This window comes from Panthera tigris, chromosome A2 (assembly GCF_018350195.1).
Source record: "Panthera tigris isolate Pti1 chromosome A2, P.tigris_Pti1_mat1.1, whole genome shotgun sequence".
NCBI lineage: Eukaryota > Metazoa > Chordata > Mammalia > Carnivora > Felidae > Panthera > Panthera tigris.
In genome coordinates this window covers 67,866,544-67,938,632 of record NC_056661.1, presented here as the reverse complement: position 1 = coordinate 67,938,632, position 72,089 = coordinate 67,866,544, and positions in this window count along the sequence as shown.

Sequence of the window (72,089 nt, the reverse complement as noted above, 5' to 3'; positions counted from 1 at the left end):
TAAAAAAAAAAAAAGAAATTTGAAGGTACCAAGACTGACACTCCCATAGCGCCATGGGCATCTCCATGGATGCATTCATTTGGAAATAAACTTAGCATCTTTTAAGGTAGGAGCCATACACTTCACATGATGATTTTTATTTTCTTTGGCTTACGTTCAACAGAAATATATACATGTGTGCATCAAAATACTTCGATAACCATGTTATAGTAGCATTATTTTTGTAATGCAAAACCAGGAAATGACCAAAATATCCACCAACATACAATGTTTAAAAAACTATAGTATATTTGCAGCGCCTGGGTGGCTCAGGTCATGATCTCATGGTTCGTGGGTTCAAGCCCCGCGTCGGCCTCTGGGCTGACAGCTCGGAGCCTGGAGCCTGGAACCTGATTCTGATTCTGTGTCTCCCTCTCTCTCTGCTCCTCCCCTGCTCGTGTTCTGTCTCTCTATCAAAAATACATAAACATTAAAAAAAAACTTAAAAAAAACCTATAGTATATTTATACAGCAAAACACGATAGAACAATGGAAACAGATATTACTGTCTGCAATGACATGGAAACTTCAGAGTGTCCCAAATATTCTTAGTGCTATCATTTAAAAAGAAAACTGTAAAACAATGTGTAGGTGTGAACACAAAAGTGATTAAGTTTTAAAGAAATAAATAGCTTCTATAACAATAAAAATAATAGTTGACTTATTAGAACGAGAAGGTTAAGATTACCAAATATATACATTGTGGTCTTGTGATATGCTGGTAAATTCTATTTCTTGACCCAAAGATTGGTTATATGGTCACTTAAAGTAATTCTTTAAGGTAAGTATTTTGATTTATGTCCTTTTCCTTATAAAGGACATATTTAAAATGCACAACGTTAAAAGGAATTGGTAAATAAAATTTGTAGTAATCCATGCAATCTAATCAATGAAACCAATGTTGTTTCTAAATCAAAAAACTATGGAGAATCCAGTAGCAATGCCTTTTGCAATTATTTAAAAGAGAGTCTTAAAATTAAAAAAGGGAAATATTAAAAAAATTAAATTCTGGAGTCATATGATACATTTCCACCTGTCATAATAAATCATAATGTAATCGTAAAACATAAACAGTTTTTAAAGCTTATACAAAAAGATTACTCCATTTTTCTTCCAAATAGCTGTATAATATTCCACTGTGTGCATGTATGTGTGTGAGTGTGTAAGTGTGTATGTAATTATTTATTAGGTTATTGGAGGTTATTGTAGTGTAGTTATTAGGTTATTGGAGGTTATTTTGGTGTTCTCTTATAGTCCATAGTATGTCACTAAAATAAATCTCTCTCTTTCTCTAATACGGCTCTTCACATTTGTCAGGGTCACCTTTCTAAGTCACAGTAGAAAGGAATGTTGCTTTGTAAGATTACAGAATAAATTGTGAGTCTTTACATTTTTGAATCAAATACCGAGTCTGAAGTGAGGAAAAGAGAATGATATTGTAGAAGAAAAAAAAAAAGATATCACAAAATGATTTACACATTACCAATAAACAAAATATATAAAGTATTAAGGTGCCTGGGTGGTTCAGTTGGTTAAATGTCTGACTTTTGGTTTTGGCTCAGGTCATGGTCTCACAGTTCGTGAGTTCAAACCTCACATCAGCCTCCACGCTGACAGCATGCTTGGGATTTTCTGTCTCCCTTTCTATCTACCCCTCCTTTTCCCTCCCCCCTTTCTCTTTCTTTCAAAAATAAATAAATAAACATTTAAAAAATATAACAACTATCATTACTTCCTATGTAATCATGATTTATGACTTTGTGAAATTATTTAAAACATACCTTGTAAATCTAAGATTTACACCTAATGTCAAAAGAATGTCTTTCTGGAGAAGTGTTTTAACAGCAAATATATCGCTTTGTATTTATTGTTATGAAAGAAAAATGTGAGACGTAATGATGCAATAAATTCAAAGTGTGGTCCAAACTTTACTTCTGCAATTTTGCTTGCGCTTTTTAATTTGGTAAATTTTGGAATCATTTTGGAGATTTTGAAATTTATATTGAGATTTTGATTGGAACTTCCCTTCATCAAGCATTATCTGTTGGTACATCACTAATATCTCTTTACTGTTACTCATAGCTGGAGCCATTCTGCGTCCAGTGTTTCCCTTCCATTTGTCAAAGTTAAAGTTGAAGTCTGTTGGAAACCTTTTTTAGTTTCTTCATTTGCCTTTTACTCCATCCTAGTTCTCATCCCCAAGGTTTATGCTTTCCTGCCCCTTCTTCTCTGAGTGTAGCCAGGCTGGATAAGCTCCTTTGGATGCCTTTTACATTCTCTTTTTCAATAAATCTTAGGTTGGTCAACACTGTTGACCTTTATCCCAACTGCATCCTGGCATCCAAACACTCCTCAAATAATCTGACTTCTTTAGGGTGCTAGTTCCTTTTCTTCCAGCAATATTGATAATATCTGCTGTATGATTTTGTGTTTGTTTACTAATTCAGGTTTATTTTGTGGTTTTGGGTATTTACCCTTAGCACCTTCATAGGAGTATGCATATAGAGGGGAAGGAAACCCAGCTTTGGTGTTAAAAGTGTTTATTCCTTTAATATAAAGGATGTAAGGGTAGGAAAGATTGTAAGCACTTGGATCAATGTCAAGTGACTGACACCTATTCTAAACCTTTAGCTGCCTACAGCCATTCCCAGAAAGCTAACAGAACACCCAAAATCCCTTTCCCCTGGTTTCCCCTTACTAAGTATTAGAAACCAATTTTTCATGCCTATTATTTTGGGAGGATTTTTTATTTTTTATTTATTTTTTTTAAGTTTATTTATTTTTGACAGAGACAGAGTGCAAGCATGAGCTGGGGAGGGGCAGAGAGAGAGAGAGAGAGAGAGACAGAATCGGAAGCAGGCTCCAGGCTCTGGACTGTCAGCACAGAGCTGACTCGGGGCTCGAACCCACCAACTGGAGATCATGACCTGGGCCGAAGTCGGAAGCTTAACCGACTGAGCCACGCAGGCGCCCCAGGAGTATTTTTATTTTTGCATGTGAAAGAAGGAGTAAAGTATTTTAAAAATGAATGGATATTCGCCTAACAGAGTGTCCCAGTTCAATTTTTTTTTTTTTTTTTTTTTTTTTTTTTTTTTTTTGCAGGGGGAGTTCTGATTGAAACACACCCTGGTTTCCGAATATACAGGTAAGAAACACTAGGGAATGGAAACGAAGTAAAAAAACAAAAACAAAAACAAAAACAAACAACAAAACCCCCCAAAGCAACAACAACAACACAAACACAAAAACACGTTTGTCATGTTCACTTCTAAGTGATGAAGATATGTCACCATCAACTGTTGCCTGAGATTTTATTTTTGGTTAAATTTGCCATGCATTTATGAGAAATTTGCTCAGAGTTTATCAATTGGCTGTTATTTTGTTTTGTTGTTATAATTTTTTTATACCTCCCTCCCCCTGGATTGGGAAAAGATAAGCCAAAGACTTAGGTACCATCTTTCTAAAAAACTGTTTATTTATTTATTTTTAGAGAGAGAGAGAGAGAGAGAGAATGGGGAAGAGGCAGAGAGAGAGAGGGAGGGAGACAGAATCCCAAGCAGGCTCTGAAATGTCAGCACAGAGCCCAACACGGGGCTCAAGATCACAAAGAGTGAGATCATGACCTGAGCCCAAGTCAAGAGTCGGATGTTCAACCAACTAAGCCACCCAGGCACTCCTTCATACAATCTTAACGGGTAGTTTGTACTGATAGTTTAGTGCAAAACAAACAAATAACAACATACAGAAGAAAAATCTAGATCATTGTTAATGCTTAGTTTTAATATGATAGAAACTTGAAAATATTTTATACATTACTATTAATTTGAAAAGACACTATAGGCATTTATAAAACCTATAAAATAATTAACAGTCAGCCATTATTTTTACGTCCCTAATGATTATCACATCTTTATTTCTCTTTTGTGCAAACAATTCAAAGTTAATTACATGGTTGTCCATCCTTAAATGCTATCATTATTATTATCTTTTTATTAATGTATGGCAAACTACTCAGCTTAGCTTGTAATTAGGAGGTGAATTATTATTGGAGCCATAGAGAATTGAACGGGTAGCAGTCATAAGCTAAATGACTATGAAGAAAAACAATATCATGTTGCTTAAGTAGCTCGTGTCATACAATAGTTTATTTAGCTCCACTCTATACAGAGATAAGTATCACACAGATTTGTTTAATTTTCTACAAGTCAGATTTCTAAATAGAAATGTTTGAAAATTCCTTACCTGTGGCATAGCTGATGAGGCACAAAATGGATTCCAGAAAATGAACATATCGCATTAACTGGGAAATTTACCCATAGATAAGTGCTAGCAAATGACCATAAGCCATTCATAGGGTTCCAAAAGAAGTATATGGTAGTGTTAGAAAATAAAGTGCATGGAAGGTTATAATGACATTTAATTAAAACGTAATTCATAACAATAAGTATTTGGTTAAATACATAAATTTTTTCCAAGACTTTTACTTTGAGAACATTTTAAATTTGCAGGCAGGTTTAAAAAACAATAATGCTTACCCAGTTTCCTTCAAAGTTAACAATTTGCACAACTAAACTACAATATTATAATGAGGGTATTGAATTGATCCAGAACATTCCCATCACTGCAAGGATCCCTCATTCCCTCATGTTTCCCATTTAGTCATACCCACCTCACTTTCTCCATCCCATCTTTTACTCTTGGAAACCATTATTATTTTCTACGGTTTTGACATTTCAAGAATGTTATATAAATAGAATCATTCAGTATGTGCCATTTTATGATTGCTTTCTTTCACTTAGTCTAATTCTGTAGGGATTCGTTGTGGTTCTTGTACATGTCGGTAACCTATTACTTTTTGTTACATTTCATTACATTGTATGGAAATTCCACTATCTATTTAGCCATCCACCAACTGATGGACATTTGAATTGCTTCTACATTTTCACTATTAGGAAACATAACTGTTGTGTATATCTATGTACAAGTTTTTGTGGGAAGGGAAGTTTCTGTTTCTCTGGGATAATTACCCAAGAGTGCAATTGCTGGGACATTCAGTGGTTGTATGTTTAGTTTTATGAGAAAATACCAAAAGGTTTTCCAGAGTTTCTGTGCCATTTTAAATTACCACCAGTAATATGTGAGCGATCTAATTTTTCTGCATCACCATCAACATGTGACAGTACTACATTTTTAAAAAAAATTTTAGGCACCCTAATAAGTTTATAGTAGTATCTCTCTATGATTTTAACCTGTAGTCCCTTAATGGTGAATTGTGTTGAGCATCTTTTCATGTGTTTGTTGTCTGTATATCTTCTTCAGTGAAATGTCTGATATGCCTTTTGCCCTTTTGGTAATTTTATTTTATTATTATGATTTTTCATCCTGGAATTTTGAGAGTTCTTCAAAATTGCTGGTTCTAGGTACCAGCAACTTCTCAAATAGGTGATTTTTAAAATGTTTACTCCCAGTCTACAGTTTGCCTTTTTAATCTTCTCAAAAATATATAGGTAGAACAAAAGTTTAATTTTTTTTTAATTTTAATGTTTTGTTTATTTTTGAGAAGAGAGGGACAGAGCGTGAGCGGGGGAGGAGAGAGAAAGAGGGAGACACAGAATCTGAAACAGGCTCCAGGCTCTGAGCTGTCAGCACAGAGCCTGACGTGGGGCTCGAACTCATGGAGTGCAAGATCATGACCTGAGCTGAAGTCTGATGCTTGACCAACTGAGCCACCCAGACACCCCACAAAAGTTTTAAATTTTAAGGAAGTCCAATTTATCATCTTTTCTTTTTTAGCTTATGCTTTTGATGCCCAGTTTATGAACACTGTGCCTAGCTCTAGATCACCAAAGATTTTTGTTTCAAATGTTTTAGGAACTAATTTTTTTCATTTAAATGCATAGTACATTTTGAGTTACTTTTTATATAAGGTTTGTAAAGTTTAGTGGAAAGTTTGTTTTGTTTGTTTTGTTTTTGCCTATGGATGTCTAATTGCCCTAGCACCATTGTTGAAAGGCTATCCTTCCTCCATTGAATTTATTTTGCATCTTTTTGTTTGTTTGTTTGTTTTATTTGAGAGAAAGAATGAGAGAGTGAGCAGGGGAGAAGCAGGGAGGGAGAGAGAGAGAATGCCAAGCAAGTTCTGCACTGCCAGCGCAGAGCCCTATGTGGGGTTCGATTCCCGGAGCCATGAGATTATGACCTGAGCCAAAGTAAAGAGTTAGATGCTTAAATGACTGAGCCACCCCGGCACCTTCATCAAGGTGCATCTTGCATCTTCATCAAGGATAGATTAGCATATCTGCATGTGTCAATGTATGAGTTCTGTAGTTTCTTCCACCATTTTAATGCCCACCTCTTTATGAATACCACAGATTTTTGGCTGTGTAGTTACGCACTCAGTCTCCACATGTATTAGGTTAATTCTTCCCAATTTATTCCTCTTTTTCAAAAATTGTTTTAGCTAATGTTCTGTTGTCTTTTTATACAAGTTTTAGAAAAATATTGTCTACATGTGCAAACCCTCTTTCTGACATTTTAATAGGCATTTCTTTGAATCTATATATCAGTTTAGGAGAATTGACACCTTCGGTTGCATTCCAATGCATGAAATGGTACATCGTTCAATTTTTTTAGGTTATCTTTGATGTATTTCATCATTTACTATAGCTTTCACTGTATAACATATGTACCTTTTTTTTAGATGTACATCAATATATTCTATTTTTTGAGTGCTTTTAAATTGTATCACATTTTTTTTTATTTATTTATTTATTTATTTATTTATTTATTTATTTATTTATTTATTTTGTCAATGTGCTCATTGGTACTGTGTCAAATAGTGGTGAACTTCTGCAACCTGTGAAATTTGGAGGCTACTTATGAGTTTTAGAAGTTGTGTTTTTTGTTCGTTGGTTTGTTTTATAACTTCCTTAGGTCTTCTATGTAGACAAACACGCCATCTGAATATATGGACAGTTTTATGTATTCCTATTTAAACAGTGCGATTTTTCCTTCCTTCTCTTTCTCTATTGCACCTGGCTAGGATGTTTCCACTACATTGAACATGAATCACACAGCAGGTATCCCTGCTTCCTTCCCACTCTTAAGGAAAATGCATTCAATTTTTCACAGTTAAATATAAAGTTTGCTGTGGGCTTTAAACATAAAGTTCTAGAAGTTTTCTTTTGTCCATATTTTTTCATGGGATTTTGTTTTTGCATTTTTGTTGTGATTATTTGATAATTGGATATTGAATTTTCTAAAATGTACTTAAAAAATGTTTATTTATTTATGAGAGAGACACACAGAGCATGAGGAGGGAAGGGACAGAGAGAGGGAAACACAGAATGTGAAGCAGGCTCCAGGCTCTGAGCTGTCAGCACAGAGCCCGATGAGAGACTCGAACTTGTGAGCCATGAGATCATGGCCCGAGCCGAAGTCAGATGCTTAACCACCTGAGCCACCCAGGCGCTCCACGTAAAATGTACTTTGTTTCACTCAATATGACCTTTTGATTTTTCTCCCTTAGCTTATTGGCATAGTACATTGCTTTAATTAATTTTCAAACGTGAACCAGTTTATTCCAAAATAAACCCGTTTGTCATTTTTTTTTCAATTTTTTTTTTAACGTTTATTTATTTTTGAGACAGAGAGAGACAGAGCATGAACAGGGGAGGAGCAGAGAGAGAGGGAGACTCAGACTCGGAAGCAGGCTCCAGGCTCTGAGCTTTCAGCACAGAGCCCGACGCGGGGCTCGAACTCACGGACCGTGAGATCTGTGACCTGAGCCGAAGTCGGCCACTTAACTGACTGAGCCACCCAGGCGCCCCATCCATTTGTTATTTTGAATGTAGAAAATTTTTTGTATGTTGCTAAAATCTGTTCACTGATATTTTGCTAATTATTTTCATATATGTTTATGAGTGATGTTGGTTTATACCATTTATTGATTGATTGATTGAAGAACTGCCTTTATCATATTTTGATACCCAGCTAATACTAGCTTTGTAAAATTAATCTGCATCTGTTCTATTTTCTAGAAGACATTGTATAGAATTGGTGTTCATCTTTTCAGTGTTTAGGAAAATGCTCCAATTATTAATAACTAATCTTAGAGATTTTTGTTGTTTTCATTATAAATTCAAATTCCTTAATATTTATAAGTTATTCTTCTTCATACTGACTTAGTTGTGGTAGTTTGTACTTTTTGAAGAATTAATCAAAGTAGTACATTATGTCCACAAAGCTTTTTACAGTATTCCCTCATTATTATTATAATTTTAAGGCTAGTATTTATAGCTTCTCTTTTATTGAAGATTTTGTAATTGTGTTATTTTGTCTTTTTTTTTCTTTGTCAGTCTGTCTAAAAATGTGTCAAGTTTACTCGTCTTTTCAAAGAATTAGCTCTTTGTTTCACGGAATTTTCTCTATTGTTTTTCTATAGTTGGATTTATTGACTCTTACTGTCATCTTTATTGTTTTCATCCCTCTCCTTGCTTTGAGTTTATTTTGTATCTCTTTTTTCTAGGATTTTTAGGCAAGACCTTAAATTACTGATTACATACTTTACGTCTGATATAACACATGCATTTAGTGCTAGAAAATGTCCTCTCAAACTGCCTTAGTTGTGCCCGACAAATTTATATACGCTATGTTTTTACTTTCATTCAGTACAATGAATATTTTCATATCCCCTGAGACTTTCTCTGTGACTATGGAATATTTGGAAGTTTGTTATTTAGTTTCTACGTGTTTGGAAGTTTTCCTTTAATTTTTCTGTTACCAGTTTCTAAACTGAATTTATTGGGATTGGTGAAAACGCTCTCCATTATTTCAATTCTTTTAAACTTGTGAATGTTTGTTTTATGATCCAGGATATGGTATCTTTGTAAAGGTTCTAAGAGTCCAATGACATAAATGATAGTTATTTTTGTTGTTCTTTTTTTTTTTTTGGAGAGAGAGAGAGAATGCACGCCCCTCCCAACACACACACATGTGTTCACTCTAGCAGGGGAGGGGTAGAGGGAGAGGGGGAGAGAGAATCTCAAGCAGGCTCCATGCCCAACACCGATCCAGAGGATGGACTTGATGTCATGATTGTGCGATCGTGACCTGAGTGGAAATCTAAGGTCAGGCTTAACTAACTGAGCCATCTAGGCACCCGTTTTTTTTTTTTGTTTGTTTGTTTGTTTGGTTGGTTGGTTGGTTGGTTTCTTTAATAGTCCCACAGATCTATTTCTTCTCTGATTTTTCAAATTGGTTAATTTAAATTGATGTGTCACTGATTCCACTGAAGTTTAATTGCAAGAATTGTCTCTTCACTAACCTTTCTCTTTCGGTCTTTATATATTGTATTTCTTTGCCGAGACTTTTTACGTATTTGATGAGACTTTCTATTTTGTCATTTGTTTGAAGTGTGTTCATCATTCTCATTGCAGATTTTATCATAGTCGCTTTAAACACTTTGAGATAATTCTAATCTTTCTGCCATTTTGGTATTGGTGTCTATTAACTGTCATTTTATTTCACTTCATTTAAGGTCATCCTGGTCTTGTTCTAATGAATAATTTTCTGTTGAGAGCCACACATTTTAGCATTAGGTTATGACACTGTAGATGTTATTTAGTTTTTTGTTTTCGCTGGATTTCCTTGACCTCACTCTAGCAGGAGATGGGAAGGTGGAGATATAGCAGCACCTAGATACCAAAAGATAGAGGCAGAAATCTGGGTTTCCCAGTTGGTCTCCTTTGACGTTTAATGACAAGAGGCTTACCAGTTACCTTGTAAGGGGGTGGGCATGCTTTCTTCCTGCTTCCTACATGTCTTTTCTGGTACCACTGGGGAATGAGGTAGCCTCTTTGCTGTCAAACAGTGGTGAAAGTCCTGATTGTCCACATAACCTCCTCTGACAATACCCTGGCAGGAAAGGGCTGGAGGCATCATCACTGCACGGTGGAGACAAAGCGTCAGCTAGTTGGTTTCTTCTTACAGCCTAATGAGTGTAGAATCCCAAGTTCTCAACCTGGCTTTGTTGACATGGGAGGAGTTGAGATCCCAGCTTTTCTGTGGTGTCTGGTAGAATGATTATTTTTTTTTAAATTTTCTGTCTTGCTTTGATGTCCCTTCCCTGATCCTTTGGACAGAGAAAGCAGATTTTTTTTTTTTTTTTTGCCTGTTCCACTCCACTTGCCTCTTTTAGGTTGCTGACTTCTTTCCTTCCAAGTCTGGGAATATGAGGCAAAACACATGCGAACCAAAAACCTAGGTGCCCACCACCACATTGTTCCTTGCGTTTTGAGGTCCTGAGCCAATCTCTTCTACTCATCACTTTTCAGAGTCATCTTATGTTCATTGAATATGCAATATTGTAGTTAGCAGGGGGACTAGAAAAAGTATGTTGGCTTCATCTTGCCTTAAGACTACATCTCCAGTAGGCAGTGCTTTTCATGTCAATGGTTTAAAAATTTAATTTGAATGTTCTTATCGTGGTCACATGGACATAGCACACAGTTTACCATTTTTTGCCATTCTAAGTGTATAATTCATTGGCAAGAAGTACACTGACACTATTTAAAAGTATCATCATTATCTATTTCTAGAGCATTTTGTCATTCCAAATATAAACTCCATACTCTTTGAACAATAACCTCCAATTCTTGGCAACCTCTATTACAATTTCCCTCTAGTTCTTGGCACCCTTTATTACAATTTCTGTCTCTACGAATTTGACTGTTCTCATTACCTCACAAAAATGGCATCTTACAATATTTGTATTTTTGTATCTCACTTATCTAACTTAGCGTAGTGTTTTTAAAGTTTAACCATGTTGTGGCATATGTCAGCACTTCATTTGTTTATATGACTTAAGAGCACTCCAAGTCTGTATTTGTAACTTTTTTTTTTTTTTTTTTTTTTATCCATTCATCCATTGATGGACCCTTGGGTTGTTTCCACCTTTTGAGTATGGTAATGATTCTATGCACATTAATGTGAAAGTAGCTGTCTGGTCTCTATTTCTAATTCTTTTGGGTGAGTGAGTAAGATTGCTGGATCATATGATAATTTTATATTTAAGTTTATGAGAAACAGCCAAAGCGTTTGCCACAGTAGCTGTGCCATTTTATATTCCCACAGAAGTGCACAAGGGTGTCATTTTCTCCACATCTTTGCTGGTACTTATTTGTGTGTTTTTCATTTTTTTTTTTTTGTATAATAATCATTTTAATTGATGTGAAAGGTATCTTACTGTTCTTTTGTTTGGCGTTTCTTTAATGATTAGTAATGTTGAGCATCTTTTCACATACTTATTGGTCAATTGTATATCTTCTTTGCAGAAAATTTGTTATGGGTTGAATTGTAACCTCCAAAACAAGATATGTTGATGTCCTTACACCCAATATACTAGAATGTGATCTTATTTGGAAATAAGGCCTTTATAAAAGTAGTCAAATTAAAATGAGTTCATTAAGATAGACCCTAATCCAATATGACTTACATCTTCATCAGAGAGGGAATTTAAATACAGAGACAGACATACGCAGAGGGAAGATTATATGAAGATACAGAAGGAGAAGACAGCCATGGGAGTGGAATAATGTACATACAAGCCAAGGAATGCTGAAGGTTTCCAGCAAAAAGCAGAAGCCAGGAATAACAAGGAAAGATTTTCTCCTAGAACCATCAGGGAGAACATGGACCTGCTGACATGTTGATTTGGACTTCGAATGTCTAGAACTACTAATACATTTCTGTTGTTTTAAGCCACCTAATTATTCTGGCATGTTGCTGTAGCAGCCTTATGAAACTAATACGGATTTTGGTACAAAGTGGGATTCTAGAAGAATACGATCCTGAAGATGAGTTTTCTAAACTGATTCAGGGGTTTCTGGAGTTGATTCTCTAACTTGGTTGGCTATCAAGGCAGTGATAACTCTATTTCCAATAGTAAAGAAAACATGATGGCGTGGCAATAGAGGTGTGAGAATTGTCACCATTAAATACTCCTAATTACATAATGGACAACGTTCTGAATTGACCATGTGTTTGACACTTTAACCCGTTTCTGTTAAACTCATGAGGATAATGGAACAAAAGAGAGAGAGAGAGAGAGAGAATCTCCAGGACACAAATTCCTATCTCAAATGCTGCATAAATACCCGAAAGTTTCCATGTTTTCCCTGAAAGGAACCGTATCTCCTGTAGCTATAGAGCTGAGATTTTTTTTTAAACTCTCCAGCGTCTCATCCTGGGAGTGGCAGAATTAAAACAGAAACAGAATTGCCAAATTCTTAGGCTGTCCACTGTTGAAATGATGGCCTTGGCTGGGGAGGAATAGGATCCTCAATATTAGAATGGGCACACATAGGCAGTTCCTTTTGTAGCTGGGGACATTGATCGTTTAAATTCTGTTGTTTTCTTGTCAGCAGAAGCAACCATTCTATCCCTAAGGAGGTTAACCCTTCTTTGCCTGCAGAGATTGTAATGTCCCCCCTCCACCCCTCCCTGAGGTAGTTGCTTTGCAAGAAGCTGATGATTATTCTCTGGGTACACCCCCCACCAGCCTTCTTTGCTCCTACAGCTGTAATTAGACTCAGATCCCAGCAAGCTCTGAAAGATGAATTATATAGTATGACCCATGAAGAGTACACTGCACTCTAAAAGGCCTGGATTTTTTTTTTAATCAATTCATACAAACAGAAATCTAGGGAATAGGTGTGGGAGTGAATATTATGAGTGTGGGAAAATAGTAGAAAGAATATAAAATTGGATCAGGCCAATTTGTTTTTATACACCCATGAGTCAGAGATTCTGAGTTTCATGTTATAGCTTGAAGGGTTAAGAAAAGCTCTCTATCATTCTTCTGGGTTTATATCATGTATCAAATATATTCAAATATAATAAAAATATAATCAATTGGAGGCTAACATGAAAATGACATTGAAACGGTAGGACTATTTTGGTATACTGTGGAGGAAGAGATACAAAGACTCAGGGAGATTGTAATGTTAAAAAAAATTATATGAGACCCAGTCATCCCCTTAGGAGGGTCCAGACTCTGGACCATGACTGGTCCAGACCATTTTCACTTGAGGTCTTTACTTGAAGCCAAGTGACCAATGGGATTTTAGTTCAAGTTTATCTCACAGCAGACCCAGTGGGTCCCCAAAGCGATCCCATGATTGTTTCCTCAGTTGTACATTAGGAGTACAATAGGAGTAAACATACAAGCAACTGGCAAAATCTTCATATCAGTTCATTGACCTGTGGACCTTGGGGTTCTTATGATAAGAAAGAGCAAGGGGAAGCCATTAAAAAACAACCTCTACTAAGGAAAATGGTAAACCAAAGGCAATACTGCATTCCTTGAGTACCAGTATTTGGGTGTTACAACTCAGAAATCATTGCAAAATCCAATGCAGGAAGTTTCTCTCCCAGGTTTTCATCTATGAATTTTACATTGTTAGTGATTAAGTTTAGGTCTTTGATACATTTTGAGTAAGTACTATCTTTGATTTCAATAGTTTGCAAAATTAATTTGAAAATTCTGAATAAAAGAAGCCTGTCAATTTTTCTTGCATTGACTTTTTAAAATTTTGCTAAACAGAGGATTACAGTTCACATCGAATATTTCGAGAAACATTAATAGTTTTAATTCTAAAATAAGACAAACTAGTTGAAAAAAAAAGAAAAGTTAATTCACAAGGAGATAATATACATGTCCCACAAACTCCTGGGCTAATTGAATTAAATTGATAGCATTTTAAATTTGCTCATTGTTTAGGGAATAAATTTTGTCTTGTTCTTCCCCTGAGATAGATCTGAGTTTTTGCATAAAGCTGAGTTAGCCATCTGGGTGCATGAGTGCATTTATGTATGCATCAACTACCACTGCTTAAAAAGTATAAGCAAAGTAAACTCCAGAGTCTCCATACATAAAGTCTTGGTTGCAGCATGAACCTTTCGCTTGGAATCCCAGAGAAGGAGGTTAGACACAGAATAAGTATTTAGTATTTGCTTCATGAATGACAAAGCATTTTTTAAGAGGAAATTCTGATTTAAATGTGTCCAGTGTCTAAGCTGGGCAAGTCAGCAAAACAGATGAAAAGGGTTTGTTTTTGTTTCCTTTACAGAAAAATGTGGCAGCCTCACTTGGTACATCCCAGCAAAAAGCTGGATTCCTCTTCTAATACCCTGTGTCCCACAACGACAGTATCAGGGAGACAGTTAAAGGGAAAAAAATGGGGAAAAAGTTTTACCAATTTAGAAAACACTGAGTGCCAAACCTGGGCAATATCAGCCCGATTGATTGATGGTGGGAATGAAACAGAGAGGGGCACCTGACCCAGGTAGTGCTGCTAAGAAAGCCTAAGGAGGCTGGGTGTGTGCACTTATGGAGTCTAAATATAACTCTTCCTCCCACTGCACAGCAAGAGCAGGAGTCATGGGCAGCTCCTTGTACCTGGTGAGCACTTTCATTAGACAAAGGAATCAAACTGAAAGGCTGTGCCAGATCTTCTCTGTTTAATGTTGAGTTACCAGTGGTGAGAAGTTTGCAGGAGATACGAAGGAAATTAAAGATTCCTTCAAGTGTAATTGATTAATTCTTTTTTTAATGTTTATTTTTGAGAGAGAAATTGACAGAGCATGAGCGGCGAAGGGGCAGAGAGAGAGGGAGACACAGAATCTGAAACAGCCTCCAGGCTCTGAGCTGTCAGCACACAGCCTGATGCGGGCCTTGGACCCATGGACTGCGAGATCATGACCTGAGCCAAACTTGGACGCTTAACCAACTGAGCTACCCAGGTGCCCCAGACAAATTTTTAATATATAGATTGAAGTGTGACTAAGTACATCAGTGGAGTTTCAGAACAGGGGTCAGATATACCGTGATATTGTCCCAGCTTAGAATGGTGTAAGGGAAGAATAGCATATGGTGCAGAATAGTGCCAGCTAATCATTGACATCTTGCAAATAACCAAGCCAAAGATTTTTTAATCATTAAGTATTAGGTATGAACGTCAGCCGTACTATATATGTATTTTTAACTTTATTTATTTTGACAGAGAATGTGAACAGCTGAGGGGCAGAAGGAGAGGGAGGGAGAAAGAATTCCAAACAGGCCCTGTGCTGTCAGCATGGAACCCAATGTGGGTCTCGATCTCATGACTGCGAAATGAAGTCAAGAGTTGGGCGCCACTGACTGAGCCACCCAGGAGCTTTTGGATATAATTCTCATATTAAGTGCATGTTTAGCCCTTCAAATAACCCTTTTTGATGACTTTATAATAACCAGCACGGAGCTGTGCAAATACCTTAGGTAATTCCAGAAATAACTTCATTCACTACACTTCTCATCCTAATCCTGTCTCTCCATCCCTTCTTTCCCTATTTTCCTCACCTAGGATTCCCTGGATTACCCCATTTCATACAAGAAAAATCCATCTTATGTTTCAGAACAAAATGTCTCACGGTGGGGGAGTTCTTCAACATCTTTGAGAAAGCGCTTCTAGCATTCTAACCTCTGATGTCTTAGAACTGTCTGATTCAAATGACCAAAATATTCCATCTGCTTTACCACTACCCTTTGTGACCACAGCTTCGACCTTTTCCTCACGAGGGATTGCCTCGACCCTGAAAACTAACTCTGGAATATCCAGCTCTTAGAGGATCCTCACTCTCCTGGTCTGCAATCTTACTCCTAAACTTTCCATTTTGTAAACGCACGTTTTACGTTTGTTCACCAAGTACAATATCCCAATTGTGACTTTATTTTCACTCCTATGAAGCTTTGAGCCAATGGCCTGATGATCCAGCTGCTTTCTTGCTAATATTCAAAATGTTCACAACCCCGAGTGGGATACATGTGGCCATCTACCCTTTGCATTTATACACCTGGGATTTTGAGGGCTGAGAGAGAATATCACAGGACTTTAGAGGCTTTTGAAGTCAGATTTGTGGCATTTGGTCTTTCCTGGGGTCTTCACCTTGACCAGGAAGCCCGTCATATAAGCTTATCTAGAAACTCCCTTCATACCTTGCACAAGCTGTTCTGTGTCCGCCCCTTCCAAACCCATTCCCACACCTTTCCAGTCAGCAAATCATTGAAAACAGAAAACGGTAAAGAAAGCTCACACTACCTTCTAATACATAGTATGTAGTAGAGATTGAGTTTAAAACAAAGCCCAAGGTACAGAATCAAACGCATACAGACTAAAGTACATAATAGAGCTGACATTTCAAAGCAGGGGGGAGGTAGATGCTGGGAGAACAACTGACCAGCTGTTTCTATGTCTCACTCAGATCTACAGCCGTGCAAACTCCCTTTGAATTTACATCATTGGTAATACTAAACTACACATGGTTCTCAGAAAATTACCGTGCATGCCACATCTCCAGGCCGCTGAATATTACAATTCCTCTGCCTCAGACACTCACCTATGATAAAGTCTTAGTCTTCCCCTTTAAATTTGCTTCCAACTCCCCCAGATCTAATTGTTGGCCCTCCTGGAGCTCTTTAACATCTAACTGCCCATTGTTCTCTTCTTTCATTGTTTATAAGCATGATCTGTCCATATCTGAAATTCCCTCAGTCACAAGGAAAGCATTCAGTCCTGTCTGTCTCCGATACCTGCCCCAGTGCATGATGGGGTCTAAGCCATGTACTAATTTTGAATTGGAGATCTTTCAATCTACAAACATTTATTAAGAGTCTATTATTAATAAATAGAGGATGCTGTGAGTTATGAGAGACAGAGTGAAGATATAAATAAGATCAAGGACCTGTCCTGGAGTGGCTCCATCGCCCCATGGTTGAGGCAATTTGGCCTGTAGGAAAAAAAATTTATTATAAAAGAAAAAAAGAAAAAAAAAGATCTGGATGCACTTAGCCTGAAAAACAGCACCATTAGGGATGATTTAATAACAGAGTGTGATCATATTAAGGTTAGAAAAGGAGATGCATTAAACAGCTCTCTATCTTTCTGAAGACCCGAAAAGACTATTAAGCACCATATGAAGAATGTGTTTCTATAAATGTTTCTCATAAAAAAAATAGGTTAACTCAGGGTTCACAATGATTATTTCTGGTGCTATTTCAAAATAAGAATGAATTGACTTGTATATAATTTTTTTTTCCTGACCAGGGATGGTAGTGGAAATACTCTTTTCTTTTCCACATTATTTTATGCATATTTTATAATTTTAATTTTATTAATGCTTGACAGTCCGCTCAAAAAGATATTGATTTGGCTTCATATTGACATTTAATGATGATCAGCTGGAAATTGAATGATAGCACATATTGTAAGGCTCTCTTGTATAAAATATTTATAGAATTATAAAATAGATCTTATACATTTATGAGTATTCAAATGTTCCTGTTCAGTTATTATACTAAAGATAACTCGAGAATGTCATTTCTATTCCAGGGGATTATATGCATATGATCTTCGATACAAAGTCACACTTCAACAAACTAGATGAATTCAGACCTTTAGAAGCTGTGACATTTGCATATAAATTTAAACTCTGCCCTGAGCTATAAGAATAAATTAATAATCCAATTTAAATATTTGACAGATATGTCTCATAAGAAATATGGTATTGAAAGATATATTATAGTAGGAAAGCTATTCTTCCTAATAACATTTAATTTACTATCACAAAAATAAGGTATATAGAGTCCACATAATTTTTTTTTTATTAAAGATCTAAAATGCACATCTTTAATGAAAGAAACTGCCCTAAGGCAAAAGTAATAGTCTCATTAACAAGGTTAATTCATAATTTTTGTAGTAGAGAAGAATGATTCTGTTTTAAACAGAAAATTAAGAAAAAATTCAAAATTAAAAGAAAAAAAAAACACCAGCAACAATTACTCAGTAAGCAAAAAACATTTTTTAAATGGACATGCCTTAGTATAATTTTAATTTGGTAGAGACTTTTCTGGATCTGTAAGTTAAGGTGAAGTGTTCAATATTTACTTACCTTCTAGAATAAGAGAGGCACCAAACCTCCAAAGCTGTCGTATTTTCCTTAATGTAGGTTTTCTCAAAACAAATCTGGTTACATATAAGAAACAGTACATTGTGTTTTGCTTATATTCAAATATATGTCAAGGATTATATTGACAAATGATATATTACAAGAAGTACTTAGCCCTTGTATCAGTATGATAGCATGTCAATACGTTTGCTCACAGTGAAATTTAATTCACCCAGTTAGTGAACCATTAGAGCAACTTCATATGTATGATTATTTTGAAATGTAATTGGAATCATGTTAGCGTACCAAGATTTGACTTCATTTAATTGACAAATTGTTGCTCAGCTGTGCACAATCATATCTGTAATAACTGAGAAGAAGAAAGAGGAGAAAAGGAAGAATTTACATAAAGTACTGAAATCTTTTTTAAAAGTCACCCACATTTTTATATTTATAATTCCCTGATATGCTGTCAGCTGACCGGGATTCTAGGCGTCTTCCTTTAAGTTGACCTCCGTTTGTTTTTTCAACTTTGTGTAGCAGGGTTTTTTGTGCCTGTTAGTTTGTGTTTGCTGGGAGGAAACTTGCCTATGTGATGATAGAGCTGGTTATTTCTTTGTCAATGATGCTTGTCCCTTGTTTTCTCTGTATGTAGGCCAGTGGGCTGTGAGATAATAAAATTAATTAAAGGATAGTTTATTGGCATAGATCTATCCAAAGCAAACGGAAATCACTATTTGAAATTACTTCCCAAATGCCTGCTATTCAACACTTGGGTTAATAAGTTCCTTTACAAATACAAAATGAAGGAAGAGGATTCATTTTCTTCTTTTTGTGAATTATTTTACCAGAGGCGTCACACAGACTGCATCCCAGAGCATTTGGTGAATATCCCAATGGATGGTACAGAATGTGATTAATTGAACTGGGGTGTCAGAACAAGTATGGAAACCATGATGCATTATGGCTGATTAGCTCACACGAGTTAATGATATATATTCAAGCTATTTTACTTTTAGGTATGTTATATTTTTATATTATCTTTGCTGTTGAAGTTCTATATATCTGTTGAGCCCATGTGGTGGAAATAATGTACCACAGTGTGATATTGCAAACCACGTTGGTAGCTTGATATTAGCCATGGTAGAAATAGTTGCACCATGGAAATCAGGGTTTGCAATATTTGTTGATTACTTAGTATGAAAACAATGATGGAGAAATGTAATTATGTAGATTAAGCTTAAAAGTGTGGTATGTTTTAGTCCTTGCATCACATTTAGGACACAAACATTGAGGAAATATTTTGCTTTAGTATGAGGAAACTATTATTCAATTTCGTAAAGAAGTCACTCCTATCAATGATGACTAAGCAAAGTCTCAACATGTGTATGTCTTTATTGTCTTACTGTCATCTTTTGTCATTGGTGTAAAGTAAGCATCAGCCAACAGCATTCATGTCAGAACTACACTCATGTGTCAATTTCCACTAAAATTTGGCTACACATACAAAAGCTTGGCCAAAAATAAATCAATGAAAGAATTGTCTGCGAATGAGATGGGCAAATGGAATTCTAAAAAATATTTTATCATCATTTGTAAGTTATGTGTTGTAGCTTCTTTACATTAGTAAAATTTATCACAAATATATATATATATATATAAATTTTAACTTAAAAGTATACAAATAGTTACTATATTTAAAAATATATATTTGTAAAAAAGTGTGTGTATGTGTATATATATATATATATATATACATATATATATATATAATGTTTTAAATCAACGTTAAACATTTGCCAATAAGATTGCATAAAATGAAAAAAAAAAAAAAGGAAAAGTCATATTTCAGCAATTTATCTCAGTGTCCCCAGTTCAGCCAAATACAAACAGTATTATTTGCTCAGACTTCTATCTCTCTGACCAATCCAAGACCTCTCTCAAACAGGGAATCAGAAAAAATATTGATGTAATAACTTATATCATAAACTCCAATAAAAATTACTGCTCAATATATATGATGAAACTTGCAAACAAACTATCCAAAATATATCTGGAATGTAAGGTTAGTTAATTACATGGCCTTGACTCATCTTTTTCAACCTCCTTGTTAAAATTAGCACCCGCAGAGAAAGAAAGAAAGAAAGAAAGAAAGAAAGAAAGAAAGAAGGAAAGAAAGGATAAAGAGCAAATGTTGAAATAGCATTGCCATTTTTCAATGATTGCAACACATTTCACAATGAATTACCATTAATTATAGAAGAATGGGCCATAGAGAGTGATATTTGGTTTTAACCAACTTCTAAATGTTTCCTATAAAGAAACTTTCCCAAGTAGGGAAATGACGTGTGCCTTCTACCCATGCCCATCCTCTAACCTTCTATCAGGGAATTAAGGCTATCAATGGAGCAGAAAGTTCCATTTATCTCCCACAGAGTTTCTTTCAAAAGAAAGCCCATCTCATTTTCTACATCCACTCAGGAGATTGTAGCTTCAGGTAACACAAAAGTCTCAAGGAAAAAGGGAGCAGAATGTACTTTATTAAATAATGGTGTGTTAGGGTAAGATGAAAAACACAAAAAGGTATTAGTCTTCAAGGCACATTTGTTGGCAAAAACAGGAATGCAGTCCATTTAATACGGTTACAAACAATCCCAACTCTTGATATTCAGCGGACAAATGAGAGTGAAATATGATATTCAGCCAAAGACACATAAAAGGAATACTCATAAATGACGTTCTCGGTCAAAAGATTAAAGAAAACAAATCAAAGGTTTGGAAATCTACACTTAAGCTTTACAAAGTGAGAAAAAGAAAAGTCAGATTTGAAAATTAGGAAATGAAAATCTGGTTGTGAGTGATGATCATCTGTTTTAAAATAAATACAATGGACACAGTCAAAACACTGAATGAGGAGAAATATATAAAATATGGAAATAATCCCAGCTGGTTGAGGCTTACAAAAGTTTTGTATCGCACTATGTTTTTAGATTTTGACTTTCTGTGGTAAGTTTCTACAAAACCTAATAATGCCCAAATTGAATGCTTGGAAAAATTGAATGGACAAGAATAAAGTTATGAAACTGTCTCAGAAAACTACAGGTCAGATGGTGACGTGAGCTAGAAAAATATTAAAGTTTTCATGACCAGATAATTTCCATTGTAATAAATTTTAGTTGATTTTCTTGGGTTCTGAAGACACAAATTACTCTCAATTTATTTTATAAGACTAGCACAGTCCTGATGGCCACAGGTTAAAAAAAAACAAAAACAAATCACAAAAAGATCATGCTAGTCCTCAATCACAACATATACACACAGTATAATGAAGGATTCTGTATATCTAAATTGATAACAAATGATGATCAAATGTATTAAAAGACAGCAAGAGTAACGATGCGGTATTAATCTATTCATTAGTTTAAAACAGGGAGATAATTTGGGAGACTTCTTTTTTCTTATTAAGTTTAGAAAGTCATTGAAAAGTTAACATTTTTCATTATAAAATATCAATATAAAAATAATAATAGGATTAACTTCTTTAGTATGGTATATTGTCAATGGCACACATAGTAAAAAGTGCTGGGGGGCACCTGGTTGCTGGGTTGAGTGTCCGACTTTGGCTTAGGTCATGATCTTGCATCATGATATTGAGCTCACCGCTGTCAGCACAGAGCCCACTTTGGATCCTCTGCCCCCCTTTCTCTGCCCCTTCGCCACTTGTACTGTCCCCAAAATAAAATGAAATAAAATAAAATAAAATAAAATAATAAAATATTAAAAGAAAACATGTTGAAGCAGTACAGGCTTCACCATTAAAAGCTTTAAGAAGACTAGGTTATTCATTTCCATCACTACAGAACCTTTTTTCTTGGATTTTAGTCATTTCAATAGAGTATGAAAAAAGTAATTAAATGTACTCATCAAAATTGAGTACACACCATTATTATTATTTGTCGGAGAAAAGACTTTGTACCTAAAAATTCAAACAAATCTACTGAAAAGATTGGAACTGTAAAACATAAAAACAAACACAATTTAGTTGAAAAGTGACAAGTGAAAATTATAGTCTGTAGTATATTTGGAGAAGCAAATTAAAAATTAAGAATCTCATCATAGCAGTATAAAAATATTTCACATTTTTTTAATGTTTATTTTAGAGAGAGAGAGACAGAGAGAGACAGAGCGTGAGCAGGGGAGGGCCAGAGAGAGAGGGAGATACAGAATCCAAACTAGGCTCCAGACCCTGAGCTGTCAGCACAGAGCCCGACACAAGCTTCGAACTCCCAAACCGTGAGATCATGACCTGAGACAAAGTCGGCCGCTTAACCAACTGAGCCACCCAGGCACCCTAAAATATTTCAAGAAAATTAAAAGGAACTGTATACTTTGTAAGACTTATGTCAAAATATCACAAAATGCCATTTGGAGGCATAGATAAATATTGAATAGAATGAGAGACTGCCTTGTTCTTTCATGGGAAAAATTAATACTGAGGATGGGTAAATTCTCCCCAAATTAATATTTAAATAGAATACATTTTCAATCACAACTCTACTGCTATTTTTAATAAGATTAAATAATTTAAAAATTCACCTTGTAGCATAGACACTATACTAACCTAACTATGAAAGAACCAAAGAAAGTCTCTTGTTCTAACAAGTATTGAAATAGTGTCTAAGTTTGCTGTAATCTGAGTTTCCCATGTTTTTCTTCTAGCTATTTGAGAGACTACAGCCTGGCTGCTGAATAGGCTTGCTCCTCTCAGTGTCTTAAGAGATTTCCAGAGAACATTTATGTGTCTATTTCATCCCGTCTGAGTCTTTGGTCCAGATTATGGATTCTGATTTACCAGATTTTCTCAGCAGATCCTCACTGACCTTTCAGCTGCTTTACTTTGTGTGTATACTGTTGAACCTTGAACGACACAGGGGTTGGGGCACTGACCCTGCACAGTTGGAAATCTCAGAGAGGGAGGGAGACACAGAATCTGAAGCAGGCTCCAGGCTCTGAGCTGTCAGCACAGAGCCTGATGCGGGGCTCGAACCCACGAACCAGGAGACCGTGACCTGTGCCAAAGTCGGATGCTCAACTGACTGAGCCACCCAGGCACCCCCATCCCTCTCCTTTTATTTAAAAGTAATAATTTATATCACTTATATCTTTTATTTCTTCAAACTGCTTCTCCGGACTTGATCCAAGCCTTTTCATATGCAAAAGCCGAGAAAAATATTTTCCCAAATGAAAGTGCAACATTTCCATAATCCCTAATATTATTGTCATCCCTTAAAATGCACCAAATGCCACAGTGTGATGCATTAAAAAAGAGAGAGAAAGTGTAAAAATATGAAAACGTGAATAAAATATAGATGAACATTTATATGCTTTAACATGACTGAGGACTTCCTACACCTCATTCCAAAAGTAAAATGAATTAATTAAATATTTTGAAAATTTAAAATATCACTCCTCTAATAGGAAGAAACAAAATGGAAAAAAGCAAAAAAAAGTGAAAAAGAAACAAAAGAAGGGAAGGAACGAAAGAAGGAGGGGTGCAGGGAAGGAAGGAAGGAGGGAGAGAAGGACAGAAGAAAATTGAAGAAACATTTACAGGGGAAAAAAAGAAAAAATAAGAATTATGACAATTTTTAAAATTTATTCAGTGTCAGTTATTTGTTCAAGAGGTCAAGAAATTGGGAAGCAGGCCAGAGAACAGAAGGCAGCCAACAAAGGTGTGTTAATGAGGCATTTCCGCTGGTGTCCATTGAAGCTTAATTCCTCTGGGTCAACTCTAGAGGCAAATGTAGACATGTTTCTCAGAGTTATGCTGATTTATCAGGATATTTATCCAGTAGGGTTTCTGGTTGTCTCTGCCTATCATGCCACGAGCCAAGTGTCTTTCCAAGGCTTTGGGAAAAAACTCTCAGGTAAATGGTAATAATGGCAGATAGAAGTATACTAGCACAGGCTAAGACTTTAGGAACATTGACTGGTATCACTTAACATTTTATTTATCCAAAAGATAGTCATATGAAAATATCATACAGTTTAAAAATGATGTCCAGTCCCAACCTCACCCTAAGATAACTTCCACATAGCACAAGAATGGAATATTTCCCATCAGGCACATGAGCTATCCTAGAAATTTAATTTCATCCATACAGTGCCAGAAATATTTAAGGTCTTTGTTTTATTCACTTTGTTTAATATATTAATTTGTATTTATTATAAAAACCTAACAATTTGGGCTTATTTATTTTCAATCAATTGTTTTGTTAGTGTTTTAAGTGTTATATTAGATGATTGTCAATTATCGACACATATACAGAGGTTGATAGAAAGCTAAAACAGATATGTAGGGAGGGAATGGATAGATCTGTAGATAAATAAATAGATACGTACATACATGTATACATCCATAATAGATAGATGGATAACCTTGACTATTTTAGCCTTCTGTGACACTCTTCATGATATCTCCATACAAAAGAGACAATCCATACAATCAACATACCTCACAGAGATAATATAAATGATTGCAACTGATTAACATTCATACGTGCTACTTTTAAAAATAATTTCTTCAAAACAGATGAACAGAAGGTCAGGGAAGCAAAATAATATAAAAACAGGGAGGGGGACAAAAACATAAGAGACTCTTCAATATGGAGAACAAACAGAGGTTACTGGAGGGGGTTGTTGGGGGGGGATGGGCTAAATGGGGAAGGGGCACTAAGGAATCTACTCCTGAAATCATTGTTGTGCTCTATGCTGACTAACTTGGATGTAAATTTAAAAAAATAATAAATAAAAATAAAAAATAAAAATAATTTGTTTAATATTATAAATAAAATTAAAAATAAAAATTCCTGTTAAAGGGGTCTACTTGAAGTGACAAGAATTGTTAATTCTGTCCCCTCCCTGAAAGCATATGTCAAAAAACCACCAAAGAAACAACGGACATGCTTAGGATTATTCCTCAGGATGCATCAAACCATCAAGAGGGAAACTCATGTACTTAGAGTATCAACTCAATCCACTTGTTAACGGAATTTCGTCAGATTCCTAGAAGCTAAGCACGGTTATGTTAATATAAAGCAAAATAGATAAAAAGGATTAAGAATGCAAAAGTTTTTTTTTTCTTTTTTCCTTTTTAATAGTGTACATTGCTCGTGGTTTCTGCTGTTACAATGTCTTATGTAAGTGTGGTACATCTGTTATGATTGAGGAACCAATATTGATATGTCATTATTAACATAAGTCTAGGGACGCCTGGGTGGCTCAGTCAGTTAAGCGTCTGACTTCGGTTCAGGTCATAATCTTGTGGTTTGCGGGTTCGAGCCCCACTTCAGGCTCTGTGCTGACAGCTCAGAGTCTGGAGCCTGCTTTGGAATCTGTGTCTCCCTCCCTCTCTGTCTGCCCCTCCCCTGTTCACATTGTCTCTCTCTCTCTCTCTCTCAAAAATAAACATGAATAAGAATTAAAAAAAAAAAAAAAGTCCAGAGTTTATTTGCATAACCGTAGTTTTACCTAGTGTCCTTTTTATTCTAGGATCCTATCCAACTATTACTTTTAGTTGTTATATTTTTCTAGGTGTTTTGTTTGTTTGTTTGTTTGTTTGCTTGTTTGTTTTGTTTTGGCTGTGGTAGCTTCTCAGACTCACCTCGTTATTTTTATGGCCTTGACAGTGTCGGAGAGGGTCGGTCAGGTATTTTTTTAGGACGCCCACTATTGAAATTGTCTAATGTAATTCTCACGGTAAGATTGGGAGCTATGGGTTGGTGGGTGGAAAATCACAGAGGTAAGTGGCCATTTTCAATGGCATTGTTTCAAAAGCAGATATTATTAACATGATTTGCAAGTGTTGGTGCAGGCCTTGGTCCCCTGGCTGAGGTAGTGCATGTCAGGTTCCTCTAACTGGAAAGTGACTCTTTTTCTCCTCCTTCCCTCCTGGACACTTTGGAAGGAAGTCGCTGTACAGCCATGCACCCCTCCTGAGGGCAGAGTGTTGACATGTTTTATTTGGAATTATTCTCCATGAGAGCATTGTCTTTTTTCCCCTATGTACTGATGTATTTGATCACTTATGGAATCATTTATTTATCCAATCACCTATTTATATCTGTATGGGCTCATGAATATTATACTAATGTGACCTAGACTCATCTTGTATATTTATCAACCCCATTCTAAAATCAGCCATTCGTCCAATGATCCATGGTTCTTTTTATCGGAGATTAGTATCAGAAACTGAGATCTGTGTGTGAGACATGCTCATTGCTTTTAGGGTGTCATTTCTTTTAGGCACTCTCAACCGACAGAGCACAATAAACACATATATGCATATATGCTTCTATATGCAACCATTTATAGCTATATGAACCTAAACCTGAGTTCATTCTGATGTGCCCAACTCCTATCCACCTTATGGATCATTGTAGGTTTCTCCTCTTGCCGTAAACTCCAGTGGTGTGAAACCTGCCGTCCATATACTTAATTCTTCTGTTCTGGTATATATCTCTAGCAGTATCAGAATCGTTAACACATACCTCTGTGGGAAACATCTTCAGCAACCAGAGTACAAGGTAAATGTGCAATTTATTTTGCCTTAAATCTTACACTCGCTTCCAAAGACAGTTAGGTCAGCATTTTCTCCACATCTCTTTCAGTGTGGTTTCTTCATACATTTTGTGGAGCCCAATTCTCTTGTCACAGTCTGAATTCTTGCCAGGGATTTCCCCCAGCTTTTAAAAGTTGCCTACATTAAGGCTAATGATTTGTGCTGGACCGTTCTAGGGGTTTGAAAAATGCATAACATCTTGTATCCGTCAGTACGGTAGCCTACAGAATAATTTCGGTGCCCTAACAATCCCCTGGGCTTCACATATCCATCCCTGCCTCCCTTAAGCCCCTAGTGATCACTGATCTTTTCAGTCTCTATAGTTTTGCATTTACTATCATGCGAGACAACAGGAATCACACCATCACCTCATATAAACGGAAACACGCAAAAGCAGTTTTGTTTTGTTTTGTTTTTTTTCCCCCACACTGGCTTCTTTGATTCAGCAAATGTAACAATATGGGTTTAAGGTTCCTCCATGTGTTCTCGTGACTGGATTGCTTATTCCTTTCCATCACTGTATAATAGTCGATAGTTTGCATTTACCATACTTTGTTTATCCGTTCAGGTATTGAAGGACATTTCGGTTAACCCAGGTTTAGACAATTATGAACAAAGCTAGATAAACGTTTGTAAAGAGGCCATTATGAGAACATAGATTTTAAAAATCGTGTTCTTTTTCACTTATTGCGTTTTCATGTATTTTAGAAAAACTGCCCGGGCACACAGAGCTCACACAACGTCATACCCACCACACAAGCCCACACTCATTCTTGTAGGGATTTTTGATTGGGATTGCTCTGTCACTACCATCATTTGGGAAGCACTGACCTCTAGGATACTGAGTCTCCCAAACTACAATCATAGAAATATCTGTCTCAAGAGTATCTGCAATATATTTCATGGAATCTTTTAAAATCATTTATTCTGTAATGTTGAAGTACCATCTATTCTTGTGTATTGACATTGTATTCAAGTCTTCACTAAAGTCACTAACGGTTTGTAGATTCTTCCCGAATTTCTGCACATCCAGTTATAAGATCTGAAAGTAAGGTAAGTTTTCTTTTATAAATCCATATCATAATGGTTTTTAGTTCTTTTTCATACCGAATAAGACCATTGGTAAAATTATATATTGACGTGGTGACAATAGCCTCCATTGTATCATTTCTGACAGCCAATATTTCGCCATTAATATTTCACCAAAATACCTATCTTAATATTTTCATACACTTATTAGCTGTTTACATTTATCTCAACTCCTATTTCTCTAAGATTTTTAAATTATGATCAAGGTAAAATTGACATAGAGTGTTATGTTAGTTTCGGGTATACAAAGTATCGTTTTGACAAGTCTATACATTATTCAGTGCTCACCAAAGTGTAGTCACCAAACATGATTACAATGTTGCTGATTATATCCCATACGCTGTGCTTTTATTTCCATGTTATTTCCTAGCTGGAAATTTGTATGTCTTAATCCCCTCTGGCAACCGCCAGTTTGTCCTTTATATTTATGGGTCTGTTCTGTTTTAGTGTGTTTGTTCATTTTGCTTTGGTTTTTAGATTTCATAGAAGCGAGATCATCTTGTATGTGTCTTTCTAACTTATTTCACTTTCTAACTTATTTCTGGGTTAATTTATGTTGTTACAAATGGCAAAATCTCATTCTTCTTTAGGACTGATATATACCATCTCTTTCTCCATTCATCTACAAATGGACCCCTGGGTGGCTTCCATATCTTGGCTATTGCAAATATGCTGCAATAAGCATAAGGGTGAGTATTTCTCTTTGAATTAGGTTTTTACTTTTGTCAGGTAAATAGCCACTAGCAGAATTATTAGGTCATATGGTAGCTCTATTTTTAATGTTTTGAGGAAACTCCGTAGTGTTTTCCATTGTGGCTGCACCAATTTACATTCCCATCAATGGCGTCCAAGTGGTCCTTTTTCCCTACGTCCTCGCCAACACTTGCTATTTCCTGTCTTTTTAAAATTGTAGCCATTCTGATAGGTGTAAGGTTATATCTCATCGTGGTTTTTATTTGCATTTCCCTGATAATTAGCGATGTTGACTCTCTTTTTTCTTTTTCTTTCTTTTTTTTTTAATGTTTATTCTTTTTTGAGAGACAAAGACAGCGTGAGCATGGGGAGGGGCAGAGAGAGAAAGACACAGAATCGAAGCAGGTCCCAGGCTCCCAGCTGTCAGCACAGAGCCGGATGTGGGGCTGGAACCCAGAGACTGCGAGATCATGACCTGAACTGAAGTCGGATGCATAACCAACTGGGCCACCTGGGTGCCCCATGTTGTTGACTATCTTTTAATGTGTTTGTTGGCCATCTGAATTTCCTGTTCAGAAAAAAAAAAAAAAAAAGTCTATTCAAGTCCTATGTCCAATTTTTAATCAGATTGTTTGACATTTAGTGTTGAGTTGTATAAATTCTTATCTGATAGTGGGGTTAATATTAAAAATATATAAAGAACTTATAGAACTCAACACCAAAACACAAGATTTAAAAAAAAAGGCAAATGAGTGTATATTTTTTTAATAAAAATGCAATGTGTTAATTTCACTGACTTTTTTTCCAAACCTCTTTTTCTAAAATCTTTTGTAGAAATGTTTTCTATGATTTTGGTGAGTTATATGAATTGAACTGCTAAACTAACCTTCCTTCAGAGAAACTAATTATTTTTATCTCTTTTATGAATCTTTTATAGATTCAATTTGCTAAATTTACATGAAAAAGATTTTGTCTCTAATACACTTTTCTTTAAAATATTCTTGTCAGGTTTTGGTATCAAGATTACAGTGATCTCATAGATTTAGGAAATGTTCTCTGTTTCTAGTCTCGGTAAGAGTTAGTGTAAAATTGAAGATGTTTCCTTTACGTATCATTGGAATAATAATTTGATCAGTCAAATAATCTGACACTGTAGTTTATTTATAGGAAGTTGTTTAATAATGAAATTGAGATCTTTAATTGATACTGGACTTTATAAAATTTTTCATGTATTTTTATGTTTAGTAGGTCACATTTGCTTTTGAAAACTTCGTATGTCGTTCACTTTGCTATATCAATTGTTGTAAAGATGTTCATTGTTTGCTCTTATTACCTTTTTAATGTGATGACATTTTTTGTATTCATAATATTTGTATTCAGGCATTTTCCAAATTTTTTCTTAAGCAGTTTTGCTAGGCGTCTATCAATTTTATCAATTGTTTCAAAGAGACAGCTTTTAAATTACTAATTTTCTGTTTCACACTTATTTTTATGCAATTCATTTATTTGTATATCTATAATTTCCTTTATCCACTTAATATTTACGTTTTGATTTGTTTTTTTCCAGTTTCTTAAACTGGAAGTTTAGGTCATTGATTTATTTATTGTTGTAAAGTCTTTTATTAATTTCTACTCTAATTATTTTTACTGGTTCCCATGTGTTTTGACATATTTGAAGGCATTATCATTCAATTAAAAATAGATTACATTTGTATCATGATTTCTTGTTTAGACTATAGTGTATTTAGTAATCTCTTATGGTATGTCTAGACACTGGCATTTTTCTCTGTGTATTTCTTTTCGTTTTGTACAGTCACTAATATCATTAACTTAATTGACCTACTATGACAATTTCATTCTGCTTCTGTGTGGCGATATAATCAATGCTTTTATGCTACTCAGGCTAATTTGAAAATGGTGTCTGATTTCTAATTTTATAAGATATGCTACCATGGCATGATTTATCTTTTCTGCGATACAGTTCTTGAACTAATCTCACCATATTTATTCCTTTCATGACCATAGGTTAAATTCATCAACTTATAAATAGCTTATATTAAGGATACTAAATGGATTTATGGACTGTGTTTACCTTTTTCTCCCTAGCAATCATTTTAAAGTGCTAAGTTCCTATCTCTAAAAGAAATCAATTTGCAAGAAAGGATCTTATTTCATCATAGGTATGAACCATTGATCGAATGTTTTCCCTACATTTTTACTTGTACTTGGTGCTGGTTAAGGACTGCTCACCACTGTTCTCACCTGACTTCAAAGCGATTTGCATGGGTCAAAAATAGCATACGCTGGGGTCATCCTAGAGGCTGTGATCTGTTTTTCACTATATGGAGCTGAAAATCATTTTGTACATGCAGTTTAACTGTTTGCCCCACTGAAACCAAGTAGCAAACTAACAAGCTGTATCTCTAGATTTTTCCACAATAAGATCCCTTCTTTCCAAATGTTAACTTCTTTTTTTTTTTCTTTTCTCTTATAAACACATCATCTCATCCTAAAGTCTTCATTTTGTTCTGTCATATATTTTTTTTTTTTTTTTCGGGTCATGCTATGTGCTCTTCAGAAATCGTCCTGAATATATAATTACCACCCTAAGGAGGTGTGTCTGTCAGTAATTGTGAAGGGTGTGAAAAAGTGAAATTCTACCCTACAGCTAACAAGCTAGCCTGCCACACACAGTTTCATAAGGACACAAGACTCCTGAGTCAGAGACACTTTATTACTCAAGATAGAGGCAGTAGCTGGATGGTCAGCTTGATGCTCATGCTTTTTCATTCCTCATGTTTAACCCAAAGAGCTGTCTTGGATCCCGCATACACAGTGGACAGTGTTTTTGGATAGGAACCCTGAGCTGGGGAATTAACTCTACTTTCTTTTTTCATTTTTTTTTTAATTTTTACAGTTATTTATTTTTGGTAGACTGAGAGGGACAGAGCACTAGTGGGGGAGGGGCAGAGAGAGAAGGAGACACAGAATTGGAAGTAGGCTCCAGGCTCCGAGCTGTCAGCACAGAGCCTGACGTGGAGCTCGAACTCACAAACCGTAAGATCGTGATCGATCCGATGTTGGACGCTTAACTGACCGAGCCACTCAGGTGCCCCGACTCTGCTTTCACTGTGAGGGAAAACAAGCCTGCTCTTGTTACCTAACCTCTCAAGTTGCTCACTGGAAACAGGATCTTGAGAGTTGGCCCAGATCAAAAGTGATCTGGAATAGTAATCTGCTTTCTTGGAATAGTAATCAAGAATGTGCAGAATGCTCAGGGCTCATGGCAGATTGTGTCTCCCAAAGGCATCCTTCAATCTTATAGGTTGGAGAGAAGGAAATTAGAGAGTGTCTCCTTCTGAGTTGCAGTTTGCTTTTCTCCTAAATCTTGAAGGATTAGTTTAGGATATTAAAGGAGTTCCTCACAATAAAAAAGCAGATGAAGTAGTTTGCCTATAATTACAAAGCTGTAAGTAGGCAAGTAAGATTAAATCCAAGCATTTCTTAATCTTTACCTTCCTGTCCCCAGAAAAACAAAATTTCTGGATAAGGTATCAGAAGTAATGTAGAAATAATTTATTTTAGTACTGATTTTTATTGCCAGATTACTTCCTGTTTCCATATCGTCTTCACTTCATGAAACTTTCAACCATGAGTGATCCCGCTCCCAACAGAGAATCTTGTATTGTGACCCTACAGCATTTATTGCCACCCGAAACTCATTCACAATCAACTTAAAAACTGACATTAACTATTGTCGATCTGTCGTGAGGATCGGCTGTGGATTTGCAGCAACATGTCTATCATTAGGCTTTCGGGCATGTCAGAGTGATCTTGCCATAAACACACGAAGGAACTTGCTTCATTGTTGGGTAGTTCATAAACATAGTCAAAATAATTTTATTCTGTCATCTTACCGATTTTCAATCCCTAAAAGCAATGTTTCTAATATCTTCTAAAAGAAATCTTCAGTCAAGGAAACAGTTATTCAGTTCAATTACCATCAATGTCAGCATCAACTGCTATACCACATGCTGATTATGAAGTTTATTGTAATTTCTTAGCAAGCAAGAAGGGTGTGATATACTTAGAGATGTTTTACTATTTAAAGCTTAACATAATTGATGTTGACATAATTTTTGGTGAGAGTTCAATATTGGCGATGGGGACGTGAACACCTCTTTGGTATCTGGTCACCAGCTCCACGGCTTATGGAAAGATTTATATTTCTCTTCACTTCGGAAATTAGCCTTTTTGGCAGTCGCATCCTCGTAGTTTTGATGTCAGCTGATTTTACCTTGAATTTTTTTCTTTTGAGGTTCCTGGAAGTTTTAATAATAATTCTGATCAGTCACTTGGCCCATTCTATTTAGAAATTTTAGGCAGTTCAGTATGGATTTCTAACATCTGTAACTTAAAGCATTCTGAGTTACACAAAATGTTGAGCCAGGTGTGAGGTATTATGGGTAAAGACCCTAAAATGCGGAGCAGGCTGATCTGAGGTCTCCCTGGATGGTCCCCTTGAGCACAGAACTGCAGACCTTTTCACAAATCTGCAATATAGTATAGCCTACCGCAGTTCCTTTATCAGATGAGATTTGTACCACCTCAATATTTAGAGGTCCCTGGAATAATAATGCCTTTGTTCTTGACCCTGTCAAGAGAATCTTTAAGCCATATTCTTCATGCTTCTATACAATGAGAACTCACTCCATGCCTCAAATCCACTGTGATTTGACAGCTGACCTCTTCCTCAGGGCCAGAGAAGGTGGTTCTGGCCATCCTTCTCCTGGTCACATACTTTTTACGGTTCTCCAAGTTCAACATTCTTTCTATCAGATCTTTTCTTGTTATGTCTTCAAATTGTGCTTAGTCTAGAAACACAAATGTGAAATTCATAAGGTCTAGATTCAATTGAAAAAAGAAATCTGGTAAATATTCGATTCTAAGAAAATAGAAAAATGTTGTATGTTTTTGGAGAAAAGTGAATCTAATAAGTAATTAAAAAGAATCATTTAGCAGAAGAAAGGGCACACTTTTGTGGGGAAAAAGATTAAACAAGTGGCAGTGTAGTGAAATTGTCTCCAATAAATCATTGTACCCAATGGAAAATCATTAGGGAGATGAAGTTCAGAGAAATAGTTAGAAGCTGTACTCTGAAGAGACATTCAGCTCTTGGAAACTCCCTTCAGTTATCACCTTTTATAAACTAGGAGAATTAGGTCAACCAAATGTCAATGGGAATCTGTGCTTCCAAAGTCGCTCTTCTTGTAGCCACAAGGCAATTCTGTCCTGGAATCTATATTTATTAATAGCCTTAATAGGTAAGCCAAGAGACTCCCAGTGGGATTTGTTTTACTCGGTATTTCTTGAAGACGTAAAGTGCTTTAAAATATTTAACTGAATATATTTCTGAATAGTTTTCCTGTGGCCTCCTTGACATGCTGCTGCTACCACAAGCATAGCACAATTGGGACATTTTTAACCTGTCAGAAATCTGTGGACATGCCTCAGATCACAGAGTGATCTGCTGTTAGGGTAGAAAGCGTGTCCATCCAAAAGTTTAAGTAGTGCCTTCATGTCTTCTATTTAAAAGTGACACAATGAAACAGTTTTTTCCTCTTTCCTTTAAATCTAACCCAAAATACCAAAAAGAGTAGAAATAAATAATTGGCAGGTAAAATTAGGAAACAAAATTCTATGTCAAAAAGAGTGAAGCGAAGTCAATTAAATACCGATTAAGTCGGACCTGAATCCAGAAGAAACTTAAGCTGGTACATGCTATCTTGAACCTCAGGTAAAATACCATCTTAAGATGAGTGCCATTGCTTTAAAAGATCTATCCGACAATTAGTTCATTGGAACAATGAAATAAATATATGGTCCTACAAAATGCAAAGCAGATCATTTCTTTGGAACTGAGAAAGAAATTCAATACCCTTTTCTTATTGGTTATCAGCACCAAGGGGCAGAGAAGAGGTAACAGGAGGCAGAATGGTAACAATCACCATATCTGCATACACAAAGCAAATGACTTCATGGGCCCTAGTGGAGAAAAAGAATGACAAAATCTGAAAAAGAAAGGAAGAAATGAAAGAAAGATAGAGAAGATGGAAGAGAGGAAGGAAGGGAAAGAAAGAAAGAAAGAAAGAAAGAAAGAAAGAAAGAAAGAAAGCAAAGTGAAAAGAAAGAAAGAAAATAAAAGAAAGGAAGGAAGAAAGAAAAGGAAAGAAACAAAGAAAATGAAAGAAAGAAGGAAAGAAGAGAAGGAAAGAAAAAATGAAAGAAAGAAAGAAAGAAAGAAAGAAAGAAAGAAAGAAAATGAAGGAAAGAAAAGAAAGAAAGAGAAAGAAGAAAAAGAGACACAATAATAAAAAGTGTTACTAGAGAAGAGGACAAAGAAAATGGTTAGAAGCTTAGCTAAATTCACATTGCCCCTGGTCACAATCTATGTTGTCCACAGTATTTTTCAACAAGTGGTTGGTTCTGTGTAAATGTAAATCACAATTAAAAAAAGTACAAAACAAGGAATTGTCTGCCTTTTTTTCCCCCTCAAAGGATGTTACTTGCTGTGAGCTAGTGATGGCTGAGAGGTTTTTACCCTTCCATTTTCCCAATGAAGCTATTATAGTGTTTATGATGTTTCTTCTCAACCATTTGATATTAGATGTGTTTGGAGCAGATAAATTGTAAACTTGCTGGCTACTAAAAAGTGAGGATCAACAACTGTACATAGTGAAGACATTTTTATATCACCCAGAAATTCTGGACTGTTCCTCAAAAATGAAAGCAATAACCAAATGAGACTTTAGGGCTATTACCTTTAGAGGACGGGGAAGTTGCATTTTATACACATCTGTGAAAACGCTGTGCATGAAAATTTGGAAACTTCAGTGTGGAGGGGAGAAGAACCAATAGAGTCTAGCATTCACTTCCCAATATCTATTTACCCCTTCTTACTTAATAATAGAACTATCATCTTCTTTGAAGTGGCATTGTGTTCAGCTTTATAAAAATTATATTTGCTTGGCTCTCTTGAAGATAAGCATGTCCAATGATATGTAAGTGATAATTTGGGGGAAATGTCCAGGAAAAGTGTGCTGATATACAAGAAGTCATCACTTTGACCTTCCCATTTACTCTGTAGTCCTGACTGTGAATTAACTGTGAGGACTGATGTCCCAGAAGCCATCAAGTGAACATTAGGAGCTCTTAATAGTGGAAGTCCATGCAAGGATGCTAAGGAGAGAGAGGTCTCTGGGCTACAGAAAATAGCATGTACTACCTACCTTCAAACTTTAAAATTTTTAACTGTAAATCACCTTAGCATTTATGTATTTTAGCTGAAATTTGCATACAAGTAAATGAACCATTTGATGAGTTTTGATAAATATGTACACTCATGTACCCATTGTACCATAGTCAAAATAGAAAATATTTCCACCACCCAGAAAGTATACTCATGTCCTTTTCTAGTTAATCCTGCTTGTTCACTGTTTTGATTTATAACACTTGATTTCTAGATGGTTTTTTCTACTCATTGAACTTTACTTATTGAACTTTTCTACTTATTGTAACTGAAATCATAAAGTACAAAATTTTTGTGCTTAGCTTTTTCCAAATACCACAATGTTCTTTATAAAGATTGATCTATGTTAGCAGCATTATCTATAATAGCCAAACTATGGAAACATCCTGAGTGCCCATCAATTGATGAGTGGATAGAGAAGATCTAAAAATTATATATACATTATGTCTCTCTGTATATATCAATATAGATATGTATCGATATATATCTATAGATCTATAGATCTATATCTATATAGATATATCTATAGATATATATCGATATATATCTATATTGATATATAGCTATATAATTATGTATATATAATTATATATATTCATATATATATAATTCATATATATTCATATATATATAATTCATATATATTCATATATATATAATTCATATATATTCATATATATATATAAAAGTACCATATGATTGCACTTATCTGTGGGATTTAAGAAACAAAACAAATGAGCATAGGGGGAAAAACGGAGACAGAGAGGCAAACCAAGAAGCAGACTCTTTACCATAAAAAAAACAAACTGATGGTTATCAGAGGGGAGGTGGGTGGGGGGATTGGGTTAAATATCTGATGGTAATTAAGGAGTATGCTTATTGTGATCAGCACCAGGTGCTGTATGGAAGTGTTGAATCACTAAATTGCACACTTGAAACTGATATTATACTATATTTTCATTGACTAGAATTTTAAACAAAAAAATTTTAAAAAATGATTGATGTCATTGTGTCTATCAGTAGCTTATTTTATACTTATTACTGAACTGTATTCCATTGTATGAACATACCACAATTTGTGTATCTATTTCTTCTTAGTTAATATTTAGTGTATTTGTGCTGTTTGTGTATTATGATTATAATGAATAAAACTTCTATGAGCATTTGTTTGCAAATCCTTGAGTGGACATATGATTTTATTTTTCTTAGGTTTCTAGGCATGGGATACTTAAAAAAAAGAATGACTGAGCCATATGATTAGCACATATTTGTCAATAGGAGAAACTGTCAAACATATCTACTAATTATTCATTTCGTTGTATGGGCCCACCAATAAGGCACGAGAATTTCAGTTCATTCCATACCCCCATCAACATTTGGAATTCTAAGAATTTGTAATAAGCCATCTTAGTGGGGTTGTGGTAGTATAGCCTTCTGATATTAATCTGTATTTTCCTAGTGAACCAAGATGTTGAGCATCTTCTCATGTGTTTATTGATCATTGATATCTTTCTTTGTGACATGTGTGTTAAGTTTCTTGCCCATTTTTAGTAGATTCCTTGACTTTTTATTATTGAGTTGTTAAGAATTCTTTGCATATTGTGGACAAATGTTTTTGATCAAGTATATATTCAATTTAAATATCTGTGTGGGGTGGGTATAGACTCTGAGTATGTGTTTCCATTTTTAATTTTTAAAGATTATTTTTAATAAACGTGTTTTATGTTTGATTAAGTTAAATTCACCATTTTTTAAGCATGATGTTAATGCTTTTTCTCTTTTCTCAAAGGAAACGTTGCATTTGTTAAAATTGTGATCGTATTTTCCATGTTGTCTTGTAGAAACTTCATAGTTTTAACTATTCATGCTTAGAACTATGGAATATCTTTAATTAAATTTTGAGTGTGGCAGGAGAAAGTAGTCAATGTGTACTTTTTAATATATCTGTATCCGGCAGTTTGAGGATTATTTGTTAGAGTAGAAGTAAGTTCCATGTAGACAACATATAGTTGGTTAATTTTTAAATTGTTTCTGCCATTCTTTGTCTTTATTTGGTGTGTTTAGACCTTTTACATTTAATGTAACTATTGATATATTAAGATATAGGGACACCTGGGTGGCTCGGTTAAGCGTCCACTTTGACTCAGGTCGTGATCTCACAGTTTGTGGGTCCCAGCCCCGCATCAGGCTCTGTGCTGATAGCTGGGAGCCTAGAGTCTCTTCAGATTCTATGTGTGTCTCTCTCTCTCTGGCTCTCCCCTGCTTGTGCTCTGTTTCTTTCTTTCTCTCTCTCAAAAATAAAGAAAACTTAAACAAAAAAAAAGATTCAGGGGCACCTGGGTGGCTCAGTCATTTAAGTGGCCAGCTTCAGCTCAGGTCATGATCTTGCGGTTTGTGAGTTTGAGCCCCATGTCAGGCTCTGTGTTGACAGCCCAGAGCCTGGAACCTGCTTCAGATTCTGTGTCTCCTTATCTCTCTGCCCTCCCCTGGCTCACGCTCTGTCTGTCTCTCTCTTTCAAAAATAAATAAACATTAAACCATTTTTTTCCAAGATTTAATTCAACCATTTTGTCATTTCTTTTTCAGTTTGTTCTCTCTCTCTCGTTTTCCATTTTTTCTTTCTTTTTTTTTTTTTTATTATGTACAATTGAAAGTCACTGTTGAAATTTATCAGGCAAGTGGCAGGATCCTGTTTTCATTTTAGGGAAGCATTTCTGGCTCATCCTAGGAGACATTTTGTGACTTAGGGAAGAGTGAAATCATAAAGGCCATTAAGAAGATACTGTAGTACTTCAGCGAGAAAAGCTGAAAAGCAAGAAAAGTTGCATATGGATGGTGACAATAAAGATGGGAAACAGTCATAGAATCAAGTTATATATTGATTGCAGAAAAGGTAAGGCTTTCTGATCACCTAAAGTGAAAAGTTGAAGGAGAGAGAAGTGTAAATGCTTATTCCCAGGATCCTGAGTCGAGCAACTGAGTAGAAAAATTAGATACTTACTAAAATGAATCACAGAAAATAATAGTTTCAGGGAGAGTAAAGAAGTGTTCAGATTTGGGAATATTTGGTTCAACATTCCTTAAGGTGTTTAGTATAAATATAATGTAGCCATTTTTACTAAGAAATAAAGAATTATGTGCATACATTAGGTGATTGAAGCTACAAGAATGCTTAATGATACCTAAGAATATACTGCAGATTAAGCAATAAGGATAATTCAGTAATAAACTGTACAAAATTTAATAACAAAGATTGTCATGGGTAAGCTGGAGAAAGTACTGAATAGAAAAGAAAAGAAACATAGGAGATATACGCACGGAAGATAAATACAAATGTGATCAAAAAGAAGAAAATATTTTATCGTACCAGTTGCTGCCTAGTGATCAAGTGAAATGAAAGTATAAAAGATATTGAACTTGACAATTTGCAGGTCACAGATGACTATGGCAGCTCCAGTGAAGTGATATGGATGGATGCAGATTAAAGTGAGTTGAAGAATCAATGAAGAAATTTTAAGTTCAGGCAAAATGGGGCAAGGTTATGCCGAATTGTTGCTGCAGCAATCTTTGAAGTGCTATTCAACTATACGTATTTGAAAACGGACTTTGGAGCTTATAAAAAAGAACAGAACATTTCTAGTATCAGAAACAAAGAGATAATTTAAAGCTACAAAGGAAGGAGTGCACTGTAACATACAAAGAAATGGCTTTAAATACCCATAAAAGAAAATATGTGGCTTGAAGTTAGAACTGAGACGTCTGTATAAAAGATAGAACCATTAAAGGAATCTAGAAAAAGGTCTGCCTGTGGATTCAAAAACACAATGAAGAGTCTTGATTCTCCCAAGTTAAAAAAATAATAAAGTTTCACATGGGAAAATCTACACTCCAATCTCATACATTAAATTGGTGTGAAGTCTGAATTCGTATTTCCTATCTGGAGGGAAAATTTAGAAGTTAGGGAATTTACATAAAACTTCAAGCCTGGCAATGGTAAAGCTGGAAAAACTCCCAAAGTGCGGCTGTATAGGATCCCATAACCATACATATAAAAACACGTCACTGAATACTACGCCAGAGTAAAGAACTACAAAATAAGAAAAAAAAAAAAAAAATTCACCGGAGAACTGCTTATTGGATCAAAGGATGGTTGAATTTTGGCCTAAGAATGTTCTGGCACTTTTGTCCACCTGCCTGCGATCCCTATTTTCCAATTTAGTCGAAGCAACTATGCGGTGGCGGCTTGTGTTTCCGGGGCAGATTGTTGATGTCAGCACACTAATATGGATAGTCTGACTGGCACAGAGCTTCAGCTTTGTTTTGCTACCTGTCCCCACCCACCTTGGGCTAGAACAGGTGTTATCTGTCACAAAAGTCTTAAAGGCATTCACATTTTTTTTTTTTTTCTCAACTAGGTCAAGGCCTGGGCAGGAGAACGCAAAAGAACGAGTCTCTTACGGAATGAGGGCTCGGGAAGAGAAAGTACAGTGCATATACTCAGGACGAAAAACCTGCTTAAACATATGGTAGATGACCCTAGACGTGCATCTGTGGTGGCTCTGTGGGCTCTGGGCAAGTAGGAGGTGAAGACACAAGAAGAGTTGTAGGCAGCATAGGATTGAAGCACGGTCCCAGCTGAGCAGCGCCAGAACAAGCTGCAAAGACCAGGATGGTAACGTTTTCTTTTTCTCTTCTGGGCCCCAGATACTCGGGAGAATCTGTCTCAGGTCACAGGCTGACCACTGGCATGATGAAAAAGAGTGCAGTAACCACACAGGAGGGTATGGAAGGAATACAGTCTTTGAAGAAAAACAAAACAAAACAAAACAAAAAACAAAAAAAAAGAAGATAAAAAGAAAAAAAAATTCAAAACAAACAGACAACTTCAGACTTCAACAACACACAGGAAATCCTGGGAAAGAATCTCTGATTTTCACAGGGACCGCATTATTATGTTCAAATATACATTTATTTGTTTATTTATTTGTTTAAATTGTTTTAATGTTTATTTCTGAGAGAGGCAGAGTGGGAGGTGCAGAGAGAGAGAGAGAGAGGGAGACACAGAATCCGAAGCTGGCTCCAGGCTCAGAGCTGTCATTACAGAGCCCGACACAGGGCTCAAACCCATGGAAGGCGAGATCATGACCTGAGCCGAAGTCGGATGCTCAACTGACTGCGCCACCCAGGCGCCCCTCAAATATACACTTTTTTAACAACACAGCAAAAATACAAGTCACACAAGGAACAATAAAGTACGGCCAACTCAGAGGAGAACAAAGTTGATAGACACTATCCCTACAAAAGACCATGTACTAGATTTATTAGACAAAATCTTTAAATCAATTGTCTTAATCTGTTCAAAAAGCTGAAGAAAACTATGGACAAAGAACTAAAGAAAGCCAGTAAAATTTTGTCGGAACACAATAAGAATATCAACAAGGAGATAAAAATGCTTATAAGGAACCAAATAGGAATCATGGATCTAAAAGTACGATAAACTGAATTCAAAACAAAGCAAAGCAAAACAAAACAAAACAAACCTCTCTACAGGAATTTAATACCAGAAGAAAGAATCAGTAAAATTGAAAATTGGACAATTATCTTTATTCTGAGGAGCAGAGAAAAAAGTGAATGAGAACATGTAAACAGAGCCTGAGGGACCTGTGGGATACCAATAGTTGTACCCACATATGTATTATTGAAATTCTGGAAGGAAAGGAGAGAAAAAAAGAATATTTGAAGAACAATGGCTGAAAACTTTCCAATACTGATGAGAGACATGAAATCTTCTCTAGGAAACTAAATAAATTCAAGGAGGATAAATACTAAGAATAAATACTGAGGCACATTATAGTCAAATGGTTGAAAGACAAAAGGAGAGAATCTTGAAAGCCACAAAAGAGAAATGATTTATCACATAAAAGCTAATCTCAAGAAGATTAACATTCAATTTCTCATTATAATCACTTTCTCTTATTTTCTTCATGATTTAAAAGTCAAATGTATGAAAATAATATAATCTACATTAATGAGCACATAATATACAAAGATATCATTTTTAACAACAACATAAAGAGTGGGAAACAAGCAATACAGCAACAGAGATTTTTGTAAGCTATTGAAGCTAGGTTGAAATCTCCATGGTAACCAGACAACATCTAAAATTTTATGCACACACACACACACACATACATGGGAAAAGGAAATGGAGGGAATCAAAATGGTATACTACAAAAGTCAATTAAATATAAATGAATGTAGTTATAGAGAATATAAAAAACAAAAAAGACATGCACGCACAAAAAGAAATATGAGCAAATTAAATTCTTCCTTATCAGTAATTGTTTTCAATATGAATACAGTAAATTCTCTAATCAAAAGACAGAAATTGCCAGAAGGGCTAAAAATGTATATTCTGTCTACCTATAAGAGTACCTTATATCCAAAGACACAAATAATTTGAAAGTAAAAAGATGGAAACAACAGGAACAACAATAACAACATATTCTATGCAAATGATAAACAAAAGAGAAGAGTGAATATACTAATATTAGAAAACATATACTTTGAGTCAAAACTCTTACATGACACAAAGAGGAACATGATGAATTTTCATTTTTTTTTTAAAGATTTTATTTTTAAGTGATCTCTACACCCAATGTGGGGCTTGAACTCACAACCCTGAGAGCAGTAGCTGTATGCTCCTCTGAGTCAGCCAGGTGCCCTGCACGTGATGTATTTTTAAGAGGGTCAATTGAAAAAAACAAGAAACAAAAAAAATAAAAAAATAATTAAAAATAAAACAATGAAAGGGTCGATTGTAAACATGTACACATCAAACAACAGAGCCCCAAAATATATGAGAAAACATTGAAAGAATTGGAGAAACAGTTTCTCAATAATACCTGGAGACTTCAACACCCAATTTCAATAATCGAGAGACCATTCAGAAAGAAGATTAATAAGGAAATACAGGGTTTGAACAACTCTGCAGCCCAACTAGACCTTACATAACATGTATGGAAGATTCCGCTGAACAGCAACAGAATAAACATACTTCCCAAGTCCACATGGAACATTGTCCAGGAAAGATCACCTGTTAGGCCACAAAACAATCTTAATGAATTTGCAAAGATTGAAATTGTATAAAGTAATTGATACAGTTTTAATATAAAGGATACAGAAAGAACTTCTACAGCTGAACTACAAAAGGACAGGTAATTTGATTTTTGAAAAATAGGCAAAGAACTTGAACAGACATTTCTCCAAAAAAAAGATATACAAATGCCAAAAAGCACATGAAAATATGTTCAACATCGTCAGCATTAGGGGAATTCAGATCTGTGCTGAGTGTGGAGCCTGAATGGGATTCTCTCTCTTTTCTCTCTGCCTATCTCCCTTGCATGTGCTCTCTCTCTCTCTCTCTCTCTCTCTCTCTCTGTCTGTCTCTCTCTCTCTCTCTCTCTCTCTCTTAAATAAATAAATAAATAAATAAATAAATAAAGGAGGGGGGCGCTTGGGTGGCCCAGTCACTTGGTCTGACTTCTGATTTTGGCTCAGGTCATGATCTCACAGTTCACGGGTTCCAGTTCCACATCTGGCTCTGTGCTGACAGTGTGGAGCCTGCTTGGGATTCTCTCTCTCCCTCTCTCTCTGCCCTTCCCCCACTCATGCATGCATTCTCTCTCTCTCTCTCAAAATAAATAAACTTTAAACAATAAGATAAAACACATATTTCAAAGTAATATTATTTAAGACAATATAGTGTTTGTATAGAGCTAGACAAATTGACTAGAGAGGCTGGATAGAGATCCCACAAAAAAGATTGTGAATATTCAGAACATGTATATGTAAGATGAGGTGTTATTAAAAGTCCATAGGAAAAACATGGTCTCTTCCATGAATAGGAGTTTATGAACAATCTGAGGCAAATGGTTATCAATATAAAACCATTTATTAGGTATTTCCATCACATGACACTGAGTTGAATTTTCAGAGGGACTGAAGATATAAATTTGAAAAAGCGTATTGAAATAGTTGTAAAATTGATATGCACTCAGGGAATAATTTATAATAAACGATACCATGCAAAGGTTTTTGAACATCATGTCTTAAAATTATAAATCAATCTATTCACAAAAATGAACAAAAAATCATGATGAAATAAAAATATAGATTCAAATAACATGGCTAAAAAAGAAATCCCTATGATGACTAGAAATTATGAGGACGTGATTGAAAACGAAAGTAATTTTTAATAAAACTGTGCAGTGCAGCTGATGTAACTTAGAAGATAATTTTCATGTTTAAACTCAGATGTTAGAAATGAGGAAATACTAAAAGGACAGAAATACGCAATAAAATACATGCAAAAATGTAGAAGGATCGAAATAGTAGTTACAAGAATACAAATTAATAAAATAGAGAACAGAAAGAATAAAGAAGCTTACAAAACCAAAAGCTTGTTCCTCGAAAATACCATGCTGAGGAGGGAAACATTGGCCAGATATGAGAATATTTAGGAAGGTCTTTCACATGAAACCTGAGTCTGGCATGAAAGGACTCCTCTGAAGGAGAATGGTTTTAATCAGAAGAGTGATATGATCTCTATGTGAGTTATCACTTTGGTTGATGTTTGTAATCTAGGGTGGAGATTGGGAAGCCAGTAAGGAGATAAAAAATGGCCACTTTGATCTAAAGTGATGACAAAAAATCAACAGGAATTGGTGATAGATTATACATGGGTTAGAGCAAGGATTAAGGAATATCTTCCAGGTTTAATGATTGAACAATGGATGCCATTTTCATAAATGGGGGGATGATGGTGGCGGAATGGTGTAGGTCTTATATAAAAGTTACTGGTGGACATTTCAAGTTTGTAACGTATTCACCATTTGGTCATGACAAGCAACATAAAGAAAGTTTCTCGGTCCTTGAAACAAATACCACTGTGTAACTCATAGCGCGAGGTGGTACAACAGTCTTTCAAATAAAGTTCTTTTTCTGGATATCAAGAAATACAGATATCCTGAGTTTGTTAATGATGTATTTTTGGACTTAATATATACAGGTCATACCCTAGAGATAAAGGAGCAGGTGGCAAGAGGAAATCCACCCTGTATTGCCCTGCACCAGACATCTATCTTGCTTTTACCACATTTTATAAATGTTTATTTATTTATTTATTTTGAGAGAGAGAGAGGCAGAGAGAGAGGGAGAAAGAATCCCAAGCAGGTTCAGCATTGTCAGTGTAGAGCCCAATGTGGGGCCCGATCCCATGAACTGTCAGATCATGACCTGAGCCAAAACCATGAGTCAGACTCTCAACCAACTGAGCCACCCAGGAGCCCCTGCTTTTGCTAAAAATTTTAAAGTCCCTGTTACTCATAGCTGAATTTAATCCTAACTGATGGCAATCTTTGCATTATTATTGAAAATTTGACTTGAAACCTCTAACTTATTGAGAAATGGATCAAATGTAAGAATTCAAAATAGAAGGATGATATTTGCAAGACTTAAACATCAGTTTTTATTCAACTTGGACAACAATTCAGGAATTTTGTAGGAGGCTACCCTATTGTGCAGAGTCTATACATTGGAGTGAAACATGATCTTGAAAAATTTTTTCTGCAGTTTCATTTCTAGTTTGGATTATCCTTCTCCCAACAGTTCAGATCAAAAATCTTGTCATGGATTTTTTGTTCTATTATAGGACTCATTATAGGTTATAAAGTAAATGTTTCACCATAGAACACATGCACATGGGATATGAAAAGTCCTCCTCTCAAACTAAATTAGAGTTTTCCAGAGAAACAGAGCCGATGTGACAGATAGCTGTTAGATAGCTGATAGATGGATAGTTGATAGATGATTTATAGATGATAGATAAATAGATAGATAGATAGATAGATAGGTAGATAGATAGATGATAGATGATAGATAGATAGATGGATAGATTGATAGATAGACAGATGATAGACAGATGTGGGATTTATTTTGAGAATTGTCTCACATGGTTATGAAGGCCTAGAAGTCCCATGATCTGCCATCTGCAAACTGGAGAATGGGAGAGCAGGTGGTATAATTCAGCCTGAGTCTGAAGGCCTGAGAATTGACAGGCCTTGTGCCCAAGATCCAGGAGCTGCAAAGCCCAAGAACCAGGAAGAAGAAGGTAGATGTCAGCTCAAGCAGAGTAAATTCGCCCTTTTCCCACCTTTTGGTTCTAGTCAGGCCATCAGGATGGAACGCTGCCCACCTGCCTTGGTGAACGGACCTTCTTTACTTAATTCACCAATCCCACTGCTAATCTCTTCCAGAACCACCCTCACAGACCTACCGAAAGATAAAGTTTAGATGGCTCTTTGGACATCTTTTAGCCCAGTGTAGTTGACACAGAAAAGTACTTACTTGGAATGACAGAATGGCCCTCATTATTTTCTGGAAGGAAGGCTTTCCCTCTATCCTGCAAGGCTCGTGGTGGAAAGCCTGCAAATTACACTGAGGAAAGACAGGTTCACCAAAGAGAAAAAAGGTTCTTTCACTGGGTTGTGGCAACCCACAGAGAAGTAGCTACACAAAAGAGTCAAGTTTAAGGTTTCTATACCAAACACGATAGACAAAGGGTAGGGGTCAGGACAGGCTTCTGTGGGAAGAACAAAGAGGTGTCTTGAGGAAAGACAAATGAATTCTAAAGAACAAACAGGAGAAGATAAAGTTGGTGATAAAGTTTATTTATGGAAGTGGAGTATCCTTTAGTTTTCCTTCCTGGCCACAAAATTCCCCCAGAGAGGGGATTTATGTAATTTTAATCTCAGTCTTCTCCCCAGGAGTGGACCCACCCCACGAGGGAATTTATGGCATCTCATTTCCCAGAAGTCAATGGTGTTAGTTAGAGAAGGCGATACTTTTTCTGCATCTGTTGAATCTCAAATGTCTCAAATGTCTCAAATCTCAAATGGCTTAAAATAACTTTCACACCAACTCTGAAGTCTCGAGTGGATCTGCCATTGTCAAGACACTTGAATAATAAAGTTTGTCCTTTTTTAAAATAGGCAAATGTATCTTCAAAAAAAAAGACACTTTAAACAAACTTCTAGGAGAAAAGCCAGTGGTTGACCTCTCAAATCCCACCTCAGCTTCTCTGTCTTCTTCAAGTTGTCGTGTCTTTTTGAAACAGGTTAACAAGGTGCTGTGCGGGGTCACTCGGTTGCTATTTTGTTTATGCAAATAGAGGAATTTAAAACGTCCCTACATTCCTCACTTTTTGAAATATTCCTTGATTTGAAAAAGACTACCTTGACATAATTGGATCCACTTACATGAGGTCCCCGCTAAGAATCCAACACTTATTCCTGAGAATAAACCTTTTGGAAGACGCTTGGGGTGGCCGTTGATCAAGACCTTCTATCAGAAAAGGGTCCTAAGGTTCATAAAGAAGAATATTTTATGTTATCATTTTCACAGAGTAAGCATGTTTCTGAAGTAACTGGTGTGGGACATTATAGGTTCCTCATTTGAGACCTTTGTTTTGACACCATTAGACCAACATTTCTGGGCTTCTCCCACACTGGAACAGGAATGCCTGTGGGCAGTTGGAGCTGTCCTGTTTGTTCCTGTTGATGGTGTTTTGGAGTGACAGGGTTCTGGAGCCAATGGCCAAGAAAGAATTCTTTAAGACATCTTTGATGCAAAAAAAAAAAAAAAAAAAGCTATTTTATTAAAACATGGAGATAGGACCCATGGGCAGAAAGAGTTGCACTGGGGTTGTGAGGAGTGACCGGTTATATACTATGGAGTTGGGGGAGATAAAGTCAAGAGAAAGTTTCTTAAAGGGATTTCCACCTGCTAAAGAAGACTCACAGATTACTGGAGGCTTAACTATTGTCAAGATAAGGTTGTCTTTTCCTCAATCAAATCATTATCATTAAGACAGTAAGGAGTTAGGCTATTCATAAGATTGCCTTTTCTCGTAATTTACTAAGATATCTGTAAACTGATGGGGACTCTATTAGTTCAACCATTTGCTTTCTGTCCTTTCCTTTGTCTTTGGGCAGCCAGGAGTACCTGAGGAATATCACACATATCCCACCTTGGGAAGTGGTTGGTATGGGGGGTCAGGTTGACTTATGCTCCCTCATCACTGTCACATCATTTCATTTTCCATGGCCATTCATCTAAATAGATTGACTTGACATATTTCATGTCTACTAATTAACACCAACGTTTCCCCCTCTAACATAATACATTATCCTTTTGATCCATACGACCAACGCAATAGTGACCTCATTTCCCTTGGTGTGTCCCTTGAGGCAGACAGAAACAATTTGTGTTCTTCTCTGAGTCAGTGAGGCCTGAGATTAAGGTACAAGTTAGCTGAGAAGGGGCAGGAAGGCTTCCCTCGATATATGCAGATAATTCCTGGACAAAACTGAAGAAAGTCAACACACTTTGCACCCAAATTGGTGGTGGATAAAAAGCCACTACTAATCCATCCTGCTTATTTTATTCTATTTGTTCTTTCTGAATATTTCTATATTAAATACACTTAGAAATCAATGTTCTCAAGTATATACTTATTCACAAAGAAAAGATTAACACATCCACACACAAATATAAATTGTATTTATCTCTAAGGGGTTATTTTTAATGAGTCTTTAACTTAATTGCCTCTTAATTTCTCTATTTTTAAAGTTTCTATAATAACATATAACTTTGATAGAAAAGAGAGCCATTTAAAAAGCGTGGAAAATTGTCCCTCGGATGATACTTACAGCATGAACAATAGGATAATTAGAATGAATGCTTCTGGTAGATAGGATTATGAATTACTCTTCCCCCTCCCCTCCCCTCTCAGTCTCCATATTTTTTTATGCATTCTAAATCTATTCCTCATGATTTTCCAATGAAAACCGTAAAACTTATTATAAAAGCTAGCAGCACTGATATTGCCCCTCACATATTATCCAAGATTCTCTGGATAATCTGCAGCAACAGATTGTGACAATGAGACTCAGAGGCCAGTGTGAGAGGCTAGAAGGATTAAGAAAAAAGTTCCCCACCCCCTTCCTTTACACCTTCTATCCCCTGGCATTTGTTGGCCTGAAAACCATACAACTTTATTGGGGAAGAAGAGACACATACAGACCTTGTAAACTCTTAGAGTCCAATCCGTGATACCAGTCATAGTTGCTACAAGAGTTGAAACAAAAGAGTTGAAAAAAAGCACAGAGCTTGGAGCCCATGGCAGAGGAAGACCAGCTAAGAGATCTGGGAGGCTGGAAGGCAATGGTGACTTTAACACTTGACGATTTACGTTATGCTTGGAATGACCACTGAAATGGTGAAATAAAAATGGACTTTTTATCTTTTATTGTTAACATTATTATTTGCCCATCAAAGGAAAACAAAAAACCTGAAAGGGACTGCATAAAAGGCAAGTGTAAATTTACACTCCTGCAACATGAAAACCTAAAAGCATATGATTTCACTAGAACCAATTATTTAACTATGGTTCTTTGAAGAAGGCCAAAAGAAAGAGAGAGGGGAAGAAAAAGAGAGGGGGGAAGAAGGAAGGAAGGAAGGTAGGGAAGAAGAGAAGGAGGGAGGAAGGAAAGGAAGAAGGAAAAAAAGGTAGTTGCTGTAAATCCTGATTCCCAGAGGAGAGCAATTCCTGATGGGCATGGATAATTGGCTAGCAACGTTGTCTAATAGGCCCTCAAATCTGGCAAGCAAAGGAAGATCTGTTAGGAAAAATACACCACCAGAAAAAGTTTTTGGCAAACTCCTAGAAGGCATATGAAAAACACTTGAAAGTGATTGCTCTGGGAAATCCCATTATACTTCTATATTAAAAAAAAAAAAAAAAAATGGCCTCTCACTTCCTATCAAGCCAAACTAAAACCTCTGGTGAGCAGTAAATTTCTCATCATCTGAGCTCATGTAAAAAGAAGTGTCATGTATGCATGGTCTTGCATGCACGTATTTGAGACAGTGACTGTGGGTGTCTTTACAAGCGTCCATAACATTTTATGATTCAAATCTTTGTTACAAAGGTTTAATGGACTAATGATTCCACCAAGAGACATCAATGCAAAACTATACCCATTACTTAATTTAGTACATATGCAGACAATATTCTGAAGTTCCCTTCTCCCTGCCTTTTTAGGCGGGGTGGGGTGAACAATAACTTAGAGGTCCCTAGCAAGGACTTTGGAGTCAAAATACCTTGGCTGGGATTCCAACTCTGATGGCCCCAAGAGTGACGTGGGACAAGTTATTCAATATCTTAAAACTTGTTTCTTTGTCTCTATAATGGGGGTAATATTACCTCTTTTATATGACTGGCATGATAAATGACCTAATACATTGAAAACATCTAACATTGTAGCCAGCGTTACAGTAAGTAACAAAATGTGGCTATTGATAGAACTTTAAACTGATTTTACTTGACATACCAATTGGTTTGTCAAAATGCTTACTGTTACAAGTCCTATTTTATCCAGTTTTATAAAATCCAATACACTTACCCAATAAGGAGCTTTGATTTCAGGGACGGTGATAACAATCTACCTTTGCTCTGAGAAGTTCATTGTCTTTAAAATTTAAATGGTTCTTGAAAAAGATTTTCTTCTCTATTCCATGAACATAGATCTCAAAAATCAATTTTACTCACAGTTGAAAGCATGCTTTGATATTGTGTCAACAAATAAAATGTGCCAATACACGACTTAATAATGTTCTTCACAAATTCATCTTTATACTCATAGGTGTATTCATGCAGATGGAGAGAGATGCATCTATTTTGATTTTGGGATATCATATTTTATCAGTTATAGGCACGGACCACAACACTCCAATCAGTGCCCAACCTTTTCTGGAGACTGAGTGCCAGATTCTCCCCTCAGTCAAGAATTTTCTTGGTTTCCATTTGGACTTGTGATCACCCTCCCCAGACTCTATGCCTTTACTTCCAGCATGTCAATGAATTACTCCACTTCTCCTTATGGTGACTTTCTCCTCCTTCTTTTTCTGAAATGATGACCTTTTGTTAACAGATGGCTAAGAGGAATTGGAAAATATCCAGGGCAGAACTCATCAGGTGGCAGGATTCATAAACAAGATCAAAGCTCCTGTTCAGTCCAGGGGCTCTCACCTAAACCAGGATTCCTTATCTCTCAGCACTCCAGCCCAAGGTTCTCGCTCAGCAGAACCACTCTGGCATGACCTCGAATTTCACACTCTTCCCTTGGTCATAGGTAGAATTGATATAATTGTATAAATTTTCGGGCAGGCAGTTTAAGCTGTGGTGGGGAGAAGTGAGTGGAGAGTCAGGCATCAACATGTCCATGTAAATGTCAGCTCTTCTCCGGATGACTGGTGGGAGCAGGGCCAGGTCTGGAGAGCTGACAGGAGGAAGAGGCCCCGTGGGGACCCATCATTGGGATTCTGGGGGTTGTACAACTCTTCAAAACGCTTTGTTCTTCAAATAGGATCTGGGCCTTGGCGTTGCTGTGCTTCTGACATGGGAGAAGTCATCTTCAAGAATCTCCTGCAGAAAACTCTGGGTCCTTCTCTCCAAGGGGTGGGAAAGAAGACCGATGCTATCCATTCCCCAACAATGCAGATGTCCCGTGCATTTGCACAAACAATTCTGCACTGACTTTATGCTAATCTAAAAAAAATCAAGTAATTAAATTTGTTAACACATAGATTATTTGATTACATATGAACAGTTTGAGAAATAAAACTAAACAAACTGAAACTTTCAGGATGTTTTCTTGGAATATATACATTAAATTTGGGCAACATTCTTAAAATCACCTATGACCTTTTTTTATTCTATTGTTGTCAACTAATAGTATATTGGCACTTTATACTCTGTACAAATATATCACAATGCAGGACATTATTATTTGTATATATATTTTTTCCCAGACAAATATACAGTAAAAAACTACCAGTGTAACTTTTTTAATTCTAAGTATTGCACTACTTATGCAATGCCATTTTATGGATGCTTTGGGATAAAAATTAAAAACCAATATGCTGATAACGTATTAATTTCGACAGATTTTCAACCTCCGCCCATTCCTCCCACTCTGTCCTGCATTTCATACATTCTGCTTGTGCAGTGAGGACATACAGATCCTTGTGCCCTTGACCTCACCTATTATGTATTTCTTCAATTTTTTTTCCTAGCTTTGCTCTTTTTCAAGTTGTAAACCCCTTGCAAAGTCAATATGATCACTTCTCTCCCCAAAAAAATAGTAACCATCTGGCCTTTGGATGTTTGTCTTGATCTCATGATATAAAATGACATTGCAGGGTTGATGAGCCATCTGCCTTGTTTTACCCGTTATAACTTAGGTGCTGAGTGTGAGCAAAGAGAAACCCACAGCTAAGATGATCAGAGAGGCTAACATGCCCAGCAATTCAATTACCCGTGGTGTCATCATCAGCCCCCATCCTCAGTTACGATTAGACACATTCCACATTCTTGACTCCTGCAATATAATATAAACCCAAGACATCACTGTCAGGAAAAAAGCTATCAAGACCCATATTTTTTTTTCTTTTTTTAAAGTTTATTTATTTATTTTGGTGGGGGGGCAGAGAGAGAGAATTACAAGGAGGCTCTGTGCTGTCAGCATAGAGCCCCACGCGGAACGCAACCCCACAAACCGTGAGATCATGACCTGAGCTGAAATCAAGAGTTGGTCACTCACTGAGCTACCCAGGTGCCCCAAGACTGACAGTTTCTGGCTGTGCTTGGCCGTTTCACATTTCTGTTTCTTGTTAAAAGGATTGCCTCTTGTTTTGAGTCCTAGGAAAATACTCTCCCAGGAAGCATTTCCTGTCCTCAAATGGACGTTGATTCTTCAAACTTTTATTGTTTCAATTTTTACTCATCATATGGTATTGACCAAAATCCATTACAGTTGTTTCTTGTATCCCCTGCTTAACCGATTAGTTACTGTTTGCTGAAGGACTGGGGCCATCATAATTTGTGTCTGACTGTTCACACTGATTGTTTATTCAAAACCAGCTAGGTATTAAGTCTTACCTGGACTGATTCCAGCTGAACATTTAGTTTGATGGAATGTGTAGAATTGTTTCCTTTACGACCAGACATTCTCCGTCCTCCCATTTAATAGTACATCCTAAACAAATTTAGTATCAGGAGGTAGTCTGAAATCCAAATAAAGGTTCACATGGAGTTGAAGACCCATTGAGCCCTTTCATAAGTAATCCTTTTGAGGAGAAATTCCAGCTTATTCACTTTTGAGTGAGGGGAGGTGAGCACGTGGTAAGACGGACAGCTTGGAGGTCAGAATTCTGCTCAAATCCCAGTTCCAGTACCTGAATTTAGGCAAGGCAAATTATTCACCTCCTGGTAGGGTTAGTTTGGTCACATGCAAAATGAAAATAATCGTGTTGCCCTCATAGCAGTGCTTTGAGTATTAAATTAAAGAGTCTGGGTGTGGAAGGGGGTTGAATGAGACCATCCCCGAGTATAACGAGATCTGTAGAGCTGTTCTACAAAACAGAAATGTGATGTGAGCCATGGGTAAAATTTCCTTTCTTAGTCGCATACTTAAAACAGTAAAGAGAAACAGGTGAAATTAATTTTAATAGTGGATGTGTTTAGGCCCAAAACATTTAATATGTTATCATGTCAATATGTGAGTAATATTAAAATTTTTTCATAAGATATTTTACATTCTTTTTTGTGTGTTAAGTCTTCCAACTACTGGGTGTGTTCCATACTCACTACACTTTCTTTCTTTTCTTTTCTTTTCTTTTTTTTAAGGTTTATTTATTTTTGCGAGAGAGACAGAGTGCGAGTGGGGAGGGACAGAGTGAGAGGGAGACACAGAATCTGAAACAGGCTCCAGGCTCTGAGCTGTCAGCACAGAGCCCTACATGGGGCTCGATCTCACGAACTGTGAGATCATGACCTGAGCTGAAGTCAGACGTTTCACTGACTGAGCCACCCAGGGGCCCCTTCACTGCACATTCTTATTCCCACTCCCGGCATTTCAAATGTTTGTGAGCCACACGTGACCAGGGCTTACTGAGGTACATAGCACAACTCTAGAGGATGAACCCAGGGAGTCGCTAACCTGGTCCCATCTAAGATCAAGGGCATAAGAGAAATGGGGTGCTCTCTGCTTCGTGCAAATACCATGCCATAGTGTGCACATAATAGCAGTTTCCAGGGAGTAAATGGGTCTCGTTTCTCATTACCCTCATTCCTTGGCTGCTGGATTCCACGAGCCCTTTCATGCATTATTCATGCTTTCACTTCAATGATACCTGGGGACTCATCTTTAAGTGCTGTTTTTTGTTTTTGTTTTTGTTTTTGTTTTTTTCATGTATCTGATTTGTTCCTCTCTCAGCTTTATTATGTGGCCTTGAGACACTGTTTTAGCAATGAATTTCACTTTTCTTCTTCCATAAATTGATCTAAAGCTTTTGACATACTCTTCTCTTGGCTCTGTATGTTTGCTTGATTTTAGTCATCAACTATGCGGGACTCTATATTGCAACACAGCCAGCATTCCAACAGCTGAGCTATTCCTTGGAAGTTCACATCTGCCCCCAACCCCCTCGCCCCAGGGATTGGGCAAAGGGTTTTAGTAATCTTGACCAATTTCCCGAAAAATGGAGAAATGAGATGCAGGGATAAAATAAAACAAGAATGGAACTAAAACTCAAGAAAAGGCTATCACAGTTACAAATCTCGATACACATAGCAATGATAATCATAGTCATAAACATAATATCTACAAGCCATTGGATGTTTACTATATAACACTTTGCTAACCCTTGTATCATTTTTTTTAATCTTTGTAGTAACGATTTGAAGTAATACTTGACTTTCTACTTCTCCTTGGGTCCACCTTGTTTTCTTTTCCGAGAACACACATACAGTTTGAGGGAACCTACTCATTTTCCCTTCCTTCCTTCTCATATTGTTTTGAAAGCTCTTAGAATCAAAATTGTCTATCCTCTGTGTAAATTTCTTCTCAATGACCATAAGGAGAGGCCAAATTTTTACCCCGCAAATTACATTTACTCACATCCTTAAAACATACTGGATACTGTCTGTCTCTTATCTAATTGCTATGCCATTGCTGATTGGAATTCTCTCTTTGTTTGAGTTTCTGAGTTCACACCCGATGGGATCATGGTGGTAACTCTACTGCCATGACCACGAGCCCTTTTCTGAACAATTCACTTCCTTGAGTCTTGGCCTCAGCCGCCTCTTCACAAACAGTGCTAAAGTCCCCCCTCTCTCACCAGCTTTATTTTTATTAAAACAAGAAGAAGAAGAAGAAGAAGAAGAAGAAGAAGAAGAAGAAGAAAGAATAAAAGGGGAAACCAGAAATAGCAAAGTATCTCAGAGCGGTGCCTAATGTTGTAAAATGGAGCTAAACTGTGTCTTGATTGTAAAAGAGAAATCAATTTAGAAAGTATTGACTTGGAAGAACTTAATTGCTCATAAAATTAATTTATGGATGACTATATTTGATGTTTGGAAACAGGAATGCTAATGAGCCAACCTCGATGTGTAGGAATTTCCGTGGCTGGCCAAGAAAAGGTAACTGACAAGAATAGAAGATTGGACCAGATGAGACGATAATGGTTGTTTACTCTCTTCTGGAAACAGTCCATATTAGGCTGGAAGCAGTGGATAGTGATAAAATAGTTTAACAGTGTGAGTTGTTGACAAGTTTAAAATTAAAATGAAAACTATGTACACTGAATAAAAAAAAAACGCTCAGTGACTGATACATCTTAACATAGATATAGGTACATGTGAGCTCATAAACAAAATTAAAGGAAATAATATCTTCTGAAGAAGTTATAGGATAAATAATTTGAAATCTGTTAAGTCCCCAAGAGCCATCGAAACAGAATCTTCCTGCTGAGATAGCAGAATTTTTATTGTAAATTATCATTTAAGCAGAGAAGCAAAGCCATAGCAACAAAGAATGTGGGATGAATATATATATCCGTCTTTGGCAGAGGCAACAAAAGGAAGCATGGGGCATAATGACAAGTCTATAGGAGCAGGAGGAAATAGAAGAAGTTTGTATCATATATGTACTAATATATATTATTCATATTTTTAATAAAATGAATAATAAAAGATAAATGAAACAATGATTTAAATTATCTCTATTAACTTTATATATGATTAATATCTATTTGGTTAAATTCTTCTAGTGTCTTCTCCTCCTATTCCAGCTTGGGACATTTTTTTCCATGCTTAATTAAACCTTACAGTATGATTGCATGTCCTCTCTTCATGCCCCCCTGGACACAGAGGACCCATATGGCCTAATGTCTTGGGTATTTCTGAGAATGGCTAGGTATTCCGACAGTGCCCTTGGGTATAATGCTTACCCAGGCACCTCTTTCATGACAGAATCCCTCTCAGGACATCCCAGGCCCCTTTTCATGACAGAATTTCTTTCAGCACATCCCAGACACCTCTTTCATGACAGAATCCCTCTCAGGACATAGCTGGATGATGACAGGCCCCTTCCTCTATTTCTGTTGGCAAATGTATGCACTCTTCTTTCTTCTTTTTTTTTTTTTTAACTTTTGTTAATGTTTTTATTTGTCTTTGAGACGGAGAGAGAGCATGAGCAGGGGAGGGGCAGAAAGAGAGGGAGACACAGAATCCAAAGCAGACTCCAGCCTCTGAGCTGGCAGCACACAGCCCGACACGGGGCTCGAACTCACAGACCGTGAGATCATGACCCGAGCTGAAGTCGGACGATTAACCGACTGAGCCACCCAGGCGCCCCTGCACTCTTCTTTCTTACCACAGGAGCTTGATATCCTTTAGAAAGGCTTCTACTCATTTGAGTTGGAAACTCAACCACTCAGTAACTCATGTGTCATCTTTCCATGCATATACCCACACAAAGCACACTAAAAAAGGGTAAAAAAAATACAACAGGGAAATACCATTAATTCAGCTCCTGCCGTGTGGAAAGCCACCTCTAGACATTACTTAAATGGAAAAATGGAGTCCTCACAATTATCTTCAATTTCAATTATTGCCTCTTCTGTTTTACAAATGAGCAAAATAAGATTTTGGAAGTCAACTTACCTAAAGTGACCAGCAGAGTCAGTCTTTGGAAATGTTGTGCCTGACTGAACAGAATATGGTGAACACTCACGTGTGTCTGCGCTTCTCACAGACCATGCTGCCTCAAGGAACCGAACTTCGAAGAGTAACATGGTTTTATATTCACATCCTTTATAATCTCCTATCCTTTCAAGTAGTCTATGGAGGTTGCAAGACTACTCTGAATAAGTGAGACACGTCACTTTATACGTGTAAATGAGGCAATATGTGGGTTTCTGTGTGTGTGTGTGCAGTGTCCAGATGCTTTTTATTGTTAAAGTCTTGTTACTTATAATTTGCTTCAAATATGCACAATGTTTATCTATTTTTTAAAGTTTTACTTATTTATTTATTTTGAGAGAGAGAGAGTGGGGGAGGGGCAGAGAGAGAGGAAGAGAGAGAATCCCAAGCAGGCTTCGTGCTGTCACGCAGAGCCCGACATGGGGCTTAAACCCTCAAACTGTGAGATCATGACCTGAGCCAAAATCAAGAGCTGGAAAGCTTAACCAACTGAGCCACCGAGGTGCGTCTCTGAAATCTGTATATTTAAAGTGGTATTCAACCATAAGACATATTCTCCCTTCTCAAATAATAATAATAATAATAATTACTCTTTAAAGCCTAGTACTTGTAATTTACTATGTTAGTCATCCTAATATTCCTCAGAAAATAGATAAAATTTAAAAACCTACTATACAGACTTCCCAAATGAGCCAAGGTGATTTGAGATCAGTAAACTATTTAATATAATTAGAAACAATAAACTCAAGAATAAAATGGCAACAGTCAAGAAGTGAAGAGGAGACTGCAGGAAAATTAACCAAGACAAAAGAAAGTTTCTATAATTCAGTAGAATTATATCTCAATTCCTTAGTGAGTAAGGCCAAAAGAACAATATTCTGTCTACACAGATTTGAGAAATTAATTAAAGGCCGGAGTTTCTTAGTTAAAGACTCTTTACAAAAGCAGGGGAAAAGAAAATAAAAAATCTTTGTCATGCGCCTGTTGGTTGGGTACATTGCAAGCTATAAATTATTATATTTCACAAGGAAATGTTATTCTACCATCACAAGGTCCCAAATGTGATTATTGACAATATCTAGAGAAATATTGTCACTAAACTGTCATTCATGCTATAAAACTTCAGGCAGGTATTTCACATTAAAGACACACTTTCAAGTCTTTAAGCAAAGTCTCCAATGTTGTGTATGTCAATGGCATGCCCACAGGAGCCTGTGCAGGGAGCATAAAATAGGGTGGAATCGTACGTGGAGATTAATTGCCTTAAATGCCCTGGATTTGTTCTAAGCTCCAGAGATTTATTTCAGTGTAAATGCAAACCTCCGTATCATCTCACACCTGATAGGGCAGCTTCTATCAAAAAAATAAATAAATAAGAGATGACAAGTATTGGTGAGGATAAAGAGGAAAGCAGATCCTGTATGTTGTTGGCAGACATGTTAACTGGTGCAGCCACTATGGGGAACCTTATGCAGTTTCTCAAAAAATTAAAAATAAGACTGCCATAAAACCCAGCAATCTCACTTCTGGGTGCATGTCCAAAGGAAATGGAATCAGTGCCTTGAAGAGATACCCGTGTTCCCGTGTTTATTGCGGCATTATTCATGATAGCCAAGATAAGGAGACAACCTAAAGGTCCATTGATGGATGAATGGATAAAGGAATAGTGATGTATCATATGAATCTTATTCAGCTTTTAAAAAGGAGATTCCCGTGTCTGTGCTGACAGCTCAGAGCCTGGAGGCTGCTTCGGATTCTGCGTCTCCCTCTCTCTCTGCCCCTGCCCCACTCACATTCTGTCTCTCTCTCAAAGATAAATAAACATAAAAAAAAATTAAGAAGGAGATCCTGCCATTTGCAACAAAATGCATGACTCTGGAAGACCTTATACTAAGTGAAATAAGCCAGACACAGAAGGAAAAATCGTGCATATGTCACATATATGTGGAATCCAAAAAAGTTGAATACCAAGAAGCAGAGATAGCATGATGGGTACAAGGGGCTGGGGTGGGGGGAAAATGGGGAGATGTTTGTCACAACGTACAAGTTGCAGTTATGGGGGCGCCTGGGTGGGTCAGTCGGTTAATCGAGCGACTTCGGCTCAGGTCATGATCTCACGGTTCATGAGTTCAAGCCCTGCGTTAGGCTCTGTACTGACAGCTCAAAGCTTGGAGCCTGCTTTGGTTTCTGTGTCCCCGCTCTCTCAGCCCCTCCTCTGCTCAGGCTCTGTCTCTCTCTCTCAAAAATGAGTAAACATTAAAAAAAATTTAGGGGCGCCTGGGTGGCTCAGTCGGTTAAGCGTCCGACTTCAGCTCAGGTCACGATCTTGCGGTCTGTGAGTTCGAGCCCCGCGTCGGGCTCTGGGTTGATGGCTCAGAGCCTGGAGCCTGCTTCCGATTCTGTGTCTCCCTCTCTCTCTGGCCCTCCCCCGTTCATGCTCTGTCTCTGTCTCAAAAATAAATAAACGTTCAAAAAAAATTAAAAAAAAATTAAAAACAAAGACGTTGCAGTTACGTAGGATGAATCAGTCTAGAGATCTAATGTATAACGTGAGGACTATAGTCAATAATATTGTATTGAATGATGGTAATTTGTTAAAAGAGTAGATTTCAGGTGCTCTCACCACACACGTGCGCGCGCACACACACACACACACACACACATGGTAACTATGTGAGGAGGCTATGTTCATTAGACTGACTATAGTCATCATTTCTCTATGCACGTTAAAGCATTCATTGTGCACCTTAAATATACTGTGTACATTTTTTATTTAATGAAAGAACACAGATTAATTTCAAGATTCAGCCTTCCATGTGAGGGTATGTTAGGAACAGACAGATTAAAAGTTTTAATTTGTAATTATATCCTTTTATTCTTTTTTGATATATGACACTAGTGGGCCAATTTTAATTATATAAGTATGGAAATACAGAGGTGTCTGAGTGGTTCTGTTAAGTATCTGGCTCTTGATTTCGGCTCAGGTCATGATCCCATGTCGGGCTCTGTGCTGACAGTGTAGAACTTGCTTGGGATTCTCTCTCTCTCCCTCTCTCTCTCTCTCCAAAATAATAATAATAATAACCTTTAAAAATGCTTTAAAAAAAGAAAGCATTTAAAGTGCAAAAATTAAATAGTTCTTCCAGTAACTAATTTTGTAAATTATTTCTCTAGCTTATTATAAACATATTATAAAAAATAACCTGGATTCAGTAGGTGGCATTGAAAAACCACCTACTTCTGATCACCTCTGTGTCTTTGGGCAGGTGATGAGTTTACCTCTCTAAATTCCAGACATTTTCTCTGCAAAATAAGGGGGAAAAAATAAATAAATAAAACAAAAACAAAACAAAACAAAACAAAAAAAACATCAAACAGCCTTAAGTAGTAAATGACACAGTTGTAAGGGTTTGTTAACTGTTAGTTTTGGGGTGCCTGGGTGGCTCAGTGGGTTGAGCGTCTGACTTCAGCTCAGGTCATGATCTCGCGGTGAGTAAGTTCCTCGCAGTGAGTGAGTTCCTCATGGTGAGTGAGTTCGAGCCCCACATCAGGCTCCGTGCTGACAGCTCAGAGCCTGGACCCTGCTTCCTATTCTGTGTCTCCCTCTCTCTCTCTGCCCCTTCCCTGCTCATGCTCTGTCTCTCTCTGTCTCTCAAAAATGAATAAACGTTTAAAAAAATTAAAAAAAAAAAACTGTTAGTTTTATTTGTCCACCTAAGCCATTGTTTTTTTTTGTTTTTTTTTTTTTTTTTAACGTTTATTCATTTTAGAGAGAGAGAGACAGAGCATGAATGGGGGAAGGTCAGAGAGAGAGAGAGGGAGACACAGAATCTGAAACAGGCTCCAGGCTCTGAGCTGTCAGCACAGAGCCCGATGCGGGGCTCAAACTCACTGACGGTGAGATCATGACCTGAGCCGAAGTCGGTCGCCCAACCGACTGAGCCACCCAGGCGCCTCTAAGCCATTGTTTTAAAATGAAAAACTGTTCATCACATTATAAAACTTAATTTATATAACCCTTTCTTCACAAAAGAGTACATGATTTGTTTTTCATTTTATTAATTTTGTACTTACATTTTACAATTAGCATAATTGTAAATAGTGATATTTTAGTTTTCTCATTTTCTTGAAAAAGAAAGAAATTTTCTTGAGAAAATACATTTAAAAATGTTTATTGGCAAATTGTTTTCTGTAAGAAAACAGTTATGGTTGAATATTTGATTTTTCAACAACCAAAAAATAATAGTAATATGTATTTAATGTTTTTTCCTAGTAGTAGATGTAAAAATGTTAAATTTTTATTTGAACTTACATGTATTTCATAATTAATGAGGTGGAATGATTTTAAACCCTTCCTTTCCCTTTTGTTTTTAAATATCACATTAATAATGCATCTTCAATTAAAATCAACAATATACTTGTAAATAGAGTAAAAATGATAAATATACCCTCACTTCACAATTCCATCTATCCAGAGTTAATTAGCTTTGCCTGTACAACAGCATGATATTTTTATTTATTTCAAATATATACAATTTCATAAGATGTGGTATATATATCATGCTATAGCAAGCAAATATATAAGAGACATAGCTGCAAAAATGTTTTTATGAAATTCGGTTTCTACAACACGCTTTTTCCCATAAATATATAAGACCAACTAGTTTTATATTCAGTTTATTATTTTTTTTTAATTTTTTTTTAACGTTTATTTATTTTTGAGACAGAGAGAGACAGAGCATGAACAGGTGAGGAACAGAGAGAGAGGGAGACACAGAATCTGAAACAGGCTCCAGGCTCTGAGCTGTCAGCACAGAGCCCGACAAGGGGCTCGAACTCACGGACCGTGAGATCATGACCTGAGCTGAAGTCGGACGCTTAACCGACCAAGCCACCCAGGCGCCCCTTCAGTTTATTATTTTTAATAGCTGCTTATATTTACAAAATATTACTAATCCAGAATTAATTACTAATTTCGCTTATAGGATCTCAAGTTGTACAGTTGATAGAAATACAAGTCACTGCGAACAGCAAAATAATGTACTCTTGATGACCGAAAACAATACATATTATTTTCTGTAGGAAATCCAGAAGCGAAGTGACCGGAGTTTTCTATAGAGATTCTCTTTGATGTCATGGACTGTAGAAGCAGGTTACCTCCTATGTGGTGCCGGGAGAAACGAAAATGCACCTCTAGTATTTACGGTACCCGGAAGAAGATGTGGGTTCTTCCGCCATGTCGTTTGAAAGACTTCAAACTCCTCTCCTGCCACCAGGGTTAAGAATGCTGACCTCACCACATACGAAGCAGACTGGTTTGGCCAGCTGGCTATGGGCCCAGTGGGCAACATCCATTATGCATAGTGGAGTAAATGTTTTCCCTTGTCAAGTCTGGTTTTGGAGTGGGGGTACATCAGGGTGGCTAGGTCTAAAGCTATACTTCTGGGATGTGAAAGTGCTTCATGGTGTTTTACAACCTATCTCCTTGGAAGGCTCATTGTAAAGTTCCTGCCCTTCAACCGTTTTGTTTGTTTTTTTGTTTTTGTTTTACAAATAACCTCAACTCTAATTTATTCCAGATGAATTGCCGGGCCAGAAAGAGTAACAAATTGGCTCCTAATTGATTAGCTGAGTATCTGTCAGTTATGGTCCAGAGGGAAGACAGGCATCAAATGTAAATCCAATGGATGTGCACTCCAAATATGAGAATTGGTCATTAATTGCTCCTTTAATTGATGAAAATAAGGGGGAGGGAGGACTCAAAATGTCACTTAACTGGACTCTTGGGGCTTCAAAAGTCTCTGTATTTTCATGTAAGTTCTTATTTGCAGCAGGAAAATAATATTTGTGGGTACATCAGGAAGAAGAAATAGTAGCAGTTGATTAAGATTGATTAAGCAATCAATTTGCCAGATTAACAATATTTCTTCTGGAAATTATACTGACTACTGCCCAACAATGAATGACGCATAAGATAGTTTGTGGCACACTTGGGTGACTTAGTCGTTTAAGCATCAGACCCTTGATTTCGGCTCAGGTCATGATCTCACGGTTTGTGAGGCTGAGCCCCACGTCAGGCTCTGCGCTTATAGTGTGGAACCTGCTTGGGATTCTCTCTCTCCTTCTCTCAAAATAAATAAATCAACTTCAAAAAGGAAAAAGATAGTTTGTAAATTTACCATGTACTTTTCTAGCAACTCATCTCCTTGCTTCCTAAAACTCAGCTCTATTTATTCCTAAAACTGGTGCCACGTGTACTTTTTATGAGAGTCGTATAATTTAATTAAGCTGCTAAATGACAATAAGAAAATAAACAGTTATTTTCTTGAGGACGAATGTGAATAATTTGGAAACACTTGATAAACATGACTTACCAAAAAAATAGTCGAATTGTGAGTTTTGAACTATAAAAAAAAAATCAATTAAAAATGTAAAAACTTTGGGATGCCTGGGTGGCTCAGTGGGTTGAGCGACCCACTTCAGCTCAGATCATGACCTCACCGTTCCTGGGTTCGAGCCCCACGTCGGTTTCTGTGCTGACAGCTCAGAGCTTGGAGCCTGCTTTGGATTCTGTGTCTCCCTCTCTCTCTGCCCTTCCCCTGATCGTCTTCTGTCTCTCTCTCTAAAAAATAAACATTAAAATAAAATAAAATAAAATAAAATAAAATAAAATAAAATAATGTAAAAACTTAAATTCTTCACTCAAGTTAATTCAAAAGGCTCATCAGGTTCTGGATCGAGGTAGAACTATAACATGATAAACTGTTCTTTACCCAGTTTCAACAGTTATCAATTCTCAAAAAATCTTGTTTCAGCTGTACTCCTACAAACTTTTCCACTTCCCTTGGATTATTTTGAAGTAAATATCATACTAGTCAATATCATATTTTACTTATTTTTTTACTGAAGTACATATCATAGTGAGATCTGCATTCTGGTGCATAATAGTTGTTTGTGGCATAATTTTTTTTTTCTTTTTAAAGACATCTCGTCAACTATTTACACTTAGGTAAGGCTGGAAATATCATGCCCACAGAGAGATTCACAGATGGGTCTAAGAAAACTCAGTGGGAAACAGAGGATTGGGACCTGATCCAAAAGGCCGACATGGTGCCTGTTCCCGCAGACAACATCCGTGATTCCCTTATGCGTTCACTTCCTTTTCCTTCTTAAAATTAAGAATTTTAAGTTCCCCTCACAGCTAGATGGAAAGAAAGAAAGAACAAAAAAAAAAAAAAAAAAAAGGAACTGAGAAGACAGAGGAAATAAGAGCTCCAAGCGTGCGTTTAACTGTAATTATAATTTCAAGTATTTGAACAATTTCTTTATCTTGGAAAATTCCAGGTCAAACTTCCCTGTAACTGGGTCATTTGACTCAATGAAAAGGACTTAATCACATTCCAGTTTGTGCCATGACTGCCATTTCTTATCACATTGCATATCTGATTTTAAAACAAAAAGATTCTTAGGGGCGCCTGGGTGGCTCCCTCAAGTCAGTGTCCGACTTGGGCTCAGGTCTTGATCTCACGGTTCCTGGGTTTGAGCCCTGCATCAGTCTCTGTGCTGACAGCTCAGAGCCTGGAGCTTGCGTTGGATTCTGTGTCTCCCTCTCTCTGCCCCTCCCCAGCTTGTGCTCTGTCTCTCTGTCTCTCAAAAATAAATAAATGTTAAACATTTTTTTTTAAAAGATTCTAAAATAGTTAATAATTACATGAATGTGAAATGGGTTGGAAGTAGAATTTCCAAAAGCCATGGTCTTCTTAGATCTAAATTTTTGTTAGGAGAAAAATGATGTGGCAAAAATAATAATAATAATAATAATAATATATCATTCAAGCTTTTGTAAACAATTTATATTTACATATGTGTCATCATAGGGCATAATGTGTTTACTTTAAATGTGTTTACAGCATTGGGATAATAAGGTTACCTTTTTAAAAAAATGTTTACTTATTTATTTTTGAGAGAGAGAGAGCATGAACAGAGGGGGAGCAGAGAGAGAGGGAGAGAGAGAGAGAATCCCAAGCAGACTCAGCACTGACAGTACAACTCCTGACGATGCAGGGCTTGAACTCACTAACTGTGAGATCATGACCTGAGCTGAAATCAAGAGTCGGCCACTTAACTGACTGAGCCACCCATGTGCCCCAATAGTTAGATTATGTTAGTAAGTGTTGTGAACTCGTTTTAAAATGAATAGGAAAGCTTTTCGGATGGAGAAATAAAGTGTGGAATTAATACCTTAGTCCCGTTTTGAATTTAGAAAGGTGGTCGTAGGTTACCCAGGAGGGCCCTAAATCCACGGCAAGCCTCCTTACCAGAGACACCCACGGTAGACACACAAAGAGAAGGGAAAGCAATGGAAGGGTGGAGGCAGAGACTTCAGTGGTACAAACACAAGTCAAAGGAGGCCGAAATTTCTGGGTATCCCCCAAGCTAGAAGAGACAAGGAACATTCTCTCCTAGAGCCTCCGGGAGGGGTTGGGGGGTGGGGTGGGGGGGCTGCGGCCTGTTGATGTTCTCAGACTTCTGCTGCCCAAGGCCCTTCCTGAAACTGAATCCAAGAAAGAGAATGAGAGCAGAGAACATACAGAACCTTCAACTCCTGCCATGCCTCCTACTGACTGAACAGTTTCTATCTGGACATGCAAAGGGCAGTTACTGCCAAGGGCCCCAACAAAGAGTCCATCCAAGTATGAAATCCTGAGATCACAGGGACAGAAGCCCTCCTAATGATCAGTTCCAAAGCAGTTAAAAGAAGAAAAAAAAGAAAAAAAATCAGCGATCCTGCCCAGGAACCTACAGGAAAGCCAACTTGGTGTGAGGCAACATCGTGTCCCAAATACAGAAATGGTTTTGGAAACTTTCAACCAGAAATGGGCAAAAAAAGAGCCATTTGTGATTCACATCTGTGTTTACGGGACATTGTCCACAGAATGCAAAACTTGAAAAAAAAAAAGCAGTCTTTTAATATTTTAATGCCTGTATTGAAACTTTCCCAAGTAATTACTTACTGTCACATTCTTAGGTTTTGCAAAAATTTTAATCGGAGGTGGGTGGCCCCCAGGTTGTCAAGATGTTACTTATATTAGGGGTTATTTTAAAATAATATAAATATGCAGTTGAAATATCATTGATCTTGGTGTGTATTCTGGAAAATATGACAAAAATATGGTTCCTTACAACACGTTGCTTTTAAAACTTTGGACTAATTTAAATAATTTTTTAACATGTATTTATTTATTCCAAGAAAGACAAAGAGAGCATGGGAGGGATTGAGAGAGAGGGAGAGACAATCCCAAGCAGGCTCCACAATGTCAGTGCAGAGCCCGATTTGGGGCTCGAACTCACAAATCATGAGATCATGGCCTGAAACAAAACCAAGAGGAAGACACTAACCAACTGAGCCATCCAGGTGCCCCTGGACTAATTTAAAAAGATTTAATGATTCTTGATATTACATTACTGATGTCATTAACTGATTTTTAAAATAGTCTTAATACACTATCGATCTAAAGACATACCTTGGGAATATTGCAGTTTCCAGACCACTGCAATAAAGCAAATATTGCAGTAAAGCAAGTGAAATGAATTTTTTTTTTTTTTTTTTGGTTTTCCAGTGCATATAAAAATGAGCGTGCACAAAAACAACATGAATCTTGTGTATCTTCACCAGAGCTCTTGGGCGACCAAGTGCATTTTGTGAGCAGTAGTCGTATTTTGAAAGGAATCTTTTTTTTTGGTTTTTTATTTGAGTAGTAAGTCTCAACAGTGGGCTTGAAATATTCAGTAAAATCATGTTGTAAATAGACGTACTGCCACCCATTTACAGAACACAGACAGAGTAAATTTAGGACAAATTTTAAGGGCACTAGGATTTTCAGAATGGTAAATGATACATTGGCTTTGGCTTCAAGTCATGAGCTGCTGTAGCCCGTCATGGCAGAGTCAACCTGTCCTCTGGAGTTTTGAAAGGCAGCATTGACTTCTCTCTATGAAAGTCCCGGATGGCACGCTCTTTGAATAAAAAGCTGTTTCAACTATATTGAAAATCTGACATTGAGTTCAGTGACCTTTATGAATTACTTAGCTAGAGCCTCAGTATGTGTCTCTGAAGCTTTTACATCAGCACTCGATGCTTCACCTTGCATTTCTATGTTGTGGACTCAGCTTGTTTCCTTAAGGCTCAGGAACCAACCTCTGTTAGCTTCAGATTTTTTCTTTCGTAGCTTCCTCGCCTCTCAGCCTTCATTGAATTGAAGAGACGGGGCCTCGCTCTGGATTAAGGTTTGACTTAAGGGAAAGTTGTGGCTGGTTTGATCTTCTAAGCAGACCTCTAAAATTTCCTCCATATCCCCAGTGAGGCTGTTTTGCTTTCTTATCATGCATGTGTTCACCGCAGTAGCCCTTCCAGTTTCCTTCAAGAACTGTTCCTTTGCATTCACGGCTTGGTTTTCTGTTTCAGGCAAGAGGGCTAACTTGCAGCCCATCTTGGCTCTTGGCATGCCTTTCCTCAGCTTAGTTATTTCTAGCTTTTGATTAAAAGTAAGAGACCTGTGACTCTCCTTTCACTTGAGTACATGAAAGGCCATTGTAGGGTTATTAACTGGTTTAATTTCAATGCTCCCATGACTCAGAAAATAGGGATAGCCAAGGGGAGGGAGATGGGGAAGGACCAGTCAGTGGAGGAGTAAGAACACACACACCATTTCTCCATTAAGTTCGCCATCTTCTGTAAGCATGGTCTGTGGCACCCCCAAGCAACTACAATATCAACGTGGAGACCACAGATCACCATCACAAATATAAGAAGATTGAAACAATTTGAAATATTGTGAGAATTACTAAAATGCGACACACAGACGTGAAGAGAGCAAATGTTGTTGGAAAAACGGCACCGATAGACTTTCTCAATGCAGTTGGCCACAAACCTTCAATTTGTAAACAAAACAAAACAAAACAAAACAGCAGTATCTGGAACATGCAGCAGAGGAAAATGTAATAAAATGAAGTATGTCTACTTAATGGCCTTTCACAGTTTTGAGAATTTTTCCCCTAGTATGAGAGATATCCTACATATGCAAAAGTGCCTACAATCCATAGACACACTTTGCAGAATAATTACATTACTAGCATCGTTATAAGCATCATCCGTGCTTATAATGCTCTTAGTAACGTGATACTAAAAATGTGTAAAAATGGTTTAGAGTGGTATGTACTTAATTTATATAGTATTTAGAATTTTAAGTGATTTTTGACCTAAGAGAGAAGTAGTATTTTATTTTTTTTTAAGTTTATTTATTTTGAGAGAGAGAATGCAAGTTGGGGAGAGGCAAAGAGAGAGGGAGGCAAGGAAGTCCAAGAAGGCTCCACACTGTCAGCATGGAGCCCAATGTGGGGCTCAATCCCACAAGCCTTGAGATATTGACCTCATATTGACCAACATCAAGAGTTGGACGCTTAACCGACCGAGCTACCTTGGTGTCCCAAAAGGAAAGGAGGATTTTTATTTATTTATTCATTCATTTATTTATTTATTTATTTATTTATTTATTTATTTATTTATTTTTAAATATGAAATTTATTGTCAAATTGGTTTCCATACAACACCCAGTGCTCACCCCAACAGGTGCCCTCCTCAGTGCCCATCACCCACCGTCCCCTCCCTCCCACCCCCATCAACCCTCAGTTTGTTCTCAGTTTTTGAGTCTCTTATGTTTTGCCTCCCTCCCTCTCTAACCTCTTAAAAAAAAAATAAAAAAAAAAAGGAAAGGAGGATTTTTAAATAGTTCTTTCTGAAGGCTAAGTTAATTCATTTATTTCTATAAATCTCCAAAGACATATTTCTTCTTGACAGTAGGTTTTTATTAATTAAAAAGACCTATGTGAAAATTCCCTATATTATCATAACAGAAATGAAGAGTTTGTTCTGAATATATTTAAGAAAGTAATCTGAGGTTTACTCCAAAAAGCAATCTATGTAAGAAAAATATTTAATTCAATTTTCACCTGCAAAAAATATTAGACAAGACAGTGATTAATCTAAATATAAGACATTAGAAATATTTTTTCTGAGTACCTAGTAAGAACAATCTATAAAAATATGAATAACACAAATAGGCACTTAAAATGATGAATAGTTTATTTCACTGTGTAACATAAATGCATACATAAAATGTTGGCATTTGCAAATGAGAATGTTAAGAAATACTATTTTATTTGGATTTTAATAATCTAGAAAATACAAGCACATTTATGCTTTCACATCAATCAGGCACTTAATATTATAAATCAATTTGTATCATTTTTACTAATTAGCACATAAAATAAATTACCCAATATTTAATTCCATGTGTGCGACTTAAATATACACCCCTTGAAGTACATTCTGCTCAGTGTTTTGGGGGGTACGGGGAGTGGTTTCCATTTACAAATGTAGGCTGCGAGAGGGAGAAAAAGTAAATCAGAAACTTCAATGACAATTCCTTCACATGACATCTGTTGGAACTATTCTATGCTTATTTATGACGTTCCCTTTAATTAGCTTTATTTTTGCTCTTAAACTTTTAATTCTGAAATAATTTTATTTAGGGAAAATGTGCAATTATGGTGCAGAGGGCCTTATATGCTCTTCTCCCACTTTCCGCTAATGTTAACATATTAAATAACTATGTTATATTTATCAAACCTACACAATTTGCTCTGTTAACAGTATCTTTAACTAAAACTATTCACATCACTTGGATTTCATCAGCTTTTTATCACTGATGTCTTATATTTCTGTTTGGGATCCATTCAAAGTGCTTTGCATCTTTTTGTTGTATTGCCTCAGAACCCAGTCCCCTCCATTTGTGGGTGCTCTCTAAGTCTTTCCTTGACTTTCATGACCTTGACACTTCTGAAAAGTCAGGGTTGGATATTCTGTAGAATGTACCATCAGGGTTTACCTGATGTCGTCTCATGGTAGAAATGAGTTATCAAATTGGGGGAAAATAACACACAGATGCAGCAACACAATTTGTTCCTGGAGATGTGAACCCTGATCACTTGGTTAGGGTGGTGTCTTCCAAGTTTTCACTGTAAAATTAGTACATGAAACCTTGGTTTGTGAGCATAATTCGTTCCAGAAACATGCCTGTAATCCAAAACGTTTATATACAAAAGCGAATTTGAAGAACCATTGGCTCAGTTGTGATCATGTGACATTCGGCATCATGTACTATTTGTATTGCCAGACATCACTTGTTTATCAAATTAAAATTTATTAGAAATGTTTCCTCGTCTTTCAGAACACTCGCAGAACAAGTTACTCGCAATCCAGGGTTTTACTGTACTTTGCACTTTCCCTATTCTGCTGTCCAGCCCTTTCTTGAGGGGAGGGATGTCATGGGATTTGTGGACACATGCTAAAACTTCCACGGTAATTCAAAAAACATGTACAGAAGATAATCTGGGTCTATGCTATTATTGTGTTTCTCCCAGTTTCACCGCGAAGTTTGCCATTTTTCCAGGGATCTTGCCTGAAACAGTAATTGCTACGGTGTACTAAGGGTAATTTCCTATTTCCATTCCTTCTACAATTATTGTCTGAAATTCTACTATAAGGAAGATTTGTCTCTTTTCTTCCACTTACAAATCAGTCCATCATTTCTTTATATCAGTGTAGGCTTATAAACATTTACTATATATTCTTTGTGTTAAAATTCTGTAGTCTCGTAATTTATTCTGTTTCTAAAATTTTTCCAGCCTCTGCCATTAGGAACTCTTTCAGGTGCATCCTCTGTCCTTTGGACAAGTGTGAATCTTCGTTTTTTGTTTTTGTTTTGTTTTGTTTTCCTTTCAATATCTCCCTCTCTCCCTCTTCTCTCTCTCTCTCTCTCTCTCTCTCTCTCTCTCTCCAGCACTTTCTTTCTTACTTTTGGTTCCTTTCTTATCTTTCATTTTCTGTCCTGTGCCAGAATCAGGCATTTCTCGAAGAGGGTGACAAATCTGACTATGAAAGAATTGTAATAAGAGCTGCTGTATAGATCTGTTAGGGTGTGTCAAAACAAAACAAAACATAGCCATAGATTCATAGAAAAATTAGTAAAAAGGAAAACAAAAACAAACAAAAAGATTAAAACAGTGGATAGTGTGGCTCCTGGAGAGTAGAGTGGAAAAGTGGAGCTAAAGAACTGTTTTCTTTTTTTTTTTTTTTTTCTTTCTCCTTAATCTCAATTCGTCTGGTTTTTAAATCAAGTTGTACAAAATCTTCAGTAAGGGTGAAATTCCGATTGAATTGAACTATTTGATATTGAAAGAGACATGTGAAAATCTTCTAATTAAATTAGACACTTTTAAAAAAATGTTCCTAATTTTGTCTATTTTTCTTTATACTGTGAAGCTTGTTATCAGGTGCACACAGAATTTAAAATTGTTACGTCTTCCTAGGGTTCTGAACCTTCATTATGATGATAATGTTAATCTTTATCTATAATAGATGTATTTTTTTTTAACTTAGCATCTTTTTGCTTGATATTACTATAGTGTATTAGTATAGTGCTTCCAGAATTTTGGGGGGAAAAGTGGTTTTTGTTTTTCTGGCATATGAATTTCCATTCTTTTACCTCTGTCATCCTGTACATCCTTAAATTTTAACGTATTTTGCAAGAAGCATCCAGATTTTTTTTATCTATCATGACAATCTTAGTTTTTACATTCCATTTATACTTCATTTAAAAATTGATATCTTTGACTTTAATATTCTTTTTCACTTTTTAAATTCTCACATACATATTTATATATATAGTTATGTATCACTTTCTTTTTAATTCCCAGAATATTGTTTATTATTCTGTTTAACTTCTGGCATACTGCTGATTATACACATGTAAAGTATTTTATTAGTTGCCCTAGGGATACAACAGCAATACCTGACTTATCAAATTCTAAACATGAATTATCGCTTCGCCTGTTTCCAGAAAATTCCTGAACCTTTGACCACTTTGTCTACACTTACGCCATTTTAACGTATTTTCCATTATCGCTGTCTTGCACTCAGGTCCCTTCTGTTCCCTGCAGGACGCTGGCCTTCCCCTGAAGTCCTCATCCTCTTTGGTTCTGTCACAAAGGAAGGTGGTAGTCAATGTCTATAGTCTTTCAGAGGTCATCTGTCCTGTGTGAAGGTTTTGTTTTGTTTTCTTTCCTTTTGT